Below are 72,089 nucleotides of genomic sequence, written 5' to 3'. Positions count from 1 at the left end.
CAATTACATGACAAGAAATACAAACCCACTGCTGTGCCACTGCATGGCGTTTTGAAAGATCTGAGCTGTCAAAGTACTCCGCCTGCATTGGAATTCACCACATCCTTCAGAGACTCCTTGAGCTGGTTTTAACATACTATCTTTGTTCCTCAGATCCATATATCCTATTCTGTGTCCCAGGAAGCTGACCTATACGGACTGCATCAACTAGTTCTCTTGTCCTCTGGATTCCAGTTGAGTTTGACCAATAGGAGGCACCACTGGGAGACTAGAGTCCCTTGGTTCCATCCTTTTTGGGTCACCACAGTTTTGTTGCACCTTCTTTGAGAAGCCACATTTCTTCTTATGTCAACCTTTTCCACAGCTACAGGTGCTCTCTCTGGGTTCCAATTAATCATTTCCTCCACTTGTCCCTAGGATCTAGGGGTGGCAATGGCTCCCCAGTATTGTTAGTCCTTGAGTAGTCTACCTTCATTGATTTCCTTCACCTTGCCCTCAGTAAAGAGTTCCTTTATTAAATGCTTCTCAATTACCCTGCTTGAGTGTGCTATTTCTTTCTTTTTCAGAAATACTCCCATTTCTGCTACTCAGCAATTGAGGACTAAGACTTTGGTCCAATCCCAGGAGGGCCAGGAGTTCCAATGTAGGTGTTCATTGTCATAATCCATTACACAATGTCCGCTCCCACCAGCTCCCTGGGCTTTGTCTTACAAATTATTTACTTTTCATGTTATCATTTTAGAAATATATATTCCTAGAAGTGCTGAAGCCACAGTTGGCTGTAGATCATGGTTGTGAACAAATCACCACAAGCCTCCTGAGTTTTATTTATGAACTTATATCTCATACTTGCTACTTTCTCACATGTTGTTTGGCTTAAGGAAGTATCCCACTCACCAATCCCCTGCTTTTTCTCTGCTTTTGTGTTTTACCACCTTGTCAGCCCCTCACGGAAGGAAAAAAACATGCTTGTCAAGGTAATACTGAGATCCAAAAACGAAGAGATTTTAGGCAGCAAATTAATATTCACTGCCCATACTCAGCTCAATTTCTTATAATAATTTAGCACCACATATGGTAGTTATGAATAAGTATTGATAAGAGAAGTTTCCTAATCTTTTCCACATGATCCAGAAGAGAAAGATTTTTAAAATTTCAGTGAGCCAATAAATATTAATAGTTTCAAAATGGGTCCAAAACTCTAACCAATAGAAATGTGGAGCTGGGGATTTGCTTTGTTGCAAAGTTACAGAGAAGTAATTGTTAGTATGGCTACGTTAGTGCCATTGTTGGTCTCTGGACATCCAAAGGGTTCTTGGTGCTGAATGAAGTGTCTAGAAAGGCAAAAATAGTTGATTACAAAAAACTTTCATTCTTAAAAGCCACAAATCAAATAAGAAGGAAAAATTAAGGAAAAAATTCACCTTTTCCATGTTTATTTTCCCATTTTCTTTTATCTTTTCTGATTATGAAAAGCAGAGGTGGCCGGCAGAGAGCAAATAACTAGTACGTGCACACACAAATCCAGAGTGTGGACATTCCTCAGCATTGATTGAGATTTGTCTCTATCTAAAATGATATCCCCAGGGGCGTCTGGGTGGCTCAGTCGGTTAAGCGTCCGACTTCGGCTCAGGTCATGATCTCATGGTTTGTGGGCTCAAGCCCCATGCCAGACTCTGTGCTGACAGCTCAAAGCTTGGAGCCTGCTTCAGATTTTGGGTCTCCCCCTCTCTCTCTCTCTCTGTCTCTGTCCCCCCTCCACTCATGCTCTGTCTCTCTCCTAAAAATAAATAAATATTAAAAGCAATTTAAAATTATATCCCCAAACATGAGGAAAACAGATAAGACCCTGCTCAAAAATGCAATTGAATCCGATAACTTGATATCCCAACAGAGGAGTTCATTTGAGAAATATTGCGATAGAAATAATCATCCGCAGTCAGAAAGATTCTTTTAAAACTTTGGCCAACTGGTGTCCAAAAAGTGACAAGAAAAACAACATAGTACTATTGTTTTTCTCCTTCTGACCTTTGAAATTTCTTTTTAAAACTTCACAAGGATCCAGAACTTATCTTTATCTGTAAATTGAATGAAGAGGGAAGCCTTCATTATGTATACAATATATATATCCACATATATATATATATGGCTTACAAACTTGTATGCCACAGAGTTAAATGCCTGAAGATCTAGGTTCACATGAGGATGTTGGTTTTAGCTTTATAAGAAATACGGGCTCAATAAAAAGAGAGAATAAGGCATCATGATATGGAACAATTTCTATTTTTTGGGAACCGCACATTTATGTATAAACTATAACGTCAAATTGCATACCGGTTAGAATAATAAAGGATGACTAATAATGTTTGGTAAACAATAAGAAAGAATTATCACAGGGTGGAGGGAAGCAGCCCCTACTTTCTCTAATTTTTAAAAATGAGCCAGGAAAAAGAAATATTGTATCACAAGGACAATTAACGTAGCAGAGAGGGAATTGGATTTTGGTGCTAGATTTACCGTAAACTAGTTGAAGGACCCTCCCCGAGGCCTCATTTTCTTCAGCCCTAGAATTTGGAAGACGCGCCGTGAGGGGGTGGACCAGATGATCTTTAAGATTGCTTACTGTGCCAGAATCAAATGTATTCTAAATCTATCGTAAGTAAGTTCCATTTCACACATACACACACACAAGAGATAAAAATGCCAGTTGTTATCTTCTTCCTAAGGCTTTGGTTTTGTTTCAGACCTTATTTTGGAAAGGGAAAAAAAATCACAGATGAATCACTGCAAATTATGATACCAGTCATGGATCTTATCAAAATTGGCGACTCATCCATTTTCAGCAGTTTTGCTAGCCATGGGAAAAATGCAATTTCTTTCTCTCCTTTCTCCAAAGGCCAAAGGAACATGATTGCATCCTTTTCTCCAAACTATAAGAAAAGGCCCTGACCATTCCTTATTGTTTTGTGCATTTTCGTACTTAATCCATAGGAATAATATTGTTCAAGTCCATTTTGAAGTCAGTCTTTTCAAAAGACTAATGTTCATGTTTGGATTTTTCTGGGAGGGTAATAATATAATAATTATAATAACAAGTATTTACTCTAATTTGATATTTATTATTATTCATTTAATGCCCTGTTTCATTTTGGTTCATAAAAATGCCAATTTTATGTAATAGGAAGAGCACTGAATTTTGAGTTAAGAACATATCTATTTGTGCTCATCTTTGGTACTGACATCTGTGTGACCTTAGGCTTGTCATTTACACATCGAGCCTTCATTTCCTCCTCAGTAAAATTAGAACCCAAATAAAGCCTATCGGAGATATTCCCCAAGGTTACTGTAAAAATCAAGTAAAATAATTATGTAAAACCATTTAAAATTGTTGAGCATGATGCAATTAATATACTAATTATTATTTCCTTATTTATGTTGTCCTAAATAATTCTGCTCTCCAAGGAGCATTGAAATTCTATAATATTCTATTCACTTCAGAGTTTTTGTGGACTTTTTGGATTTGGGGTTGGTCAGTTTACAACTCAAATACATCTACCTAACCCAGAACTGCTATTGGTAGCCCAGTTAGCAAGCTAACAGCTACGATGTGCAATACACCGAAGTGTCCCTGACTTGCTTAAGGGCGTGATATGGACGTATCTTCTGAAAGATATGAAATCTGGATGTTCTGCTATTCGCCTGTGTCCCAGCAGTTGAGAACTCTTCCTTGCTGGAAGCAGTATAACTGTGATGGCGATAATTTAAAGAGAGAGCAAATTTTCAAAGGTCACCTTTATTAACCCCGTGCCCTCCAAAACTTAAACCTTTTCCATTCAGCAAAGTGACTATTTTTCAAGTTTCCCTCAGCCTCCACAATGAAGGGAGTTTTTGCTTATCGAGTTCACTGCCAGGAAATAAACTTGAGAGTAGTGATTGCCATAGATCTATGGAGAGATTAAGAGTTTGCAGAGACGGTGGAATATGCAATAAGGTGGCGGTTCCATGTGCAGAAGCATGGTGACAAAGTTCCTCTTAGCGTTCTCAAAGAAAATCACGGTAACCTGGAAAGTTAATAAAGTTCCTTGAATATAAACAGGCTGGGAAATTATTGGTTTTGAATTACTGGCAATAGTGAAGAGGGTTAAATACAGTTTCAGAATGAAAATTCGTTTTATTTTGTCAGGAAGTGAGTGAGCAAAGAGGTGCTAGGCAAGAAAAAGAAAGAGAGAAGATCACTGGGGCCGATACCAAAAAGTGCAACCTGAATTCAGAGATGACAGAGCAGGTGAAGATTTGCAGTGTGGCCACCGCAGGGTCACCTACAGCTGAGATAACCAGAGAGGCGAGAAGAGAGAGGGAGGGTGAGAGAGAGAGAGAGAGAGAAAGAGAGGAGAGAGAGACAGAGCCACCATGCAAATGTAGCCGAGTACTTTATTACTTGAATTCTGAATGAGATCTGATCTTTTCTCTCTCCCACCTTCTTTAACACTCTCCTTCGAAATAATGGAAAGACATAAAAGCTCTAAAATTTATGATTCCTTCTTTCCTGCAGCAAACATTGTCATAGTACTGTTTTAATGAAAATGAGTCACTCCAGACTGCCTTGCTGTGCAATGTTGAAGTTTGGTGCTCAAACCTTGTACTCCAACCTAACTTTCCTTGCTTTTGTTTTGGTTAAACATATGTCCACTTTCAAGCCAAGGTTCACATTTTTCCCTCTGGCTCATTAAAGAGAGCTGCAGGAGGAAGGCTTTCCATGTTTTCACTCCTTGCATTCAGATGTCCTGTCTCACAGCTAGGTTTTACAAATTCATAAGGCTGGAATGACCTGAAGGGTCATTTCAAGTTACCCATTACGGAGCTGGAATCGAAACCCAAACTCAAAATCCTGTGTCATTCATGATGGCATTGCCTGAGTCACTTAACTTTTTAAGTTCTTTGAACTTCAGATCACTCCCTTATCTGCAAATAGGAATAAGCCTGTAATTTCAAGGGTCATTTTGGGAATTAAGTGGGATGTTGTAATTAAATTTCAGAAAAGACACACACTAAATGTCAGCATCATGCCTACCTACCCATTACTCCTTAACCCATTTATGAGAAGAACTACATCTAAAACCATTGAGGAAAACAAAACCATTCTGTGTTTTAAAAAATCACCTAAAGATAGAAGTCACACACATTCGTGGTAAATTCGAATAAAGACAAAGATTAGGAGGTAAATAAATCTGTTTTGAATCCCAGCTCCATACTTACGAGTTCTGTGAACTTTGATTCTCAATCTCTCTGAGTCTCAGTCTTCTCTTCAGATCCACTGAGATTTCTTTGCATATTACGTGAGATCATTTACTTAAAATGTATTGTTTCATTCATGCACCAAAATAGTTTTTGACAGCTACTGTCCTAGGCACTTGGGAATACATCAGCGAACAGATAGAAATCAACCAACAGGTAGAAATTTCTGTCCCATGCAGGTTTTAGTTGTGGTGGGATAAGATAGAGATTAAAAAACAAATAGGATAATGTATATGATATGCTAAAAGTTATAAATGCTGTAGGACAGGGGTGCCTGGGTGGCTCAGTCGGTTAAGTGGCCAACTTGGGCTCAGGTCACGATCTCATGACTTGTGGGTTTGAGCCCCGCATCGGGCTTTGTGCTGCCAGCTCAGAGCCTGGAGCCTGCTTCAGATTCTGTGTCTCCCTCTTTCTCTGACCCTCCCCCACTCATGCTCTGTCTCTCTCAAAAGTAAATAAACATTAAAAAAAATAAGTGCTGTAGCAGAAAGTAGAAGTAAAGGAGATTGGGAGTTTGGCAAGAAGTTTTGTGGGGTGAAGGGATGGGAAAGTATGTTATAGGCTTAAATATGATGATCAGGGTAGGGCTCACTGAGAAGGTAAAATTCGACTAACCACTCAAAGAGGTTCAGTAAGTCAGTCAAGTGGTAGTGTGATGAGGAGAGCTTTCTCGGCAGCAAGAACAGCTAAAGCAAAAGCCCCAAACACTGAGAGGTTAATACGATTGGAAAGAAGCAACAGGGAGGACAGTAGAGGAGAGACAAGAGGGGCAACAGGGACCAGAGCACATAGAGGCTTAAAGGTCATTGTGAGGACTTTGAGTTTCAGGCGAAATGGAGACCCTTTAGGTCTTGAGCAAAGCCATGGCATGATCTAATAAATGCTTTAAAATTTTTTTTCTTTTTTTTCAACGTTTTATTTATTTTTGGGACAGAGAGAGACACAGCATGAACGGGGGAGGGGCAGAGAGAGAGGGAGACACAGAATCGGAAACAGGCTCCAGGCTCTGAGCCATCAGCCCAGAGCCTGACGCGGGGCTCGAACTCACGGACCGTGAGATCGTGACCTGGCTGAAGTCGGACGCTTAACCGACTGCGCCACCCAGGCGCCCCATAAATGCTTTAAAAGGATCTCTGAGCTGCTGTGTTGAGATTTCTCAACTGTAGCGACATGGGTTAATAGCAGAACAACCAGTTAGGAGGAGAATCTGGGAGAGGAATAAAGCAAGTGATAGCAATGGAATGGTGAGTGGTAAAAGTTTGGATTTAAGTTGAAAGAAAGCCCACAAGATTTTTCTTAGTGAATTAAATATTAAGAGTGAGAGATAGAGAGGAGCTGAACAAGGTCTCTAGATTTTTGGGCCAGGCAATAGGAAAAATAGAGTTGCCATCAGCTGAGGTGGGGAAGATTATGGGTTGAGCCAGTTTCGAGGCAGAGAGAGAAGGAATTCAATCTAGGCATAGCAAGCTTCCCCTAGATGTCTACAGCATACATAAGTAAAGACGCCCGAAGGACAGTTGGAGCTATGATTCTAGAGCTCCAAGAAGAGGCCTGGGCGGCTTTTTCCATTCAGGAGTCATCAGCACTTAGAGATATGTGAAGCTGTGAGACTAAGTAAGACCAAGAGGCAAGTGAATAAAGCTAGAGAGGGAAAACAGACCAGTGACCAGAGAGGTAAGGGAAAGGCTGGGGAACACATCTGGAAGCCAAGTCAAAAAAATGCATCTAAAAGAAGGGGGAATGATCAACGACTACAAATGTTACCAACGGAAGGTCATGTAAGGCGAGGAGTGATCTGGCCACACGAACATCCCACTGCCACCTTGACAGGAGCAGTTTTGGTGCAGTGGTGGCAGTGGTGGGGGAAGTAATTTGTGAGGAATTTGTGAGAGAGCAGAGATGTGCTTTCAAGGAGTTTTGCTGTAAAAGAGAGAAACGAAATGGAGTGGTAGCTGCTTTGAGAAGGGGAGTTAAATCCGGCAGATTTGATGTGGAAGAAATTAGAGTATGACTGAGGGTTGATATTATGTACGTCAAGCTCTTGGAGCAAGGCTTGGTAGCTAGTATTATCTGCACTCCCCAAGAAACCGTGTTTGCACTTGGTAATCTTCCCATTTTGCACCTTGTCTATTGATACTTCCCGACGTGTAGGTACCTGCAGATATAAACGACAAGGTTGGTCTATGCCTGAAAGGGATGGGGAAGCTCAGCTTCAAAGGAAAGTCTTCCCCTGTGTTGTGGAATCTCCTTTTTACTACGTTGGGGCAGACGCACTATTTCAAGGAACAACACCAAAGAGCGTTACCATGGTGGCCTATAATAACCACTTTGGAGCCGGTCCACCTGCACCGAGAGACACATACTCTCCCTGAAATGCCTCCTTCCCTCCTCGATACTACACTGATGTATTTTTCTAGAGAATGCCGTGGTGAGGCTTATCTCCTTAGCTTAAGACTTCCCACATTCCTCAACTGTATTTCATTCACATGACAGTTGAAATACTATGGAAAGGAGAAGAGGAGAAAAACTAGAGGAAATGCTAAAACCAGCAGAAAAGGAAAGTGACTAAGTAAGTGAGAACAGTCCTATATGAGGGGCAATGGGTGATTGACCTGAATGGGAAGGAATGAGATAACTCCCCGGCAATAGCCAGAGTTGATACAGGATTAGGTGGATGTGACAGGCATCTGTTGGTTTTATCTACCCAGTGTCCAATCTCCATTTTCTGGTAGTAGTCCCTTGGAAACTATCACTACTCTATTGTCTACAAGCTCAGTGGAAGCCTTAGGAGAAGTCACAAGGTGAACCAATCACCTCTTCCTCTTGAAGGAAGTGGCCCCCGGAGGGGAAATGATTGCTATTGTCTTCTTGTCATGGAAATTTCCTCAAGAGCTGGTCTATCGGGACTCACTTCTCACATTCAGGGCTCATGGTCAGTGGGTGTGCTCTGCTATGACTGTACCAGTTGTTCACACAGCCATCTGCTCCATTCGGTCTAAATCCGTGCTCTACCTGTCATTAAGTTTTTGGAGTATCACTTCTAAGATACCCTGGTCTCTGCTAATTCCAAGGCTCAGTTCTTCAGCTCTTTCCTCAAATCTGTGAGTTACATATCTTAAACATCACTTCCCTTTCCCTCTTTTTTTCCTTGTAGATTAAGTTAAGCACAGCTACTTGCCGTGTATTTGCAACCAAAGAATGGTAGAGAGAGACTGGACTAGTCTGGAAACCCAATTGCTACTGTTGACCTTCGAAATGACTTTTATTTTTTTATTTTATTTTATTTTATTTTATTTTATTTTATTTTATTTTATTTCATTTTATTTCATTTTATTTTAGAAAGAGAGAGAGAGTGCGAGCAGGAGGGGCAGAGGAAGAGAGAGAGAGAATCTTAACAGTCCACTCCCAGAGCCCTACACGGGACTCAATCCCATGACCCTGGGAAAATGACCTGAACAGAAATCAAGAGTCAGATGCCCAACCGACTGAGCCACCCAGGTGCCCCCAAATGACTTATTTTTAAACACACCTATGAGTAGGTTGGATCTGCCCTCATATACAACTTTAGGGTTTTTCCATGACTCTTCTCACTGGCTGGATATAATGTCAGTACTGGCTACAAATTGGAATGCCTTGTGAATCAGCGGCTGCTCCTTTTGCTCAATGACAGGTCAACAGATGACGGCTTAAAACTCTTTTCCTTTATTTGCTCTTGGAACCAACAATAACTATAAAGGAAATGGCACTGAAATATATAATATAAATAGAGAAGGATTCTTGAAATCTTCTGTATATTCTAGATTGCCATTTGGGGGAAAAATCTCTTAAATCTATTAAAAAAAAATCTTTGTAATATACAAAATGGAAATTCGTTATCTAGATGCCACTCTAAGAGCCTTTTGCTCTTGGCTATGAAACCTTCATCTGAAAGCCTTTTCTTTTGAATTCTCTGCCACAGTTTTATGGGATGCTCAATGTAAACAGATGCCTCATATAAACTTCATTTTTATAGGTAGCTAATATACTAATATCCTACAGGGATAATTTAAGCTCCCAGGTGTCCAGGTTTTAACTAGGCTACAAAGAAAATTTAGCCAAGGACAATGGGACAAACTACCTAAGCTAGAAATGTCATGGCTCTTTCATGAGGCACCAGGATTTCAGGTAACTTCGAAATAATGTCACACAAAGAACAATCTGGCGAGGGAAGAGACTCCATTAACTGAGGTGATTCAAATTTATAGATTATGTTGGGGCAATTTAGAAGCAGGGAAGCCTTGTATATATTACTTATATATGTAGTTCCACTTTGAAACTTGGAGCAAAATACCAACTCTTCTTACCAGGGTACTATATTCTGAGAATTCAGAACAGGGTCCATGCAATTAGAGAGTACATAATGCAAAAATAGACCAAAAATACCACACACACACACACACACACACACACACGTTATATTTTTGCATGTGGTGGAGCTCCTAGTGAGAAGAAATTTAAACCTTTGCAGGAGAAGCCACCAGCCAAGCTTTATATTCAGAAATTGGCTGAAAGCAGATCTTTGGCTCTTCCCTAAAGACAAAAGTGGTCTTTGTTAGTAATTTAAACATAAGGCTGGGAGTCACTCTTGCCCTGGTGTAGCAAACCCTTTATAGCTGCCTCCCAATTACAATGCAGAATACTGAGCTGAGAACTGGAAAGGAAGTTGGGTACACTGGCATTGGAGCAAAATGCTTGTTGGAAGAAAACAGTCCCTTCTCTTTGAAGGTTGAATATTGTAAGAACCTCTGCAAATGATGAGCTTAGCAACTGAGGTCTCGGCCAAACAGAGGTGATGGAAATGGGGAGTTGGACTGAGGCTTGATATAATGCCTGGAATTAGGTGGGCCATGAGATTTTGTCCAGCATCTTTCCACAGCTGGAGACTCCGTAGGCACGGGCGTGATGCTCTGGGGCAATGATCCGGCATGTTCGTATGAACTAAGAGCCTAACATGCAAGCATGCAGTAGGAAGCAGGCAAGTAAGAAGTTTGCAGCTAGTAAACCACGTGGTTGCAACAGAAGTAATACATATCTATTAAAAGGGGCACCAGAGAGAGATCCAAAAGTCCTCTCCAGTGCTCTCCAAGGTGCAGTTTGGAAATAAGATGAAGTCTCTCAAGAGTGTAAGTCACAAGAAGTCTTGACACTTTGGGCATGCTGATGGACTGAAGAGAAGTTGCTGGATTTTCTCCTAACCTGGTATGAGAGCTAATTTTATGTATTGATTTGTCTAGATTATGGTGCCCAGCTCTTTGATCAAGTACCAGTCTAGATGTTCTGTGAAGGTATTTTGTAGATGTGCTTGATATTTACGGTCAGTTAACTTGAAGTAAAGCTTACCCTCAATAATATGGGTGGGTCTACATCTAATCTAATTAGTTGAAAGCCTGAAGAGCAAAAATTGAGGTTTCCTGGAGAAGGAATTCTGGCTCAAGACTGTACTATAGAAATCCTGCCTATATTTCAGCATGCCAACCAGTCCTGTGGATTTCAGGCTTGCCAGTCCCTGTAATAGCATGAGCCAATTCTTTAAAATCATTCTCTCCCTCTCTCTCTCTCTCTCTCTCTCTCTCTCTATATATATATATATATCCCCCACCTTAAGCGAATAGCCTTCTATTTTTTTTGGTTCTGCGGTTCTCAGTTTCTGAGAATATATACATATATATATAGATATATATATTATATCAGATATTTTATATATATTTAATAAACCCTGACTGATACACCTGGGCAGGTGAGTACTTGAATGATTGTTCAGAAAAAATGCAAAATATAATGACTGCATGTATACCCCAGCTGGTGAGACAGTCCATTTTGATCACATACATACACAGTTGATAAATACAGACATACTGTTCTATCGCTATATCGCTTAAACACTCTCATGCAGTTAAAATGATTTACAAAGACTTGCACATCTTTCTAATATAAGAATCACTCCTTTTTTGTGAGTAACGTCCCTCATCTCTCTCTTTTAAAGTACATTTTCTGTAAATTATCTTTCTAGCACTATTTTCTACCTGAAACGAAACTGCAAGAAAGGGGAATCCCAGGCAAGCTCTTCTTGTACTATATATTTAAATAACCCCAGAGCTTTGGCAAAATTCCTCCATTCTTTTTAAGTTTCAGAGACAGGTAGGCAAGTGCCCAAGAAAGGCTGGGGCAGAGTGAGTCTGGCCCACACACACTGAAAACTCTAGGACCCAAAGAGACAAGACAGAGGGCTATTCACTTGCAGAGAGGGGAAAGAACAAAATTCAAAACTGAAGAGACCAGAGACCTTAGATCAAATTCATTCACTCATTAAAAATTAAGCATTGACTACACACAAGAGTGTATATGTGGTGGCAGCGAGAGGTGTGGGGGGTATGGTACACAGCCTATCCCCTTCAGGGCTGTAAAGTATGTACCGTGGTCCCAATTTGTGCATTAGAAAACTGATCATGAGAAAGATAAGAAATGCGGTGGATCTAGAATGCATCCATAAAGGAAGCACACAAATAACTGTGTCACAAGAAAGAAACTATGAGGTCTCATCCATGCGGGAGGGAGGCAACTGGGGAGAATGCCTTTAGGGAAGAGATCGTGATGTGCTCTGCACTTCCAGAAGCAAGTGACACCTGCAAACAGAAGATGAGTACCCTGAAATCAGGGCCAGATTAAGATTTTTAGAGGCCCTAATCCCCAAAGAGATTACGGTGATACCCACCTCCCTCCATTATTATATAGTATATATACTATAATGGCATATAATTAATATAATATAATATAATATAATATAATATAATATAATTATAATATATACATAATTCAAAACCAAAGTGCTTAAATTTTTAAGAAATTAAAGAAATCCAGCTGGGTTCCGATTGTTTCGCCATGATGACCACTTTGTTGTTTTTCTTCGATTAACACATCCTTTCAAAAACAGTTTGGGGGAGGTTCTCCTCTTTTGCTTATTCATTAAATTTGTTCTTAGTCTGTCTATACCAGGATGCATAAAGTTTTATTGGCACTCAGCCACACTCATTCACCGATGCATCATCTATGACTGCTTTCCCACCACAGTGGCAGAGTTATGTAGTTGCAATAGAGAGCAACGGCCCAGAGATTAATGGAGTGTTACACCCAGGCAGAAGTATAAAAACGGTGTGTAAGTGGTATGCGTTTACCTGGGAAAATAGGCTGATAATCTCAAAAGAAGCCTCACAGAATGGCGGTTAATGAGTTAGGTAGCTATTAGTTACTCAGTTAGTTAATTTACCTTTATGAGCACAACTTCCCAGCTCAGTCTACCTCCTGGGAGCGGATCACCCAGGACTAGATTGAAAATGGCCTGAAGATCCCGAAATTGATGTGTGTATAAAGTGTGTCTCATTTACCAGACCACTGATCCTATGACTCTCCGGTCCCCACTTCACCCCTATAGAGGCAGCCATAGCCAAGTTGATGATCAAAAGTCTGCTTGATGACCAGAGAATCCGAGGAAGGGGCTGAAGTGAATTGCAATGGCAGCAGATGGAGAGCTGTCTTATACAGACTGGGGTAGTCTGGTCAATGGAACCAGAGTTCCAGAGTCCATGAACTCTTATAGTGGGTGGATAGGCACTGCTAGGGTTTGCCCCTATAATCTTCCTTTTACAGTGTTGCCAGCCTCCCTTCTTAGGACACATTCATTCTTTAGAAATCTGAATCTATTCACTAGGGCTGCAGTCAAGTTTTGCAAACACAGTCTCCCGTCTGGGTCTGTTCTGTCTCTTTAGGTCAAGATCTGTTCTCATCTATTGCTTTTCTTTCTTAATTTTCAAGGGCATCCCTCTGTAGTCTTCAAGTTCAACTGAGAGGAGTTGATGGCATTTTGGTTTTTTTCATTCACACAAGTTGAGAGAGGATTCAGCTATTCTCATTGTCATGCACCTCACCATGTGAGTAATTACTTCCTCAGGAGCTCATTTGGTGCCACGAGCATGTATTCACCTATTCAGGGATGTAGACAAAGAGCTCATTTAGAGGCCCTAAAACCTTATCAAATCCTGATTTATACAGGTAACCACATCAATAAACACATCAAAATCCTGCTGGGTAGTGACAGTCGCTAAATAAAACTGAACGCGTCTTTCTCGGATTTGGGACGCACAGCTCTCTTTCTTCCATCTTCCATCTTCCAAAGCTGCTGGCCCTGCTGACCCTGTCTGGTCTACTTTGCAAGGCATAGTACACCGGGACTGTTGGGAGTTGCGCTCCCAACTTAGAGCTGACTGTGCTCAACGACTTAATGTCACCTTGAACTGGCCCTTTAGCAATTGCCTACTTCTTTTTTTTTTTTTTTTTTTTTTAATGTTGACCTGGGGCAGTTTAGGCTAATGGTTGCTCTTTGAAACAATGTTTGCAAGGCAAAAAGATGAATCTTTTAAGCCTTTTGAAAGATGGGAGACAGAGAAATAACATTTTTGAAGCCAGTCATTGTGTTGTGTACCTTCCACACAAAGTATCTAGTTTAAACCTCAAAGCAGCTACTTATTTTGGAGCTGAAAGCTGAAACTCAGCTGAGTTAAGTAACTTGTCTAAGTTCTCACAACCAGTAAGTGGTGAATCCAGCACCTTATTGCGCAGTCTGATCTCACGCTGTCATACTGTGTTGCCTTTTTTTCCAACACCAGTTAGCTAGATTGGTGACTCTTAAAGCCACTGATGCATTATTATGAAAAACATCTGGTTCAGAGCTTGTTTTTGGTTTTAGATTTCATAAGCTCACTGTCATACCCATAGCTGTGTCTGATACTTTCTGGAATAGGGTAAAGACCAACAACATAGATAAATCGACCTTTCCGTTAACTTCTTGCCATCCTCACTCCCTCGTAGTCACCAACGAACATCAGCTACAGTCAATATTCATTCAAATAATGCAGCGGATGTTTAGCTAGTACCTACTAGAAGCCAACCACTTGTGCTGAGCCTTATACAAAATTCTTGCCACAGATTGACCTAATCACTGAACACACTCGTTGCACAATGGCCAAGAAACCCAATAGATGGATGGACAACATAGGACCTGTTTTGGTGAATTTGAAAAAGAAACTTGTTTTTAACCACTGAGATTTTTCAAAATGTATATTAATAGCAGAAAAGCACCAGCGTATGATTAAAACTCTGTCAACCACACGTTTTTGCCCTTTATTTGGAGCACCTGACACCATACCCAACCCACAGAGCAATCCTGTTGGGTACTGAATACTGACGCTTACTGAATTGCAAACGCTGAACCATTTCCAGTCAGAAGAGTCAAGCAGTCCCTGGCAGTGACCTCAGCTCGTGCTGACATCCCCGCTGCCCTTCTTGGAAGCTTCCTTTTTGTCTACTGACTGGCTTCAGGGGTGTGGCAGCTCGTAGAACCTACAACATACCAGAATATGAAACAATTCAGATATGGAACGAGAGTATGGACTAGGAAGAAACTAGAAGAGCATTTGCTCGCTGAACTTTAATATCTTCTGTCAAATGGGAATGGTAGCCCTGCCACAGAGGAGCATGGTAACGCGCATGAAATAAGGTTGGTATAATGTTCATTCATTTAACAGAAACATCATCAGACACTTAGTGTAAACCAAATGCTATGACAGGCACTGGGGGGGACACGAGTAAACCAAACAGATACGCCCTTGCTTTCGCGGGCCTTTATGTGTAGTGGGGCAACCAGACATTAAACAAGCAGGCTAATCTCAGAATGAGATTGTCAAATGTTCTAAAGAACTCTATAAAGTGCAGAGTGCTATGGGGATATATAATAAAAGCTCCCTGTGGCAGGTTGAATAACAGTCCCCCAGAAGACATCCATGTCCTAATCTGAACCTGTGTGAATATGTTACCTTACATGGCCAAAGGGACTTTGCAGATGTGATTAAGTTAAGAATCTCGAGAGCGAGAGATTATCCTAAGTTATCCAAGTGGGCCCGCTATAACCTCAAGGGTTTTGAAAAGCGGAAGTGGAAGACAGAGGCATGTTTGATTGCAGATGAGGAATGATATGGAATGATAAGGTGTGGGGAGGATGCAATCTGCCGTTAACTGCTTTAAAGACAAGAGTGGAGGCACAAGCTAAGAAATACAGGTGCTTCCAAACGCAGAAAAAGGCAAGAAAACACTCCCTCGAGCCTGCAGAAAGTCCACGGATACCTTGATTTTAGCCCAGCGAGACTTTTGACCAACAGAACAACAGGATAATAGATTCATGGCATTTTGTGACACAAAATTTCTGGTAATTTGTTATAGCAGCCATGGGAACCTAATACAGTCTTACACTTCATGGTCAGGGGGTGGGAATAGTCAGTGGAAGGCTCTTTGAGGACTTTAACTGAGACTTGACGGTTGAGTTGGACTTCTAGTGGCTGGCCCGCTAGTTTCTGTCCCACTGTCCTCGTTTCACACCCCTCAGCCTGGCACTGATGCCCATGGCCTTCTCTGGTGGCAGCCGTGTTCTCCTGAGACAACCGGTCCAGGAGGTCACATTGCTGGCAGGCTCCATGAGGCCACATAGCTCTGATCAGGACCTCTTCCCACCACCCATCCATAGTGCATTCTACCATTCTTTCAACAAGTATGTATTGAACGCTACTATATGCCAATTCTGTTCTACATGCTGAGTATACGGCACACAAAAAGAGAGTCAATGTTCTTGTTGGTGGCATATAACTGGGGTTCATCTTTATGCAAAAGATGAACTCTATTTGGTCATAAGTTGTTGAAAAGCAGACCCACACATGAAACAAATTGATGTGATCTTAAAACGTGCTGTATAGTCTCGGGGCACCTGGGTGGCTTACTCGATTGAGCATCTGACTCTTGATTTCTAACCCAGGTCATGATCCCATGGTCATGGGACCTAGCTCCATGTAGGGCTCTGAACTGGGCAAGGAGTCTGCTTAAGATTCTTTCTCTTTCCCTCTCTCTGCCTCTCCCTCAGCCCCTCTCTCCCACTCTCTCTCTCTGTCTCTCTCTCTCAAATGAAAAAAAAAAAAGTTCTACAGTCTAAAAAATGCCAAGAAACAATGAGCAGGGTGCAACAGAGACCTCATGAACAAAATTCTAGGTAGCCAGAAGAATGAATTGACTTTGCTGTGTCCTGTTTCTTGCCACAGTGTTGGAGCGATGGTTACTGCAGCAAGACAGAGAATCGCAACTCCGGTTCTAGGAATTGCAAATGCCAAACACACAACTGGCCTCTGGATTTAAGAATAGAGTAGGTTCTTCTCCAAATGAGCAGATTTTTTTTTTTTAATTTTTTTTTTAACGTTTATTTATTTTTGAGAAGAGAGAGGCAGAGCATGAGCCGGGGAGGAGAGAGAAAGAGGGAGACACAGAATCTGAAAGAGGCCCCAGGCTCTGAGCTGTCAGCACAGAGCCGGACATGGAGCTCGAGCTCACGGACCGTGAGATCATGGCCTGAGCTGAAGTCGGACGCTTAACTGCCTGAGCCACCCAGGCGCCCCAAGAGTAGGTATTATTGTCAATCTCAAAAGCGAGAAACTCATAGACACTAAAGAGATCACCAAAATGAGTGGTGCCACACAAAATAGTTCGGCATAAACGTTAATGTACTGTGCAAACGTCCACAGCACTTTTTAAAAGTTTATGTCAAAAAACTCATTGTGATTTCCAGCACCTAATGATTTGGGGGGCAGAGTTGTTTTGATTTTCGTTTATGTTATTCTCACATCATAAGCGTAATACTGGTCTAGCATAGGTATATGTTCCCCAAAGGCCTGCCCGAAATTTCAGAGAGCATCTCAGCCCCCTCCAGAAAGCTAAGGAAAACCTGAGATCCTGGTGGAGCGTGTCCTCATCAGACCTTTTAAAGCACGCTGCAGTCATGCATAATAAAGGAGAATTCTGAAGTAGCTTCAACTGCCTATTGGTTTGAGAAGGTGACCTGCCCGTCCCTGGATATTTGGGTGGGAGACATTAATCAAGCATTCCTTTGTCAGTGTTAGTTAAATATAGTTAAATGATCCTATCTGCCTGGGCTGTTTAGACCTGTCAGAAGTAATCTGCCCCTTCTTGAGGACTGCCAAACAGGTTTTCATCCCAAGTGACTCAGTCATTTATTCCTGTTTAAATACAAATCTTACTTACCTCTGTAAGTCCTGGCTCACCCTTAAAAACTCCACATGGGCTTAACACGCCCCACTGTACGAAGCGGGGAGAATTGTTATGGATTCTTCTCATTTTTCTGAATACTACAAAGACTGTGGCCAAATTCCCCAGAGAGTTGGGGCAAGCCGAAAGTAAATGTAGGGCAAACCACAGAGAGACTATATACAGGGACTGATTTGGAAGGAAGCACTTGACCGACTTTGTAGCCTTGCTAACCCAGCACCTACACCAGGAAATCGGGAATTATCCAAGCAGCTCTCAAATCATATGTCAGAAAGCACAGATTACAATTTTCTGGTTTGTACCCCACAGTGAAGATTTACAACAGAAATGACAAAAATGAAATCCCCTTTCACATGGATAAGTGATTTCATAATGGGAACAGAGAACTGGGAGCTGTTCCCTTAATTGTCACAGAAACACTGTTTTTGTTTTTGTTTTTTTTAAGATACCGGATTGGTTGGACTCTGTTTCCTCGTCTTCAGTGCCCGGATCTTTGCACAGTGGGACTGCAGCAAGAAGTAACATCATGGTTCCAGCAGCAGGAACGGCCAGCTCTCTACCCAGAATTGGCTTCTGGATGTGAGAGCCTTAGAAAAGTTCACACTCTTCCACTCCACACTTTACTCTTGTAGAAATTTCTCCCACTGGCTTGTTTAGCAGTACAAAGAAAGACTCGTGTGCAAAGATGTTTATCCTAGTTGCGCTTATAACCAGAAGGAAAAGCGAAATATAATATAAATATAAAAAGAACGCACCTACATATTCCACAATAAGCGGTTGGTTAAATTAATTCTGGTGCGCCCACGGAAAAGGAATAGTCTGCTGTCATCAACAGTTGTTGATAAGAACAAAACAAATTTGTTTTTTTGCTCATCCACACTTTTCTGTACTTCTGTCTTCTTAGTTTATTATCATTATTATTATTATTATTATTTTTTTTTTTTTGCGAAATCATGATTGGTTGTTGGTTAGTAGACGGAAGATACTGGAAGCTGACTGTGAAGGTACTAATACATATTCCAATGGACAACACTGAACAAGGCTTTTCTTTGAAAACAGTGATGTACAGGACTCAGTAGTCATTATTGCCCAACCAATTCTTCGTCACTCAAACAGCTTTTATATCTCGCACATTTAAGTACTTCCAACTGATGCAGCCTGTCATTCTACCTGCTCTCTGTTGGTAACAGCTGATTGCCAGTTTGCGCTATCTTCTTGAAAAAGAAAAAAAAAAAAAGATCTTAACCAAGTTCTTTACTTCATGGGTTGACTGCACGGGAAAAGGCCCTCCCCCTGAGTTGGTGCTTATGGGAAGGGAAAATTTGCGTTTATTTACTTGTAAAAAGTGCCCTTGGGCTGAGAATCTTCTTTCAGTTTAAACACACGTTTCTTCTTAGGTCAGTGGTTGTCTTGCTTTTCTTCATAGATTATAAGCTTGTCTTTGAACTGCTCGTATTGCCTAGAACAAGATTTTAAGCTGGCATATTTTATTTATTTATTTTTTATTTTTTTTAATGTTTATTTATTTTTGAGAAAGAGAGACAGACAGAGAGCAAGCAGGGGAGGAGCAGAGAGAGAGGGAGACACAGCATCTGAAGCAGGCTCCAGGCTCCGAGTTGTCAGCACAGAGCCCGAAGCGGGGCTCGAACTCACTAACCGCGAGATCATGACCTGAGCCTGAGTCGGATGCTTAACCGACTGAGCCACCCAGGCGCCCCTAAGTTGGCATATTTTAATAAATCCTGTTGGACAAATAAATGAAGTCCCTGTATCAGTGAATTTCCATATTTTTTAATCTCTAAAAGCATTGTTTAAATTAAATCTTATTTGCGCCCCAATATTTTAAATAAGTCAAAGAGGAACTCGTCTAATTAAAGTAGAGGTGGAGAAGGACCAAAGCTAAGAGTGACCATTAATTCATCATGCAAACTAGGACATTGTTAGTAATGAAAGGAGGCACTATTAATGATCGCACTGGGGCAACATATTTTACAAATTATTCCTTTCAACTTTAGGAAGATCACAAGTTCAAATTTCCCAGAAGCAGTAAAGGAAACTGGCTGCACAAAATGGAAACTACAATTTGGAATAGGGATTGGAGGTGAAAAATACTATAAGTGAGGTCCAGAGCGAAACAATAAACTGGACAAAAAATCTATTTGCAGAACACTGACGGTGGGTAATTTGGTCAATTTAGAAAGTGCTTGGGGTGCCTGGGTGGCTCGGTCAGTTAAGCGTCCGACTTCAACTCAGGTCATGATCTCGCGGTTTGTGAATTTGAGCCCCGTGTCGGGCTCTGTGGTGACAGCTCAGACCCTGGAGCCTGCTTTGGATTCTGTGTCTCCCTCTCTCTCTCTCTCTCTCTCTCTCTGCCCCTCCCATGCTCACGCTCCATCTCTCTCTGCCTCTCAATAATAAAAAAACGTTTAAAAAAAATTTAAAGAAAAGTGCTTGAACAAAACAACGAGGAAAAGATGAGCCTTCCCCAAATGAGCAAAGGATAGCTGCACAGGCAGCGTATAGGGGAAAAAATACAAATGGCAATGACCAATAAAAATGTTTTCAAAATACTTATCTCACTCTTAATTAAAGAAATGTAAATCAAGACAAAAAGCCATTTTTCGCCTAACGGATAAGCAAATGTTAACGTATAGGATAGCTGATATTAGTTAGGCTATAGAGAGTCATTTTTAACACTGATGATAAATATATAAACAGGCTAAAACTTTTTAGATAGCCATTGCACAATAGCTATCGAAATGAAAACACATATTGTTTTTGACCTAATGATTAAACACAGCTAGAAATTGACTTGATATTAGCAAAGGCAAACATATATACAAGTAACATGGCCTGGCGTTGCAAAAAAACCCAAAATAAAACAGAAACAAAAACCTGGAGAAAAACAAAATGTCTATCAATTAGGGAGGGATTAAATATATTACAGAGTGGGATATTCATACAGTAGTGCCGTGTAGCCAGTACAGTAACATTGGTATTTTATATGTTCTGATATGGAAAAACCTTAAAAACATATTATTAAGGTGAAAAAAAAAAAGCAGGGTCAGAACACTGTGCATACTATGTTTTTATTCTGTACATTGTTAAGAGGTTACTTACAGGTATTATGGTTATATGGATTTTTAAGAGCATACCAGATGGGGCACCTGGGTGGCTCAGTCGGTTAAGCCTCCGACTTCGGCTCAGGTCGTGATCTCACAGTTTGTGAATTCGAGTCCCACCTTGGGCTCTGCACTCAGAGCCTGGAGCCTGCTTAGGATTCTGTGTCTCCCTCTCTTTCTGCCCCTCCCCTACTAGCACTCTCTCTGTCTCTCTCTCTCTCTCTCTGTCTTTCAAAAATAAATAAACATTAAAAAATTTTTTAAATTAACAACGACAACAAAATTCACGCCAGAAACCATGACCATTAGTTGCCTTTGTTAGAAGGTTTGGGTAGAAGAGTAGGGACAGGGGTTGTTTTTACTCTCTGTTTTATACCTTTTTGCCTTGTTTGAGTTTTCTAAATATGTTCATGTGCTCCTGTTATAAATTTTTAAAATGTCAACAGAGGTTATCTATGTGGTTGGATTATTGTAATAAATATTATAAAAGGTGGGGAGAGCTATGTGTGAGGAAGACAAAATGGGAAGCCCAAGTTAAGCGATGTTCCAAGCTTACAAAATCATAACGATGAAATACTTTGAAGCATAATCTCTTTCTTTTCCAGATGTTTAGCATTTGAGCCATTCATGCACCCAAATGTTTATTACAGTATTGAAATTAGAAAGGATGCCATTCCTTGCCCTCTAGTAAGAGAATAAGAGAAATACATATAAGGGGTTGTGGGAGCACAGAACACACCCATGATGAATGTCAATATATTAAAACAAACAAACAAACCCCAGAATATCCATCTCACCGCCGTCTTCATTCCTGGCCCTCAATACACGGGAGAGGCCCCCGCTTCTATGGAGCCTTCCCCGGTATCATTCTCTTCCCAGCATAAAAACTACCGTTTTGCACGAGACCGAAATATCAATGCTTTGACCTGCCATAGCCTTCAGGAAAGCATGGCGGGGGTGGGCTGAAGTTAGAACTGGGAAGTAGAAACCGGCTCCCCTTCTATAGTGAGAATCTTCTAGAAACCTATCAGAAGAGCAGGATCCTCACAGAAACCAGTGGAGACCACCGGCAGACCTCACTGTACTCTGTTCCAGGTCAGGTGTTGAGTGAGGGGATGAGGGAAGGAGACACAAAAGCACTGAAGGGTAAAGCGGCAGGAACTGCTCGTCTTTGTTTATATGCCCAGTTCTCTGTCCTTTAGACTAGTTCCTATGTGATTTATGACACAGGGGTTTGGCTATCCTTCTGCTACATTTTCCAACCTATCTTTCATTTCAGAAGCAAAATACCTGTATCTTCCTACAAAGTAGGCATCTACTATTGCCCAGCACTATGATAGTTGCTTTCCAGAAAGCCACCCTCCAGAAGGTGACAGTACACCCACTTCACAGATAAGGACACAGGGCTCAAAAGGGATGAATAATTCGCACACATTCAGCTGAGTACCTAGCTGAATGCATTATCGAAGCTATAAATATTACCAAAGTTCAACTGAACAAAGATAAATTTTCCACAAGAGTTTGGCTTCTCATATCATCCTAGATAAATAAAAGACCGGATTCTACACAGTCAAGTAAATGTGAAAGTCAAAGAAAAGAACTCAGTTGCAGGTCCGTTCAGCTCATAGAACTTTCTGCACTGATGGAAATGTTTTACCTCTGTGTGGTCCAATCAGTAGCCATTAGCCACATGTGGCTACTGATCACTTGATAAGTCGCTAGCATGATTAGCAAGTGAATTTTTTATTTCATCTATTTCAGTTAAATTTAAAGAGACACGGGGCTACCATATGGCACGGCACGGTTCTAGGCAAGGTCATTCAAGAAACAAAATTTATTGGTAATCGGGATCCAAAGGGGAAGAAACGGAGGGAGAAGACATGATACAAAATCACAAAATATTTACAGCTGGGAAAAACTTTAACGAGACCATCACAGGCAACCCACTCATTCTACAGAGATAAGTAAATTGTGACCCAGAGATATTAAGCAATTTGCTAAGGTTGCACAAGCTAGTAAGGGGCCAGATATAAATTCCACCTTTTCGTGAATGTTAAGCCTAGCTGTGATGTTAAAACAATTACACATAATTGAGTTAAACTAAGGAAAACAATAGAAGGATTTTTTTTTTTTTTCGTTTTGAGTCTGTATAAAGCAAGGAACAAGTGACAGTCTCAAGCAGGCTGGCTCTCTTTGCCTCCTTCCAAATCTCTCTATGTGAGTAAGAAATAACTTCAGGTCAAATTTCCACAAGGTACGGACATTGGAAGTATAGAGCTAACCTTCTAGTTTAATGCCATGGCCTCCTGTTAGGGAAACACCAAGCACCATGGAATGGTGTTTTGATGTCCCAATTTTGTTACAAAAAAAAAAAAAATCTGATTCCAAATTATAATATTCCCTAAACTATGCCCTCCTTCCCAACTTCTACCCCCGAATGGGTAAAGTCCTGTCTACCTCCCTCCCAGAGAAGCTCTTCTCTTTAATTAGGTTAATAGGTTACAGATAGGTTAATTGGGTTAAATCCTGGGCAGAGGCAAAGTGCTTCTAACTGCTGCCACCATTGTATTACCCGGAGCTGAGCTGGAGTTTCAGTACATGAGAGTCTGCACTGCGCTCAGTGGAGGCCTATTTAAACACGATACGTGGTACTGACTTAACACACAAGGCTCTATCATTCCCCTAAACTCTTTGGCAAAAGCATTTTGAAAAGAAGTCCTTTCTGTTTTATAAATGATTTCTTCCAGGTTTCCAGTGAAACAAGTCATTTAAAAATTTTTTTTTTTTTTTTTTTTTTTTTTTGACAAATGAAAGGGGAAAAAAAATGCCTTTTGAAATCCAGGGCACTTGAAAGTTTCATTTTCCTGTTTTAATTTGCTTCAGCGTTTCAAGGGAATAATAATAGTTTTTTAATGCCAAAGGTGGCTTTCATCACTCAAAGCCCTCTAATTTCCTCCCATATTGCAAGTAATGTGTTAATAGTTCCAAAATGAAATATTACCTAAAACACAACTTGGTAATTTTCCTCACAGTTCAAAGTTATTTGAAAAAGAAGCATCACCTTTTACAAATATTTACTTTGCGACAACAGAAGACACTGCAAATTATCTTCTTTTTTGTGCCATCTTTGAATCTCCTGAGAGGAAAAAAGGAAATAAGTGGGAAAAAGGGAAAGGAAACGCCCCCTTCCCTTTCATGTTCTAATACCAGGTTCCACCTAAAGACCTGATTTCTATCTTTAAAATTAGATAATGCTCGTATATACGTATAATATATATATAGAGAGAGAGAAAGAAGTGAGAGAAAAGCTTGGTATTCGTGGTCTCATTATAGAATACACACACCAAAGAAAGGATGTGCATAGAGGCCATAGAGAATTTAAAAGATTTATTTATGATGTATTACTGTAATTTTTAATTTAGACATGCAAATTTTTTAATTTGCACCGACTGCTTTGCCTTAATGGTTTTGATTAATACTTGGAGGTAGTGTTTGTGAAAGAGATTTATACTGTGATTCATCTGCAAAATAATCAAATCATTACCAGCTAATGACAAAGCTGTGAAAAATGATATAGATATTGTGTAACTTCCAGCTATGGCTGAACACGTGGAGGTACCCAATCCTTCCAGCAAATGTGGACTTGTGTTAATAACTGCTGGGAAGTTCGCTCTAGGTCCACTCTAATTTGGCAACAAAAAACATTGATCTTAATAAAGCTGTCTGATAAAAGGAGCAGTGATTAACATCCTGAACCCTCTATTCTGCTACTCATGCCAAGGTCCCTTTTTTTTTTTTTCCAGGAATGAAATTCCACTGCACTTCCTGCTTATCGCTCCATCGCACCTCAGCCCTCCGTGGGTTTCCAGATAAGGCTGCAGACAGCCTAAGAAGTGGGGGGGCCGGGGGACCGGAGGGAATAGGGCTGGTGGCTGCAGGTGGCAGTGGCTGAGGGAGTAAAGTACAGCACGGTGACTTCTCAGAGTCTGAATCCATTTCGAAGCCAACACCCATTCCTTCCAGAACTCAGAGGTACCTCCTCGCCTAGTGGGCCCTTCCTGCCTGGATTCAGGCATTCAGGACCCAGTGACTCTTACTCTGCTGCTAATCCTGACAGAGTCCGCAAAAGTGAAGGAGAAAGCTCCAGCGCATGCCCGGAGTCAGCAGAAGGAACTCTCAAATAGTATCGGGAAACAGAAGAGGGCAGGAAGCAGAAACCCACAGATAATCCCCAAATCTCATTTCAGCCGCTTCTTGTGACAAACTTCTCCACCACATGTCACCCAAGCGGCTAACCGAATGGGCAGATTTGGATTTTACCTCCTCTCTGGCAGCCCCCTCCCACCATATAATAAAAATGAACAATTCTTACAGTCTTAACTGTGGGCCAGACACGATGCTACGGCCCTCCGCACCCCTTCTTTCATTTAGCCTCCCCACAAACCTATGAAGTAGGTAGCAGTAACAGTATTCCCATTTCACAGATGAGCACGTCTCCCAAAGTTTAGTAACAGAGAACCGGCCTGTGATGGAGGCAAGACCTACTTCTGGTTCATTCTCCCACCACAACCCCACCCATCAGTACCATGTCCTTATTTGTCTGAAATTTTACTGACCGGTGAAAATGCCCAAAAGGAGGGCAGTCAGAAGAGAGAGAGGAGGAAGTGGAGACAGCAAGTTAGAAAGAAAGAAGAAAGAAAGAAAGAAAGAAAAAAAGAAAGAAAGAAAGAAAGAAAAGCTCAGATCAGCCACAGTTCACACTGAAGCGATCATGTTTTAACTCATGATCAAGACATTCAGTTCCTTTTTTTATTTCAGTCCTCACAAAGGAAAAGCCCAGTGAGTTGATAATCATTAATATTTCATTGAAAACCAATCCATATTTTCTGTGACGGTGACATAGACATTCTACTTTATCAGGAAGCCATTTTACAAAATTAGAAAAAGCAAGGCACCATTCTGGAAAGCACAAGCCGAGACTACTTATCATGATTATTTATTACTTATTGGGTGCCAACTGGGTCCCCACCGCGGAGAGGGAGTTACAAAAGCATCGTGCAGAGGCAGACGGTCCCTGTTCACTGGGCTCACAATCCAATCCCGACTGCATGGCTACGAGGGACCCTGCGTCTTTAATTACTGGTAACTGTGACCGCTGCGGAACCACAAAAGGAAGATCAGAACTTTCTATCACTTTTGTAGACGTGAAGACAAATGAGAAGAGAAGCAATAAGTGTAATTAATTTCAACCAGAGCTGGAAAAGGAAAACTTTCAGCTGTGTTACCATACACGGCATTTATCAGGAGAGCTTCTCTCTCCGCACAGCCAGTCCCAGTGATTCACAGATAGGGAATCGGCTGCCATTTCAAACAGAACCAGGAGAAGAAAATAAATGAAACATGGTGGCATTCTCTGGGTTCACAGTATCTACGAGAGAAATAAGCATGCGATTTAACTGTGCAGGGGGGCCCAGGAAAAGCAGGAAGAGGTAAGACAGTGAGTTCAAAGTAAGGTTAAAATTCGAGCCCTTCCGAGTGAAACAACAGAATAAGCCTTTGGATGGATGGGCATCGCGTGCGATTCAACCCAAGATATCGTACAAGTAATGAGGCTGAAGTGCTGAAGAAGAGGGAAATACACTCTCAGAGGTAAACTTACATGCAAGTCATTGGGACTTAGCTGAATAATTCCCTCTAATGCTTAGACAAATAATGCTGCTAAATTCTTGGGAATCGAACCATGTCTCCACCCCTTAGCTTTCAGGAGCTTCTGAAGACGGGACTGAGCTAGCTGTGGGGAAAATTAAATCCAAAATATATTCATCATGATGGTTTCAGAGAAAGGACATGCTCTCTGTCCGCCGATAATGTAAAAAAGAAAAAAAGGAATTAAACTTGATTCTGTTTTCCAAAACTGAAAAGACAACCTCAGATATTTTTGAGGAAGAGACCAGAACATTCAGGCTTTATTAGCTTGGCTTTGCTGCAACTGATCACAAATATTCTGCAATTCAGTCTTTATCCAGGAGCCCCAGCCTCCCTCTTCCAATGCTATCAACAGTTAAACTGTGGTCATTGCAAAGCATATCAGCTGGTTTTTCTGTGTGTGTGTGTGTGTGTGTGTGTGTGTGTGTGTGTGTTTTCAAACTGCAGTTATTTATTTTTGAAAGAGAAAGAGAATGTGCATGCCTGAAGAAGCAGGGGAGTGGCAGAGAGAGAGGGAGAGTGAGAATCCCAAACAGGCTCCTCGCAGAGGAGCACAGCCCATCGTGGGGCAGGATCCCACAGACCACAGACCGTGAGCCAACGACCGGAGCCAAAATCAAGAGTCAGTCGCTTAACCGACTGGGCCATCCAGGCACCCCTCACATCAGCTGATTTTTATGCCGTCTGTTTTCCATGCCTGCCAACACGTAATAGAACCTTCTTGGACCATGGAGATGACTTCTACATCTAGTGCCACTAGCGCCACTGAGGAAATGAGCTTTAATTTGATTCAATTTTAATTAATTTAAACATAAAGAGCCACGTGTGCCTACTCACTGTCCTCCTGGGCAGTGCAGGTCTACAGAGAGCAGTGCCAGTTTTCCTGAAGCTGTATTAGCGCAGATAGAACAGGTTACATTGCACGTGGCACGAGATTCTCTTCCCCAGACTCCCTTGCAGCTAGGGGTGGCTGTGTGACATAAGTCTGGCCAATCTGAGAAGAGCTGAGGGTTACTGGACAAGCAATTTCCTTTCCCACACGGGACAATTTCCTATTTGCCTCTTTTGCTTTTCTTCTGCCTGGCGTGTGTCCATGATGCCCGCACACATAGCAGCCATCTTAAATGTGATCGCCATACACTGAGGTTGGCCCCTCCGGAAGCTGGGGAGGGGCTGGGACTTTGAAAACTTCCTCAGTGATCGCCTGAGTCCTGGCCCCCCAACCTGTGGATGTCTGTGGCACGGGACAGAAAGCCCTTTCTCATTTAAACTTCTCTGGCTGTTTTTCTGTGCTTGGAGCCAAACCCACTAATCCTAATAGATAAAACTAGGTCCCATTATAAAGGGTTGCCCCATAATGAGTATCTCGGTGTCTACAGATGGGTATAAAGTCCGGTTATAATGGCAGTGCTTCTCCATTGCCCTAACCATCCTGACCCTTCTGCTTTGGGCAAGCCCGGGGCAGTATTGTGAGTTGTGAGTAGTGAGTAGTGAGTAGTTCTTATCAAATTGCCCTCCCCCCATCCTTTGCTTCCATTCTCTGTGCCCTATTTCCTTGCGTTCCTGGCCTTGTCTCATTCTTGGTTTCTTCGTCTCTTCCCTCAGCGGTCTTCTGCTATCATCCATGATTTTTGTGATACTTCCTTCAAATCGGGGAGTGGAGGGAGGTTAAGCTTTTTCACAGGCCACAAGGATTTTAGTCACAAGGACTAAAGGGAGAGAAGGTCATTGAATATTACAAAGGTATTTCCTTCCATTGAAATATCTTTGGTAATAATTTTCCATTATGTGCCTGGAAAGAGGTTTGCTTGGTCTCATTTCGGATGTCTTGTTCACTCTTCTATTTTCTTCCCAAAGACTTTTTTTTTTTAAATATAATGTTTATTTATTTATTTATTTTTGAGATGGGCGGGGGGGCAGAGAGAGAGGGAAAATCCTAAGCAGGCTCTGAAGTGCCAATGCAAAGCCTGATGCGGGGCTTGAACCCGCGGACCATGAGATCATGAGTTGAATTGAAATCAAGAGTAAGACGCTTAACCCACTGAGCCACCCAGGGGCCCCTCCAGGGACTCTTCACTGGGTGTATAGCATGCCCTAAGCCTCTGCTTGGCCCTTACGTGTTTGCTGTTTCTTTTAAGCCTCAGAACACCCCCAGGAAAGGAACCTTGAGGAGACACTTGGGGACTAGGGTGGCCTTTTGAGAGTTTTTCAAACCCACACACTGTAGCTATTCATAGCCATTCACTAAGGTTGCTGAAAATGCCTCTGGTGTGTATGGCAATGGCGTCTCTTATTCCCATTTTACAGATGAGGAAAATGAAGCCCAGAGAACAGAAGGACTTTGTCATACATAATAAATAGCAGTGCCAGGACCGCTGGTTGTAAGTCAGAGTTTTTTCCGCCAGAAAAAAATAGGAGGCTTGGGGTTTATTCTCCCATGTGAAGCTCTCCAGTGCCAGCCACTGGAGGCAAACAATCCGTTTCCTTCCTCAAAGGAGCTTTGATGGAGGGGAAAGGGAGAAGGGGAGAAACTAGGGAGAGGCCCCTAATGATGAGAGAAGTTCTCTGCCCTGCCAGGATGCCGGGCAGAAAGACACTTAACCTCTGCATCTCCCAGGAAGCCAAGGTGTTAATAAGCTTCCTAACCTCAGAGGGAAGTTCTGAGGATTCATTCTTGTTTAAAATCACTTTGTGATCCAACGATGAAAGATTCTCTTGGTTCTTGGGTGTCCCTAGTTCCTCCTCCCACAGACGTGACTCATGAAAAGTAGACGGGTGGAGGGAAAAGTAGAGACAGGCAGCCGAGAGCAAGTTGAAAACAGAATAAGACGGGACAAAGAGGGCAGGGCGAGTGGTTCCAGAATTCAACAACGGCCAGGAACCACTGGAAGATGTTCAACTAACTGCCCCTTCTCCCTGGACACTCAATATGCAGCAGGGGTTTCCCTCACCCTCCTACCATCGCATCCAAGAGAAAAACCGAGGGCTAACTTTTGAGAAGTGCTCTTCGGGGATCAAGTTAATGTAAAATCCTGCCTCTGTGTTGTCCAGTCCTCTGCTCCTTCATGCATCTTCCTCCAGGAAGAGGAAGAAAAATAGGTCATTCACTCCTTGGATATTTGGGCTTAGATGTGTCCCCAAGACTGAAATACTTTTTTACAAAAGTCTTCAGAAATTTGCAAGCTTTTCTACATTTTCCCCTCCTTCTTAAGAAATTTACCATGGAGTCCTATTTCCCTCTTTCCGCTTTTTCTAAGTTAAAAGGATGAGTGTGAAAACACAAGGGCAAACCCTTTCCAGAGTCAACTCAGCATTAAAGCAGCCTCAAATCGCTTCTAATGAAGGATTTCAATGACGGATCTGGAAAGAGAGGAACTGAAGGATAAAGGTAACTGCTCACTAAATTTGTAGAAAATTCAGCTTGTTGTAAGTACACCAGTTACACCTCTGTCCTCAACAGAGAATTGTTGCCCAGCAGTTGTAGACTATGAAACAAATACCTACCCTCCTAGGTACTGATGAAGTGTATGGACGGAGGAGAGAAATCACCTCTTCCCTCTACCCACAATATAACAAATGTCATCTCCAGACACTGAAGAACACAGGGTTCATTTTTACTATAATATTTCAATCCATTTGAGCAAGATGAACTCACAATGAATCATCCAACAAACACTGACCAAAGATCTTCTATATGTTGGCATACATGAGATGATCAGTAGACACTCATGACCTAAGAAGCTGAGAAGCTGAAAGATACATCTTGTTCTTAGGATCAAGATGTACGTGGCCAATTCGTGGGGAGAACGCAATTAATGCAGAGGCTAAAGCTTTAAGGAGGAAAGAACAGCAAGTTCAAAGCAGAGGCACTTTTCTCATTTGGGTAAGGACAGTGCACCCCAGGCGTCCCTAAGGAACACCGTGTACTGTTGTTCAGTCGGTGCACTGAATCAAAGGACTAGTCAAGCATGGGTGGGTGACAGAATTTGGCCCTTTCTACGTGCCAAGCGGAGAGCCAGCGAGGCACATCTGCCCAGATGTGATACCTTTTGCTAATTTCCACAGACAGAATGGATTTTGGTGTGGTCCTATTTGCCTAGCTAAAAAAAAAAAAAAAAAAAGTCCCTTCTTCAGGTTCGCTCTTCATTTATAGTCGCGATGATCGCGTGCGGCCCAGAGGACAAAGAATCACCCCAATACAGCTCTCAATTGGTGGATTAACTAAAACGTCGTATCCTTGATTTCTGAGCACTGAACTATGCGGAGATGTTACCGGCGTCTATTTAACAGAACTGCCAAAAAACCTTTAATTTTTTCATATAAAACACACCCAGAACACTGAACGAATTTCATCAAAACGCTTAAGTGCCAGAAATGATTCCAATCTAAGAAAACATCAAGGCCTCGCGCTGTCTGTATCGCACATGCGACAGGCCTCCGTTAACGACACGGCTGGAACCCGGGTCTTAATTCTTTGGCGCGAAATCACCGGTTGACGTTCTGCCGGGAAACCTTCGGGAAGGGTCTCTGTAAATAAAGCAACCAGCTTCTTAGCAGAAAGTTGGCCGGGAGCGCGTGTTTCCTTCAGGGTCTGGGAGGAATATTCGCTGATCGAATGCTGAGGCAGGCCTGCACAATCAGCTGTTGTAACAGAATCTGTTGGTGTCGGCGGCGTGCTGAGTGACAGCAGTGTGTAATCAGAGAGGCGCACAGATACACATCAGACGGCAAGAGCGCAGAAATAAGCAGCGGAACGGGAGTATTTTGGAACCTAAATGGACCTTGGCACAAAACACTCTGAGACTGCCATTTTGCAGAGCCTGATGATTTTTGCTGGTTGCGTCTGGAATCTAGAAAGGCAAGAGTGAGGAAGACGGGAGGAGAGAGGTTTCTTTTCATGGAGCACATCCTAGGCCCCAGGCGCAGAGGGCTTTGCATGTGTCCTGGGATCTGATCCTTAAGGGTCACAATATGATGTTAAGGTGTATGATCTCTACTCACAGACGAGAAAAGCAAATCTTCAGAGACCCAATAGCCCGCCCAAGGCCACGCAGCGCATCAGTGACAAGGCCAGACCTGAAATCCAGGTCCTCAGTCCCTAAAGCCCACACCGTCCCACCTGCCTTGTTGCCACGCCGTGGTGTAAATCAGGGGGTGACACTTCCTTCCATCCCAATCCTAGGAGCCCTCTTTAGCTGGTGGCTTCTGAGTATTCAAGAGGAGCTGGCTTTTAGCAAGTGCCTTTCACTTTGTCTGCTTGGATGCTCAAGAAGGAGAATCTAGCTTATTCAAAAAGTAACCCCCCATGGAAAGCTAGGTTGGGCTCGATTGGACTATGGTCGGAGAGCTCATTTTTCTAATCAGGTTTTGTGGACAGTAGGGCCAGGATAATGGGACATGACGTTCAAGAGCATGCATGACCAGCCTCCCAGGTTATCTTCCCTGGGGAGGCATCTCCGAAAACACGTTCATCAGTCATGAAAGTCAGGTTCCCCTCTGAGCAAGGGAGCAGATTTACAAGAAAGCAAGTGATGTTCTCTGAGGGGAGTAAACCCACTTTATGTAAACCTGAAAGATCAGTTACAGTTCCCAGAATTCACCCCCAGAGTGTGCCCCTGAAGTCACTGAGTGAGGGACTGTGAGAAACAGTGTGAATGGACTCAGAACAAAACAAGACTCACCTGATTACAAGTTTCATTATGAACCTTGGGTTTTTTAGAGCCTGTGACATCACACTGCTTTGAAACGTTGGGAAGGGAAGGGGGGCTGCTTTCTACACTCGACACACACGTGAACTTTGTGTGTCTTACAGGACTTCCCACTGACATCACACAGAACTTTGTCTCCACTCGGGCTTCATGAGCTTTATAGGCCACCCTGGCCCGTCTCCTCTTTCAGAGGTGGTTAGCAACCAAGGGTGGATTTTTGTTATTTTCAAAGGCAGCGTCAGATGCCACGTGCTAGTATAATTGTCAATGAATGTCGGCAGCTGGAAGCTCCGAGACCCGTCCCGGGCTCTACCTAAATATACCATTTGGATGTGGGGTCCATAAGAGCATGTACCCCAAGGTATCGTCCACCATGAGCAGAATGGGCCTCAAATAGGACCTTGCCAAAAATACAGGATCCCCAGGGGCGCCTGGGTGGCTCAGTCGGTTAAGCGTCCGACTCTTGATCTCAGCTCTGGTCATAATCTCACAGTTCATGAGTTCAAGCCCCACATGGGGCTCTGCACCGATGGTGTGGAGCCTGCTTGGGATTCCCTCTCTCCCTCTGTCTCTGACCCTCCCCAGCTTGTGCTTCCTCTCTCTCTCTCTCTCTCTCTCTCAAAATAAATAAATAAACTTAAAAAAATTTTTTTAAAAGAGAGAACCCGCAGTTCTGTTGGATTACAATCTGCATTTTTTTTTATATGAGCCCCAGATGATTTGTACTGATCTGTGCGTTACAGTTGGAAAAGTGCCAAAATAGACCTGTGGTCCTCCAAACGTCTCTCTAGGGACCAGCATCACCGGCATCACCAGCCACTTGTGATTGACGCAGAGTCTCAGGTCTACTGCATCCGAATTTCCATCTTAATGAACTCCCCAAGTGATCTGCACCCACACGGAAGCTGGGAAAGCATTGTTTCAGAGCCAGGCAGACCTGGCCTTTCGTCTGGGCTCCACCACTTGCTACATGTATGATTTTCGACCAAGTACATAACTCTTGGATTTTCAGTTTCTTTGACAGGAGAATAACACAAACAGATCCTTTTCTCAGGAAATTCAAAGGGATTAAATTAGGTCATGTAGGTAAAGCTCTTAGCACGAGGCTAATGCACATGAAGCACTGGGTAAATAGTTGTTTTTAGCTTTCACTTTTTGCTCCTTTCCCTCTTGTCTGTCATTCCCTGCCCTAGAGAGATTTCCACGAGGCCTTCCTGGGTCCCTTCCAGCGTTAACATGCCCTGATTTGACAATTAGTTCATTTTTCTTAAACCAGCCGAGTTGCCACTAACCCAAACCCTGTAACTATAATAGAAGCAAAACTGGATTGAGAATTAGTTCCTCGTCTGTGTCCAACTTTCTCCGCTGGCCGAGTCTGGTTTTGTCTACAGTGCGAAATGGAAAGCCGAAGGGGGACAGAGCCCACAGCATGTCTGCTAAGCACTTTCCGTGTAAAAAGTTCAGACGCTAACACCAGAGGAAACAAGCAGTCAAGGTCTACTCTTGTGGAGTTTGCTTATTCAACCAGGGAGATTGACAAATAAATATACGGCTGCCATTGAAATTGTAATACATGTTGTGAATGAGGGCCAGACAAGCAAGAATAGAAGTCGATGGTGCAGGTGGAGTTAGGAGGGTGAAGCTGAAGTGTTGGCCTTTGAGAGAGGTGACAGACAAGTTGAGACTTGCAAAGGAAGCATGAGAATCAATCAGGACAAAGAGAACCCCAGGCATAAGCAAGTGCAAGTGCAATGGGCCTGAGGCAGAAAGTGGTTTGAGAAGTTAAAAAGCCAGAGAGAAGGTGGACAGGACCTGACCCCAGTCAGCAAAGCCGCTGGTTCCTAGATAGCAGGGACAGGTGGGCGGAGCCAGATCTGGGCTTCCCAGCCATTGGTGGTTCTATCAGGGAAGGCGAGGGAAGATACCACTGTAGGGACCTCATGAACATAAGTGGGTCAAGCAAATCTCACTACTGACTGCATCCATGGATGAGCTCCTAGAAGGAACTCAGTAACACTTGTGATTAAACACAAATGAATAAATGGATGAGACATGCGATTCAAAGGCACGGATGACCCAACAGGGGCAAAAGTTATAACCCAAGAAAAGTATTTTGCAAAAGAAAGCTGGGTATCGCTCCTCCGAATGCCCCCTTCCCTTCCGAATTTAAATTTTTTCTTGTTCTGCTGGATTCTCTTATCTACATACCAATTTGTTGTAATGTCCCATGTCTTCAAAAATAACCTTGCAGGACATCCCCATTCTATTCCTGTCACTGGCCCATTTTTCTGGTACCCTTTACAACAAAGCAGTGAGTCGTTGGTCCTTGCACTATCCACTTCCTTTCTTCTCATTTTATGCCTTAAAACACTTAGTATTGATACGCTAAAGAATACATAGGGGCTCCTGGGTGGCTTGGTCGGTTGAGTATCCCTCTCTTGATTTTGGCTCAGGTCATGATCCCAGGATCAGTGGATTGAGCCCGGGTTGGGCTCTGTGCCGAGAATGGAGCTTGCTTGAGATTCTCTCTCTTTCTTGCTCTGCCCCTCTCCCATGCTCGCACTCTCTCTCTCTCTCTGTCTGAAAGAAAAGAAGAATATATATAATGTATATGCAGATCATAAAGCTTACAGATGAAAGTGGACACCACATGAGTATCCCACCCAACTCATCTATTAGAACTTAACCAATTCCACTGAAGCAATTTGGATACTCTTTTCCATTCCACCCCTGCCCCCACGAAGCCAGTCAGTAATAAACCTGAATTTTGTATTTGTCATTCCTTTTTTTTTGAAACAGTTTTGTCACAAATGCTTGTATCTCCAAACAGCATATATTTACCTTTACCTGACTTTTTGTGCTTTATGAAAATGGAAAATCACTCATAAAAAATCAACTCCAAATGGGACTTTCCAATGGCAAACTATCCAAACTTCTGGAAGGAAAGGCAGAACAATATCTTTATGACTTTCAATTGGGAAACAACATTTTAAATAAGACATAAAATGCACTAAGAATTTTATTTATTTCTTTTAATGTTATTTATTTATTTATTTATTTATTTATTTATTTATTTATATTTTGAGAGAGAGAGAGAGAGAGAGAGAGAGCAAGCCGGGGAGGGACAGAGAGAGGAGAGAGAAACTCCAAGCAGGCTCTATGCTTTCAGTGCAGAGCCTGATGTGGGGCTCAATCTCACGAACCGTGAGATCATGACTTGAGCCAAAACCAAGAGTAGACACTAACCTGACTGACCCACCTAGGCACCCCTAAAATGCACTAGTAATTTTTTTAAAAGACTCCCTCTATACACATAAACCAACCCCCTCCCACTCTTTTCCAGATGTCACACTGCCAAGCAATTGAACCATCAGCGACTCTTCCTTTTAAGTTAAACATAACCCTGATGGAGTTCCTTTAAAACACAAGTATCCTCCAGAGATTACTAAGGTATCAAGCCTCTTCTGTACATTGGGTTTCCCGGGACATTAGCTCTAAGACAAAAATTCATGTGCAGGAATCTTATTAAGCAGGGCTCTTGGGGTTGACAGCTGTCGGGGAAGGGAAGGAGGCAGGTTTGGGACAGGGAGAAGCTGAGCTGTGATGCAGTCCAACAAAGGCCCCAGCCAATGCCACAGGGTTCTGAGGCTGGGATGGCCTTTCAAATTAGAAATTCTGGCATCTTGGCCTTTAATGCCTCGTCCACCAGTCACTGCAAGCAGCTGACCGTGGGCAAGATGGCTTCCGTCGGTCAAAGTAATTCGTTTAGGGGGCTGACATTTAGGAGACGTTTGCTGGCAATACTTCCAGCAGCTGGGGGTATATGTTCTCATTCCTGAAGGGAGATCTGGATGGCATATCAGAGCATCCACCAAAGTCCATCACACTCTAGACTGAGTACAATGTCTTCTTGGGGCTGGGGCAACCTGGTGGCAAAAAAACATTAGATATGGGTGTGCTGAAAAGGAAATGAGAGGAAGGAAATCAGCACCTAAAGCAACTTGGTTGAAGAGAGCTGGGGAGGGAACATTTGCTGGGTCATGGGCATTAAGTAAGGGCTACACAACACCAGCTTCCTTTACAGCTTCACAGTGTTTTCCAGAATCCACCTTGGTCCTTGCTTCTAATTAGTAATGAGTAACCCAACTAGCAGACCAAAGACATTCTTAGAGAACCAGTCCCACAGGAGAAGCTATGCACCCCTCATGCGTCTACCCACACACAAAGAAAGTCCACTTTGATATACTTACTTAGAATTTTGCAATCAGACAATCTAGAAAGGAACTATTTTCATTTCAGGATGAATAGAAGTGTTGAATCATTTTGAAAAATAAAATTTGATACTTTGAATTGCCATGTGGGAGAATGACACTGAGCCGGGGGAGTAACCTAAACTTTCTAGGACTTTGGCTCCTTAATCTCTTTGTTAGAGCCCTACCTCAACTGGAAACCCTGAGCTTCGTGTAGTAGGTAGCAAGAGCAGGCTTCCGGTAGGCCATGATAGAAGCCAGAGCCATCGGGACAAAGAACGCTGCACCTTCCCAGAGCTCTGCTTTGCAACTTTTCAGAAGGTGAGAAGATTTTCAGCAATATTTTAAAAATTGACCAAAGAGAGATAAAGCCATTAAGAAATAACCAGTCCTCGGGGAACCTGGGTGGCTCAGTCAGTTAAGCGTCCGGTCATTGTCTCATAGTTCATGGGTTCAAGCCTTGTGTTGGGCTCTGTGCTGACAGCTCAGAGTCTGGAGCCTGATTCAGATTCTGTGTCTCCCTCTCTCTCTCTGCCCCTCCCCCACTCATGTTCTGTCTCTGTCTCTGTCTCTCTCATAAATAAATAAACTTTTAAAAAAATTTAAGACTTTCTTGCTGACTTGGTATTGCTTCGTTCAGGCTGAGCAGGTAGAAACAATTGCAACTGAACGTGAACTTGAAGCGAATAAATTTCCTCATCTTAATTATTCTCTAGAATGACAACATTCAATAAGCAGCATTTTGACAAGATATTAATAAGTTTCTTACTTAAAAAGGCAGCTGGAGGGAGCTCTCTCAAATGTATTTGGGAAATTCTGTGTATTGTATCTCTCTCCTGCAGAGTCGCGGTGCCATTAAGTTAGTAAGAGATCTGAGAAGTCCTGCAGCAAAGAAAACTTCAATCTCGTTGAAGTATGCAGTCTTCAAGAGTCAACCCCAGAACACATTTTCCCTGGAACACTCATTAACATCTTGCCAAACTAGTACATGAAGAGCATGTTTTGGAAAATGCTGGTCTAACCCTACCTATTCTACTGACAGATGGGCAGCCCTAGGGTCAGAAAGGAAAGGAAGCTTTCCCGAGATCACAATAGTTATTAGAGACAGAGTCAGGACAAAAAGGCTGGGTCCATAACCTTCAAACCAGTGTTATCTTTCTAATCTGCAGACTAATGGAAGAAAATCAAATTTGGCTATTGATTGAGGGTTGGTCTAAGAGATGGCTGCAGGATTCATTTTAAACAGAAAACTTTTTCTTATTTTTCTCACTCATAAGATGTCTATGGGTTTTCTTATTCATAGAGTGTTTTAGGGTTTTCTTATTCTCTCTAGGACAGGGAGACGAAAGAAGAGAGGGACTAAACAGAATCTGCTTAATAAGGCAAAAGATCATCAACCTAGGCCATTAAAGTTGTGTATGCCTTTTAAGGGATTTTCTTTTTCCTCTAGAAGTCTACATGTTTGAATTGGAGGTGGGACCCTGGACAGAGGAAGGAGAATGTAGGAGAAACACAGTGGGACCCAGCAATGTGGCTGCAGAACAGACTCCAGGCAGAGAAATTACCACGAGAAGACTTCCGATGGTGGACTATTAGAAAGGAGCTTCTGCTTCCTAATTAGAGATGCTTTGTGCTTCGGTGCCCCTCTGTGGTACCCCCACATTCTCCCCCTCCCCGATTCCCAAGGTCACTTGGTGAAGGGCAAAAAGCGGCAAGAAGAAGTAGAGCCTTGCAGCATGCTGTCTTGGAAATGATGTGGAAGCTGGGTCCATGTTGGTAGGGAAACGCACAACGTCAAAGACTGGAGCTCTTTGGTGGGGCGCTGCTGGGAAGCCAGAGGGGACCCAGGGAAGGAATGGAGTCACAGTCGGGAGCAAGAGGGGGCAGAAAGCAACCACCTCTCAACACATCTGCCCCCACCCAAGACTCCTCAGATATATTGGAGAAAGGTACTGAACTTGAAGGAGGACGGAGTACTACTTGAAGTACTTGAAGTAGGAGGGAGCCTCGAATTAATTTATTTGGACCTTTAGGTAAAAGGCGAACCAGAAGGTCAACTGGGACTTTTAAGTTACACCATGAGATGGGGACAAGGAATTTCATGTGAGAATATCACTGAACACGGCTCCTAATTTTTTCCAACTGGATCGGTCACCCTGGATTCCTGTCGCCATGTATCCCTGTGGCTCCAACCATCTTTGTCTTGCTTTGTGGTGCCCACTGTGAAGCCAGCCACCTCTTGATTCACCAAAGTGGTGCCCCACAAGATGAGTACTCACCAAACACTGGGCCAGTCCTTCCTACCCCCTGGTAAAATACCATGAGTATTAGGTAGCCAGACCAGTGGGGAATAGCCCAGAGAGGACAAAGAAAAATACATATTCAATTTTCTTTTTTTTTTTAATTAAAAAAAGTTCTTTTGAATGTTTACTTATTTTTTGAGAGAGAACCAGACATACAAAGCACGAGAGGGGGAGAAGCAGAGAGAGAGGGAGACACAGAATCCGAAGCAGGCTCCAGGCTCTGAGCTGTCAGCATAGAGGCTGATGTGGGGCTCATACTCGCAAGCCGCAAGATCATGCCCTGAGCCCATGTTAGATGCTTCACCAATTTAGCCACCCGGGCACCCCTACACGTTCACTTTTCAAACTTGAAATGCTAAGGACGTTTTGAAATGAAAAGTTTTTAAAACGCCAAGGAGTCTGGGTAGCAATCTTGTAATTGGCCTAACGCCCACGATGTGGCCTATCAGTTCTGATTTAAGTTTTAATTCCAAAATGCCCTAGAATTCCTTAAATCACTATATCATTATCTACTTTTCATCATTTTTACCTGTAAACATAGTCAACTCATGGTAGCACATGAAATTGGATGCTTCCTGGTAGTAACCCCTGCACCTAGGAGCATTTAACCCCCTTTCCCCCTGACAAAGTGAGCTTGGCTCACCTGTGATGGGCGGAGCCATGTCTCTCCTCCCCATCAATATTCAGTATCCCTGAATGCAACTTTTGTGGCAGCAGGATGTTCAGATTCCCCCTTTCCTACAATGCAAGGAGAAACCTAAGCATTTATCTTCCAAATTATCACTCTTATTTTTCAAACGGTGCGTGTGTCCCCCCCTAAGCAGCTTACAGGAGACAGTCAGTTGCAACCTAACATGGATGAGGTTTCGAAGGTATGTGCTGTGCACTCCGCAAGGCTTCCGAAGTTCCCGCCTGTGGTCATTTCCGTGCTTACCCCAGCCTCTTCCTTGCTGAGCAGCAAGGCTTAAAACCCTGCCCTACAGCCTTTACGCAAGCCACTGCTCATGGAGAACATAAGTCCAAATGGTATCTTCAAAGGTCAGATGTCAATGCCCCTTACCTCTCAACAAGACAGCACGTCTTCAATGAGATCTACTTTACATTCCTTCCATACACAAAGTTATTCTAGAGTGCATGTCATAGAGTTTAGCCAGGAAGCCAGGTGCTTGCTTAATCAGTATTTTGTGGTTCAAGGGACACTCATTGCCACTCTCCGCCCCCCAACTCCATCAGCAAGGGTAGGAAGATTTTATCAGAGAATGACAGTGCTGTACTCAACCATTCTTTGTGGAAGAATCTCTATTTCTTTTCTGTCTCATCATTCATCGTGTACAGTTTAAATGAGGAAGGTTAAAACAGTTAACCAGATCATGTTAAAATACGTGTCCAAACATGCTCCCAGCTCTGAAACTGGAAAGCTGAAATGATTTAATTATTTAATATTTTAAGTGAAGGGGGTGTGAGATTTATTTTACGATCACTAAGGAATAGAATCAAGGAGGAATCACCAGGATGCACAGATAACAGATGTATCTGTCAAGAAGTTTTGTAACTTAGTCAAGTTAAATGACGTAACACACCGTTTCTTCCCTGTGGTTGAAAAAGCAAGGACAATGTACGATTCTATAGGTACGAAGGATAATCCAGGATTAGATGTTGAGAATAATGCAGGGGAAATGTGGATCTATCGGAAACCATTTTCCATCATCCCGCAGCTGCCAAGAGAGAATCTTTCTCTTAGAAAGTAGGGAGAAGGGGGAGAGATGGAAACTGGGTTATAACAGAAGCTGTAAAGACTAAAACTTGTTCTCATTCTGAGGAATTCTTTTTCTTGTTTTAATTAGCCTTCAACAATTAAATACATTTTTAGACCAACAAATCACAAACCCACTACACTAGGGTTTGGCAAACTTTTTCTGCAAAGAGTCAGATAGTAAATACTTCAGGCTCTTAGAGCCATACAGTCTCTGTAACAGTTGCTCTCATCTCCTATTGTAGCAGGAAAGAACCATACACGGTAGGCTCAACAAAGGGGCATGGCTGCGTTCCAAAAAAAAACTTTATTACAGAAGCAGACAAGGAGCTGGGTTTGTCCCCCAGGTGTGTAGTTAGCTGACCCCCGCCCCAGACGAGGTTTTATGAAGGCTAGGACCTATATCGCCAAGGTCTGGTACATTTTAGGCACTTAATAAATATTGGGGAGACACATTCTTTAAAGTTGGAGTCGTGGGAGCTCTACATTGTGTGACCTTGGCCAAGTCACTTCATCTTTTAGAGCCTCAGTTTTTGAAAGTATACAATGGAAAAAGGAATGTCGGTCCTGCCTATGATGAATACCTCATTGTAATATAAGTCAACCACAACGACAGAATCACCAACATGTATCGATCTCTTAAAAAGTATCATATAAAGTTGGTTTTTCTACATAACATATTAATCATCACGATAAATGTATATTATCTCTATTTTGTCAGGTAAGGAAACCAAGTACACAGGGAGTTTAAGTAGCTTACGTTCACGTGGTAAATGATGGAACTGATATTCAAACTCCAGAGGCTGCCCCGTTAACCACTATGCACAGCTTTATTTTCCCCAACCTTGGAAACTGAAATGAGCTTTGACAAAGAGTTGTTTGATGCCTTTTGTATTTTATAAATCATGGGCCTGGCTTGCTCCATAGAACCAACATTTTATACTTTGTGCTCCAATCCTCTACGACTCTTCAGCCAACTTCACTGGAGAAGAGAAGGGCATACATGAGAAATCACATAAGGTCCCACTGGAGGTGAGCAAATGCTGGCAAACTAATGCAAAAGTGGGGCAGGGGAGATATTGACTAGAAAATACTAGACAGCTCACAGAACTAAGGAGGAGCAGAACAAGGCTCTGGGATGAGAAAGGGCCATGTACAACGGTAACTCGAAGACACTGATAACGAAACCGTAGCTCGAAACCACCTCCGGCTTCTAAGTATCTCAGCTCATGTTTCAAATTCCCTGGAAAGAGAATCTCTTTCGTCTAGCTACATCAAGCATTTCCACCCTTATATTAATCATCTCTAGCCAAGGAACAAAACTGGTGGCAATGTGATAGAGGAAATGATATAGATGTCATGGATGAAATGGAGCCATGAAGCGGCAACCACGTCAGCGGGGCTATACCTTAAGTGCAATGCCAGTAGCATGTCCTGACTGACGCTGCTTGCTACCTACTGCCCTCTTGTCACATTTTCACTTGAAAACAGGAGCCTTAGACATTTTGCGTTTCTTCGAATCCTCTATCATAGGCTGCCAAACATGCAAATTTGCTGTGAAAAGTTCCAGATGCTTCTACCCTCCCTTATTCAACCTTTCCCTCCTTCTACCTATATCCTCTGTACACTGTCTCCTTCCATCCGTCTTTAATTTTCGATCACATGATCTGTCGATACCCATAATTCTTTTTTTTTTTTTTCAACGTTTATTTATTTTTGGGACAGAGAGAGACAGAGCATGAACGGGGGAGGGGCAGAGAGAGAGGGAGACACAGAATTGGAAACAGGCTCCAGGCTCTGAGCCATCAGCCCAGAGCCTGATGCGGGGCTCGAACTCACGGACCGCGAGATCGTGACCTGGCTGAAGTCGGACGCTTAACCGACTGCGCCACCCAGGCACCCCCCGATACCCATAATTCTTGATCGGCCCTGCCTACCTCACCTGTTATCACACACACGTATGCCGATCGCCCAGTTGTCACACTTGTTTGTTTCTGGCCGTAGCAGTAAAGTTCACTCTCCAGACTCCACTTTTATATAAACATCTGTGTTTTACGATTTCTATGGCTTAAAATATAGCTTTAGTGTCACGACTCTATAGTTTAATACAAAATGGAATCATCGTCCTTACTCGTTTTTGTTTGACAAATGTGTTCTTAACCTTATTTCTGCAATAATTTTTAGGACAAGAGCACTGCTTTCTGATCAGCACAATAATAGAATGCCCGTTAAAAAGATGAACGTCCTTTGTGGCTAAAATGTGGTTTTGTTTCCATCACACTGGGAGTCAGACTCTTTGGGAGGGCATTTAGATAAATGTGAACCATAGAATGTTGGACAAACTGTTTTAACTGCCGCTTTCCCTTCTCCCTAATTTGCAGTTGCATTTCCGCCCCTGTGTATTTCCCCTCCTCAGCCCAGGACAACCTGCTCCTTTCTACAAGCCAATGGTTTCCACATTATACCGGGAGACCAGGCCTGGAATCCAGAGAGAGTATAGAACTTTCTGCCATGGAGTATCTAGAAAGAATCGGAAAGAGTCAGGGACCTTTAAATCCGTGGTGTTGTGTACAATTCAGCGGTTGGTGTTTTTTTCTTCAGACCTTTCAGTTATTATGCCAAATTGAAAATATTTCTTTTTTTTTTTTTTTTCAACGTTTATTTATTTTTGGGACAGAGAGAGACAGAGCATGAATGGGGGAGGGGCAGAGAGAGAGGGAGACACAGAATCGGAACAGGCTCCAGGCTCTGAGCCATCAGCCCAGAGCCTGACGCGGGGCTCGAACTCACGGACCGCGAGATAGCGACCTGGCTGAAGTCGGACGCTTAACGACTGCGCCACCCAGGTGCCCCAAAATGAAAATATTTCTAATTAATAATAATCACTTCAATTTCTGATCTTAGGTTAATTTCCAGGCACTTTGCTGATGACTTTACAAGCATTATCTCACTGAATTCTCACTAAAGCCCCCAGTCCATGTTGTAGATGAGAAAACCACAGCTAACAGAGGTTAAGCAAGCAGCTTGCTATACCACACAGCTAATAAGAGGGAGACACGAGATTGATGTTTTAAAAAAAATTTTTAATGTTTATTTATTTCTGAAACAGAGAGAGAGAGACAGAGCATGAGTGGGGGATGGGCAGAGAGAGAGGGAGACACAGAATCCAAAGCAGGCTCCCGGCTCCGAGCCGTCAGCACAGAGCCTGACGCGGGGCTCGAACTCACAAACCATGAGATCGTGACCTGAGCCGAAGTCGGTCACTCAACCGACCGAGCCACCCAGGCGCCCCAAGATTGATTTATTTTTTAATGTTTATTCATTTATTTTTGAGAGAGAGAGAGAGAGAGTGCACTTGTGCAAGGTGGGGAGGGGCAGAGAGAGAGAGAGAGAGAGAGAGAGAATCCCAAGCAGGTTCTGCAATGTCAACAAAGAGCTCTATGCAGGGCTCAAACCCATGAATTGTGAGATCATACCCTGAGCCAAAACCAAGAGTCAGGTGCTTAACTGCTTAACTGACTAAACCACCCAGGTGCCCTGGAGGGAGACATGAGATTTAAACGCAGACAGTTTGACCCCAATGCTTGAGTTTCAAATTAATTACAGTTTCTCTTTCATACCTTGCTGTTTGCTTTAATTATTACCATTATCAAATGTAATTGTAAAAAACAACTTACAATTATTTGCTACCTTTTCCAGCATGAGATCATTATGCTTGATTCCATAGTCACTATCCTACATCTGGTCAAAAGTCATATCCATCACTTCGTTATGGAAATCAGTGAATAAATAGAATTCATTCTTTTATTCAATTCATATTTGTTGCTTTCTTTTTTTTTTTTTTTAACTTTTTAATATTTATTTTTGAGAGAGAGAGAGAGAGAGAGCACACACAGGGGAGGGGCGGAGGGAGAGGGAGACACAGAACCCAAGGCAGCTCCAGGCTCTGAGCTGTCGGCACAGAGCCTGACACGGGACTTGAACCCATGAGCTGCGAGGTCATGACCTGAGCCGAAGTCAGATGCTTAACCTACTGAGCCACCCAGGAGCCCCATATTTATTGCTTTCTTATTATGTGGCAGGTTCTAGGCTAGGGTCTCTGTCAAAGAAAGGAATGAATAGTCTCTTCCTTCATGGTGTTTGGAGGGCACAACACTAGAACTAGAGATCGATGGAGAAAGAAAAGGAGAGAGGATAACAATTACAAATTGTTTGGCATAGTATTCGATAAAATTTAATGAACAGTTGCCCTGCAGACTACTTTTCAAGGCTGATTCTAGTAAACTTTATCCTGTCACATAGAAATATCGCATGTTCCTATTATATAGGTCTTTCTGAGCCCCTGGGTTCTGCGGAGAAATGTAGGATTCTTTTCAACAAAATGCCATAGCACACTCTCTGCCATTCATTCATTACTATTACCCTATTAAAAAGTGCCCCACTGTTATAAATTCTTAAAAATCATGGTGGACAAAGGAATGAAACTGATCTGTAAACAAAACAAATGTACAGGCTATTAAGTGCTAAAGACGATGAATTTTATCTTCAAGACTGGGTTGAGATGAGGGAAATTACAATGGTATTCGCCTAGGAATCACTATCACCCCCTTACGTGCAGAGACCTAGACTACTTTAATACTAACAGAGGGTCACATTTTATTATAGCGAATGCCATGGTAAATTTGTCTGAACGATAGCTGAACGATATCAAGAATTTGAATATTTTTCTTTTTTCAGCAATAGGAATACAAGGAACAGAATCTAGAGTAGAAGTCAATTCTCTGTATCTTCACTCGAGTAACAAGGTAACAAAGCACTTAAGCAAAAGAGTAAGAGAGTTTGACTTTTTTTCCCTCAGATTTATTATTGACCAAAATAACGCTACAAAATGACTGAGACTCAGTCAGCTTGAGTTTTGAAGCTCTCTCCCCGAGTTAATTTTAGTTAAAATTATGTTTGAGCTTCTGGATGGGAATTTTCTTTTCCCCCTTGTCTGATTGATTTTTGTTTTGTTTTCTTTACATTTATGTTCCCTTTGCACATTGCACTTATGCCAGGTTTGGGAGGGGAAAGCGCCGATCATTCCGCAAGATGGTGGGTTGCCGTGTTTTGGTTGATTAGGATGAGGTTGCAGTAAAGCATCCAACATGTTGGTGTGCCTTTCAGTTAAACCTTCAAATCCTTAGAGGTGTTTCTCATCACTAAAACAACAGACCATAAAGTTTGCTTTATGCAAGTAGATTTCTTTCTTTATTTGTACTCAAACACAACCATAAAGGTTTATCTTCTGATCAGAGAAAGAAAATAAACAAAGCAACAAAGGTCTCCACAATAGAGAGTGTATAAGCCAACTTAGCAAGGTCTTTGTTCTTTCCAGGTTAATAAGAAATAGGAAGAAAGGAAAAAGTAGGATTATGAGGAAAGGAGGCTCCGTGCTTTTTTTATGTCACTTTGATTCCTGATAAGCAACTTCAGTGTGTGTTTAAAATCTTGAGGATTTATATTATTAACCAAACAAGAATTTTTACAATCAGGGAACATTTGTCTGGTTTCCCCCTCGCCTCCTCCCTCCCCACCCATCCCCCCAACCAGCACACACAATTTTTGTAGAATATTTTGTTGGCTATAATTAAACTATGTGTGTTAATTAGGATTAGATTTTAAATGCACTGCTTGGGAAGTTGAAAAATACAGGATCTGAATGAGCCCAAATTGAGATGACACTTGAATTTTCGCAGATGTTTCCATAATCCTAATTTCAAATTGATTGTACTTCCTGAACAGTGAGAAGCCATTTTCAGTTATTTATTCAGACGTGTGCACTACTTTTCCCTCTGCCAGTGGTAGAAAATATCTAACACTTTCGTTAACTCCTTCAAATAAACTGATTTCTGAGGCAGGTTTTAATGGGAGGGGTGCCAAATAAGTCCCACCTGCTCCCGGGGTCACCCCAGAGCCTACATACGGCCCAAGCAGAAATCTGCACTCCGGCAATTTCTCCCTCGCCTGCCCCCTCACGATGGGTTCAGCTGGCTTTTGACTGTCACTGCTCAACAGGCCAGGGAAAAAGGCAAAGAGAGACAAAAAAGGAGAACTTCCCATATTATTGGCTACGAGCAGCCCATAATCTGTGACACTTGATTCAGCCACAAAGATGTGCAGCATCCTACGCTACATAAGCCCAGGGTTTGGACCCAACCGCAGGGCCACCTGTAAAACCCATTCCCAAATAAATGGCCTGTAAAAAAGATACACCCCCGCCAAATCCAAGTGTTTCTGTACCAAGCAGCATTTCGGCTAAAGCTGAAAGCCCAACACCGGACTTGGAATATGCTTGAAAGAAAGGGTGGTCATTTCTTGCGTGTGTGCGGATTTGTGACGGTTTCTCTCTACATTTTATGCTCGCCTCAAAATTCAGGAAGTCTTCAGAAATCCTGCCTTGGAAGCGACCCCATTCTCCTGACAAGTCTCCTATTTGATTGTAATTCCTTGCAGCTTTCCTGCTAGGGGGGGCCTCTGCTGAATTAGAGGCATGGTGCCTCTTCCACCTGTAATGATTTCCCACTCAACTGTAAGACAATGGCCATGATTGATCTAATGAGGGACTGGAAAAGCCAGCTGATTGCTATAAATAGTAGAAAGCAAAAACTTGTGCTTGGCTTCCCAAAGAATTTCTCATCAACTCTGGTACCCCAACCTAAATAGGTAAGCAGCCTTGTGGCAAATTAGGTAAGGCACTGAAGCTTTTTCCTGGTGCGAGTTCGTATAGAGGGCAAGGCAGGGTGTAAGCAGTGAGAGAAGACTGACAGAATATTCGCGTTTGAGAGCGACAATCACGTCATTCTATATGCCTCGGGGAGGCAGAATTCATTTTTTTTCAACAAAAAGCACTTTGAATAAATGCAACTGTACATGAGGCCAGAGAGTTAAGGCTTTTTGTTTTTGTTTTTTTTAAGACTGTTGCTTTTAAAATATTTGAAATCCAGTGGAAATAGCTGTTGTGTATTCATTTGTCAAAGAAACTAGCATGCTGCCACGGTACATAAAAGTAATTCACATAATGTCCCCGAAAATCACATAATTTTTTTTTCCTCATTGCATCTCTTAGGGCTGTGTTTCTTAACCCTGGCTGCACATGTATCACCTGAGGCCCAGACCATACCCCAGATCAACTGTACCCAAGTATCAGGACTCAGACCCAGGAATCGCTCTTTTTAAGCTGTCTGGGTGATTCTAATGGGTGGCCAAGTTTGAGATCCAGTTGTTGTACTAAAGGGTCTCAAAACTTGTGTGGAGACATTTTTTCCTCCTTTCTTATATGCAGGTGAAAGGGTCACATAAAATGGTCCTCTCCCTATCACTTGTCCCTTAGTCACCTGAGGATTAACCCGTTCATCACGTGCCTGCCTGGGCTTGTTCCTGATCCCTGCTAGAGCCCCTCCCTCTGGCACAGGGGTGGGGGGAGACTTGCAATCCCCTGGATAATGGGAAGGAGAGCTGTAGCAACTTGGCTAAGGCCAATAGGCGGTAAGAGGCAGAACCAGATTTCAAATCAGGCCAGTGTAGACACCAGAGTCCCTGTCTTTTACCATTACAAAAGCAAAGGTTTAATGCTACGGCCCTAGGAACCACACCCAACCGAAGACTCTTTCATTTTGGCTCTCACAGAAATCTAGTTCACGTTCATCCCCACCACTCCTTGCAGTCTTCATATTGAGCACATTTCAACTTTTTACTGTTACAGCTTGGCCTATGTAGGCGTGTGAATTCACATGCCTGCGCTGAAGCTGGAGGGGCCTTTAAAATTATAGTGAAGTCACAAAGTCATACATGCTGTCACATGTTTCCATCCATTACCCATTGATAAAGACTAAAATCCTCCCTCCCTCCCTGAAACCGATGTTCCTTACTAATGTCATTCAATTATTCACTTGTTCATTCATTCATTTATCTGATGCGTTTCTGCTAGATAGAAGACACTTTGTAAGTCAAATAATCCAGAAGGACAGGAGTGAACATGTATGTCCCATTGAATGCCAGACATCTTGTTGGGCATTTTGCAGATTTTTTTTTTAATGTTTATTTATTCTTGAGAGAGAGAGAGAGAGAGAGAGAGAGAGCATGAGTGGGGGAGGAGCAGAGAGAGGGAGACAAAGAATCGGAAGCAGGCTCCAGCTCTGAGCTGTCAGCACAGAGCCAGACTCGGGGCTCGAACTCACAAACTGGGAGATCATGACCTGAGCTGAAGTCGGACGCTTAACTGACTGAGCCCACCCAGATGCCCCAGACACTTTTTTTCTAAGCTAATATTTAATCCATTCAGCAGCCCATCCAATACTACGAGCATGAATATTTTACTGATACCGTAAATTGAGAATACACGAAGCAGGGACATTTTCATTCCTTCATTTAATAAATATGGATGAGTAACCTCCAGGTGCCAAGCACTACTCTAGATTATGGTGACCCAGGAGTCTGAACAAGACTGACACGTTGTCCATCCTTCATCCGTGATGTGCTGGAGGCCTCTCATCTCAGTCAGTTTGCAAGAGCTGATAATTAAAATTTCAGGAATTTTGCAGGGCAGTTGTTAAACTACAGTAACTAGAAGTCATTCATGTTAGGAGTATTTACACAGCAGAAATTGGCAGAAACTACAAATCAGGACCTTTCCTCCTTTCTTCCCTTTTTTGAGCCAGTTTACAGCCATTTATGAAGTTTTAGAATTCAAATCCAGACCTGTCTGCCTATGAAATGAGTGCCATTTCTACTCTGTAGCTGAATGAAGACGTCTCTATCCTCAAAAAGCTATACACATAGGGAGAGGGACGTGCATCAACACTAAGAGCACAGATTCTGACGTAGACCCTGGATTTGATTCCCACCTGCTACTTACCAGCCGTGGGACCTCGCAGATTTACGTTAATATCTCTTGGTCTTAGCCTCAGTTTCCTCTTCTGTAAAGTGGAAGGAAAATAACACTTACCTCCCCGGATTGTTGCAAAGATGAAGTTGGTCAATATATATAAAGGGGATAAAAGCCTTACATTTAGTAAGTACTATGTAAATGTTAATTATTATTCTTAAAAAAAGATAAGCAAAGCAAATGAACAGGCACGTGTAGACCAGTGTTTATACCTGAGAGAGAAAAAGAAAAGATTTTGAATCCAGGAGAAAACTATTTCTCTCATTTCCTTCCATATGGTTGAATTAAATTAAAAGCTCCTGCAATTGTTCAAAGTTTGCCCAAACCCACTGATCTGACTATGGCTGTTCTCATTATATGGCGAGGGGAACACTGCTTTGTCAAGCTGGAGCTTTGTTGGAATCCAAAAGAAGTGTATGCACTCTGTATCGCCTTATCCAAGCATAGGCTCACCGAGACCCCTTGAGGGTCACAGTCACACAGAAGCCTGTGCCCTCAGCTTGTCTCCTGGCCTAAGGAAATCAGTGCACAGCTTTGTGGAAGTCCATTTTTCCATGATTCTTTGAACGCAGGTATTTTAAGTATTTTAAAATGCTGAACACTTGTAATCACCATTGTTTTGTCATTTTTGTTATTTCTTTTCTTATTTTTCGTGATTTGTGTTGATTGAATATACCAGCACCTTAAAAAAAAAAAAAAAAAACTGTTGGGGCACCTTGGTGGCTCAGTCGATGAAGTATCTGTCTCATGATTTTGGCTCAGGTCGTGATCTCACGGTTCCTGAGTTCAAGCCCCGCATCAGGCTCTGTTCTGACAGTGCAGGGGATTCTCTCTGTCCCCTCTCTCGCTGCCCCTACCCTGCTTGCTCTCTCTTTCAAAATAAATAAATAAACTTAAAAAAAATTTTTTTAAGAAGAAAAAGAACTGTGTTGTTACATGCCCACCGGAATATATAAACATTGCTAATCAAAGCTACTTGTGTGATGGAAACAATTCTTATTTATGTAAGAATTATATATATTTTGTAAGAATTATATTAACTCTTTATAGAATTAAGAAGGGAGAAAGGATCCAAAGATAGGAGAGACATTTAATCTATCAAGATGTGAGGACTTGAACACAGTTTGCAGTAAGCATGCTTATGTTTCAGTGAAAATTTGACAAGAAATAAGCTTTCAGTTTAACAACCAGATCTAGTCATTACAGGTTAATAAGAATAAGAAGGACATGAGTAATCTATCTCTAAGTGGCCACACAATTTGTAAACTGAAGATTGAAAATCTTATGGTTGCAAAAAAAGTTACTCAATCCTTTATCCACAGAGATCAGCAAAAATGGCTTCTTAGATTGTCCCAGAATTTAAGTCCATAAAGTGTGAATGTGTCATATTTACTGTTGTTTATTTCACTAGATGTTAGATTAAACAGCAATTAGTTCAATCAAATTACTTAATATTATTACTTCATATGAAATGCTCCATAACCTCAGTACACATCAAAGTGTATAATTTACACCAAAATCATTACTTGCCAATATTTGGGGACCCTGGTAGGAAATCAAGATACCATCTCATCTAGCCAGCTAGAATGAAATTTCTTTTCCTCCTTCCCTGAGAACTGCCTTCCCTCAGCCTTTGTCAAAGACTTTGTCAAAATTTTAAATGAAATAGTTGTGCAGTATATAGTAATGGTCTAGAATTACTATTACTAAATGTCTCTGAAAGCAGTAATATCCCAATGTCCAGCTGTTCTGAAACTTCCTGCCCAGACTCTTAATGATATGATTCAACTCAAAGTCCAATAGAAGGAGGAAAAGTTAGTGAGACCATATACAAAAAGGATTTAAGTTAAAAGTTGGAGACAGTTACACGGAATGAACTAAAGTCTTGACTTACGGCAGGCTTAACGGGAACTTCCAAAGGAAGCTGGAAGGTGGGGGAGTCCTTTCTCTTTCTTCTTTCTCATACTTTCTTATTTTCTGTATTTTGAAATCTTGAGCCATTTGGGGGATTTCTGAGGATTGAAACTTTAAGGACTTATTTTAGCTATTTTTTTTTAACTTCATAAGGGGCCTAATGATAAAATTTTGTGTGGTTCCTACTTTCATCAGAAACAAACTGAATTTCAGGGCGTCTGGGTGGCTGACTCAGTTAAGCATCTGACCCTTGATTTCAGCTCAGTTTTCATCTCATGGTTTGTGAGATAGAGCCCCTCATTAAGCTCTCACTGACACCATGGAACCTGCTTAGGATCTTCTGCCTTCCCCACTTGTCCTCTCTCTCAAAAATAAATAAACAAACTTAAAAAAAAAGAAATAAACTAAATCTAACTGAGCAGACATATATGGGATGCCTAGGCTCTTTGGGATGTTTAAGATCCAGAGTTATGCCCCCCAGAAGATTATATCCTGACAGAGATGGACACATGCATCAAACGTTGAGGAACAGTTCACGTGTGTAAATTACATAGATGAAGGGCATTGCAAATAACCAAATTAACAACTCTGAAGAACAGATTTTATGACATTTTTACGTTCATTTTTCTGATGATAAACGATTCTAGAAAACCTAGGAAATTTAGAGAAGTCCTCTAGACACCAGAAAAATCCCCTGGAGATAATCACCATTACCAGCGTTTTGATGTTCAGTCTGCTAGCCTGAAAGACAAATGAAAAAAGGTAAGCATGAGAACCGTGATAGAGGTAGAACTGATAAGATTTGACAACTGATTGGATGTGGTGAGAAGAAAGTCATCAAGAATAACCATATTTCAGAACTAAGCAACTTGGTGCACGGTGATGCAATAAACCAGATAAGGAACATGAGAAGAGCAGCAGACTTACAGGGAAAAGACAGGTGTAATTTTTTTTTTTTTTAACTTGAGAATGAGAGAGAGAGAGAGAGCATGAAAGGGGAGAGGGACAGAGGGAAAAAGAGAATCTTAAGCAGGAGCCATGCTCAGGGCGGAACCTGACACAGGGCTCCATCCCACAACCCCGGGATCATGACCGGGATCATGATCATTTACGGGTGTAAATTCAAATTCTGCACTGGAGATAACAGCAGTGGAGTCGCATGGAAATCCTAGTATGTGGATGGTTAGGTAGAGTTGATATTCTTAAGGTATAAGAATACCTACTAGTAATATTCTTAAGGTAACCATATTTAAGTTGGTCATTTTAAATTTAGTTTTTAAAGATCATTCTCAACTATATACCACAAACTCTGAACCATAGTGAGGAGAAACAGAGGTTATATTTTGATCTTCATCATTAGCTCAGATGAATACATTTCAAATCTCTCTGTATTTTATAAAGTGCTCCTCCCATTATCTGTGGTATAAAGTCCCAAAGAGATATGCAATGAATATTCCCTATTCATAAGTAATTTTGACCAATGTTTACCAAAAATTTCTTATCGCAGATACCTACCAAAACATTAATTGGTTAAAAATCCAGGTTTATGGGCCTTATTCTGTTCTACAAATGAGACCACAACGTCGCTGAGAACTAAATGGTTACTGACAATGAAAATAAGTCACAGAACTAAAACCGAGGGAAGCCTAGAGAGTGAGACTTAGAGAAGTCAGATTTGCTCAGTGGGCCAGTGTGGCTAAACAAGAAGGATAGATATAGATCCATTTTCATTTTCCCTATTCTTTCAGACCCTTAAGCATCTTCTTTCTGCAGAGTTAGCCCACTTGCATCTGAAGCCAATAAGTAAGTGGTTGTCTACCCCATTTTCATTATCCATTCTTCCTTGCTACCAATTTCGTACTTTGTTCATGTAGGCCATGACCCCTGACCTGGGGGATTCATTTTGATCGGTGTAAACCAAACACAATTTGTTTTGAGTTCATTTCATTTTACTAGTCATTGGTTGATGTGCAGGCATGTGATCAAGTTCTGACCAATGAGATGTAAAAGGGATTCTGTTTCTGAACTCTATAAAAGTTCTTTCCTCCTTAATTAAAAAGAGAGCAGCGGGCATAGGAAGGCCATTGCCCAACCTCTGCTTCACCCCCAAAAGATGGGATTAGTTTGAACATTGGCAGCCGTTTCACCACATTACCTAACAACATTAAAATAAGCTGGGGATAGCCGTGCACCAAAAATCAGAAAATCGTGGGTCTTCTACAACACCTCAGGAATGCTGAGCCAACCCTGAAATCCCTATCTTCAAACTTTCTATTGTGTTTACCATTAATTGGCTTTATAGTTGAAGCTATTATTAGACTGATCTACTGTAACTTGCAGTGAAAAGCAACCCTAATACTGTTTGTAAAGCATCTCGCATACAGTATGCACTCGACAGATTTTAATTTAAATAAAATGAATGTGCGGGCTGAGATGGACCTTGTAAAGCCTAGATTTAGTCCAGGTAAAGAGTGGGTCTGGGATAGGCACTCAGGTCCCAAAGTCCTGCATACTTCACTTAAGACCAGCTTTACTATTAACCATAGCTAGGTGTTGGCTTTGGTTTCTTGATTTGTTTTTGAAAGTAGTTAGATGCATGCCTTGCAACAGCCCAGGTTGCTGAGTTCCAGCAAGATCACCCGCCCCAAGAGATGGACGATAGACATTCTTCATCAGACCAGTTTTCACTCCTCTGAGCGTTGCTATGAACCACGCATCACCATTATATCTTCTCTCCCTGCTCCTTTCTGCTCCTTGAGAACAACCATGTTGGAGTGGAATGAACAGGAGCTTGGCAGAGTAAGAGACATGGAAAAGGAACAGAGGGCTGAATAATCCATCAGCTGGCTAATCCATCTCTGAATAATTCATAAACTGACTAATCTGACCCTGCCATCCTGCCTATACATCTAGGAAAACAAAAAGGAGCCTTCAGGCAGCTAGCCTTTTCACTTCTTCCAATGAGCTCCAATATCTCAAGGCAAAGCCAAGAATCGTTCCTGCCACCACCACATCCATGGGGCTTGGAAAGGGCAGCCGTTCAGTTGTGTGTTCTTCTCTGTAGTTTCACAAGCAATAACAGCAAAATACTTTAGTCAGAGGAAACAAAACATCAAAGCATTCAAAGGAAATGAGGTCCTCAGAATCAAGTCCCCAATGTTCCCAGGAAGAGACTCCTCATGGTTAAGAAAAAAAGACAAAAAGAGCACATTTTAAACTCGATTCTAGATCTCCCTTCCTTCTCAAGAACAGAAATATGTATTTCACAGTCCCCAAGGTGGGGACATAATAGAGAGCCTAGGTCATTGAAAAGGAATATAGCACTACACCTGTTAACCTGACACGGAAGGATGGTAAACACCAGTGTTTTCTGTTATGGATGCGCTCTCTGTCTTTGATATAGGAAATCTATATTTTAGGGAGAAAATCATCTGCTCCATAGAGTGTCCCCAGTTATTAATGGGACAACTATATGACAGGAATTTTTAAAACCTGGTGAGATTGGGAATCGGGTAGCTAGTACCCACATCTAAACTTTAAAGAGGAAGATGGCTGTGACTACATGTCATTATTGGTTGAGTTACAACAATCCTGAGACATTTGCCCTCTCGGGCGAGAAAGAAAGCTGCAACGGGAGTGAAAAGCAAATATGTCATAAGCGCCTTTATTCTTTCATTCCCCACACTTTCACTCTTTTGCTGAGTGCCACCCCGACTGCTGGGCATTGTGCCGGGCGGAGGGACTTGTCAAAGAATCACGTAAGGCCTCTGCCCATGAGAGTTCACAGATTTAGGTACAAAATTATTCATGTAGGAGCCCTGAATTCATTCTATTTGGGCAGTACCACTTGCCTTGCTATAAACCACATTGAATTCCACAGAATGTTGCAGGCAGGGGAAGCTATCGGGGAAGGGGAAATGGGGATACTGGAAGGTTTGAATGGTTCATCAGCTGGCTTATCCATCTCTGAATAATTAAGGAACTGGCTACTCTAAACTCGCCTCTCTAAACCAGCCTCGCGTGGAAAAGTTGCTCAATAACATTTGTTAGAGGGATAAATGAGCCCTCTCTCCACGCGAAATAACAAAAAGGCAAATCCATCTCTGAAAGGTGAGAGATCAGATGGCAAAATCTCCCAATCTCTAATTCATCGCTTTGCCACACACAACACCTTGTAAGTGAAAATAAAACCTTTTATCGTTGATCTAGACCTTTCTTTGTCATTCACACTTTGAGTCTCTTGTCATCATGCTTTGACCTGCTTCATAAATTTTAATAAAGCTTTTTTAAAGTAAATATTTTATTGGCATAAAACATGGAGATAGAAACGTGCACAAACTATAAGCTCAAGGTATTTTTACCATGTACTCATACTGGTTAACCACCATCTGGATTAACAAATAGAGATTACTAGCACCCAGATACCTCCTATGCAAGTCTCTGCCTTTACCCACCTCCCAACTCCCCCCCCCCCCCATACACACACAGGTAACTGCTATTCTGACTTTTATCACTGTGGCTTATTTTTGCCTGTTTTCAAATTTCACATAAATAATTAACCGTGTACATTTTTAAAGAGGTGGGTTTTTTTTTTTTTGTAACATTTATTTATTTTGAGAGAGAGCATGAGTTGGGGAGGGGCAGAGACAGAAAGAGGGAGAGAGAGAATCCCAAGCAGGCTCCGCCCTGTCAGCGCAGAGCCCAACACGCAGGGCTCAAATTCACGAATGGTGAGATCATGACCTGAGCTGAAACCAAGAATGGGTACTTAACCGACTGAGCCACTCAGACACCCCGAGATATTCTTTATTGAGTATCTGCTATGTGCAAACTATTCTCCACCAAGGTCGGACTCTTCCTCGCTGGATTTAATAAGAATACTATCCCACACTTCCTTAATCTGATTGGCTTCACAAAATATGATCTGATCATTGTAGAGATGTTCATGCTTCTCACAGAATTTACAGGTTGGAGAATAATTCTAAGACCTGCCTTGCATAAATACCTCCTTAAGAGTAAGCTGCCATGAGCCAAAGAGTTACTATGTAGTATTTACAATGTAGGACTATATAAAAAGAGAAGTTCCATTTCCCTTGAGGGGGGCTGGATCACACACACCACAGGGGAGAGGCAAGTCACTTGGGCCAACGGCTAAAGCAGAGTCCTGGGGCTTTGGGGGATTAGATAATTAAATGAAGTTGACATTAGCTGATGAATTATAAAGGTGAGGCAGTGTTCGAGACGTGTTGTTGGGCAAATACGAGAAGCTAAATTTGTCTTTGGGTATCTTAGGTCAAACTCCCCAGAAGGAGACCCTGAATGAGGATCTGTGTGCAAGGAATTTATTAGGGAAATACCCCCAAGGAAGTGGAGAAAGCATGGAAGAATTGGAGACTAAGTGAATAATTTAAAGCAATGTCCCAGCCTTAGGCTGATCCCACAGGGAGTTAGAGAGTGTAGATTACCAACCACTACACTACACTGACATGTGAGTCAGGCTTTGTGGTACTGTATTTATCAGTCAGTCATTGACAAAAGCTACTACTGGTGGGAAAGAGGGCAAGAAGGAAGCAGGAGGCCAGTGTAGGACAAAACTCCCAGGCATAGCCAGCAGGCTGTTTGTGTGGGCAAGTGGCTTCAGCAATCTGCAGTCAAGCCTTCAAAGCGAGTCACTCACGGGTACAGGTCATTAGAAGTAAAAACACACAGATGCTGAGGAAGGGGCACCCAGAAACCAGAGCAAGATCCATGGGACGAAAAAGGAGGAACTTGAGTGCTCACATGTCAGCCTTACGGGGCAAGGACAGGCCTAGTAGTAGGGGACAAAACCGAAAATCAGGGTGCAAGTAAAATCAGTAATAGCCCATGATGGGGCCAGACAGTCCAGCCTTCCTTTTTATTGACTCATCCACTGAGCATGATTGACTTTGTCTGGGCTGTAGGTTCAGGACCAGAACAGACTAATTGGATGATTTAACCTGACGGACTTCGTTACATATGTTCCCAGTAGTCCTTCTGCATGAGAGTTCTACAGTTCAGTAGCTGTATCATTCATTTTTTCATTCATTCTCAAATGTTTTTGAACATCACCACATATCAGACACTTCCTGAAGAATAGAACGAACAAGACCAATATGGTGTCTGCTTTCATGGAACATACATTACAGTCTAGTAGTTCAGAGAGGAAAAGGAACTTGCCCTAAACTACAAAGCTAGAGAGGCAGAGATAGCATCTCAGCCCAGATACCCAGATCTCACCCCTGGAACTTTGAATCCAGCTGGCTCCCTGGAAGATGCAAACAATGAAGTCACTCACGGCAATATAGAAGCTATGGCTATGTTTTTCTTCCTCCCTAAAAAAAAAAAAAAAAAAAAAAAAAAAAAAAGAGGCTTCTTGGGATGGTGGGAGAGAAAGGTCAAATGAATTTAATTATCTTATTAGCAATTTTGGGAGAGGTGTTGCTTTTTCATTAAAACACAATTATAAAAACTGAGCAAAAATTAAAAATCAAGTTCAATTTTTGTACAGAGAGCACAAGGCCAAAAGACTATCCCTTCCCTTTTATAAACACCTTTCCCAAGGTGTGAAAAGACTTGGTGATAGGTGTGTAATTTTACTGATCCTTTAGAAGCAGCTGAAATGTGGAAAAACCAGGGAGCTGGCTTAGAATAGAGCCCCTGCCTTAGCTTCAGCTGCCTAAATGTGGTCATTTCAAGACAGATTCCCAAAGTTAATTATGTTTTCCTGTAAAATGTAGCATTAATTGTAAGTGTAGAGTATTAAAATGGAATGTATAATACACTACTCAGATGGTTTGTTGAATTTTTTTTTTTCCCAAATAAGTGTATCGCACATGAGGTCCCTGTAATGGTATTAATTATTTATCGCTCTATGTGGAGAAAATATCAATTATAATAAAGTGTAAAAGGGTTATTAGCTTTTCTGAGCAATAAATAAAGTGGAAGTTGTGAGATCAATAGGATGAATATATTAAGTTAAAATTCTCTTTTGCCATAACAGCTGATAGGATTTTATATACCAATCTCATGAAAGTGTTATAGACATTTAGAAAAGAGATATATTAAATAAAAATAAAATCTATTAAAGAAGGTAATTTTAAATATTTAATGGTATAATTAAGTCTTATTAATGTAACATTCTTTATTTTTCAGATTAAAAATTCACGGGATTGTCATCCCTTTCATCTTAATCAGGCACCGTGTTTATTGTAATTATTTGTTATGTATTTTCATTAACATTTGATGAATATTAACCGTTCGAAATAAAACGGTATTTTTTTTCTTTAGCTATGGTGACTAACAGGGGCTACTCCGCAGCTAGCAGATGGAGAGCCAGAAAAGAAATGGGAGCCGTTCCAGAAAACTCTCCGAGGTGAAGGGCAAGCACAGTCAAAAGTTCTTATGGTTTCACCTCCCGCTTCCAACCGTGGAGGACCCAAGTCTTTGCCAGGCCCGAGAAAGCCCGTCTTAGCGTCATCCGGAAGCACAAGGTCTAGAGGGGCAGATAACTGAACACCAATAAAGCTTCTGGTGCTGCCTCCTTTGGTTTCAGGCAAGTTGCTAAACCTCTTGAGCCTCCATTTCCTTATCCAAAAAAAAAAGAAAAAGGGAATAATAGCCCCTTCCTTGCAGGGCAGCTGTGAGGATTAGAAAGAGTAAATATACAGAGCCTGGTCCAGAGTAGATGCTGGATAAGGAAAAAGAAGTCATAATTTGATGCACCCACTTGAGGCCATAGAGAAGTTCCTGATTCAGTTTAGCTGGAGAAATAAGAAAGTAATAGGCATAGCCAGTGCTCCACGTCCTTTCAAAGAGCAGGCGTTAAAAATTGGTGCGAACTTGTATGCTACGAGAGACACCGTTAGGAAGGTTAACAGACAAGCCATGGGCCCAAGAAAATATTTGCGAATCGTATCTCTGATAAAGGACTTCGATTCAGAATATATAAAGAACTCTTACAACTCAATAAGAAGACAAAACGCTGACTAAAAAATGGGCAAAATATCTGAATAGACGTTTTAAGTAAGAAGATATACAAATGGCCAAATATGTACGTGAAAACGCGCACGACGTCCTCGGTCATTGGGAAGAGGCTGACGAAAATCACAGTGAGTTTTTGCACTCCCACCACTCGTCAAAGCAGCCATAATTGAAAGGAAAGGCAATACCAGGTGTTAGTGAGCGTGTGGAGACATTTTAAAACCTCATATATTGCAGGCAGAAATATAAAATGGTACAGCCACTTCCGAAAACAGTTTGGCAATTTGTTGAAAGGTTACACATGAACTTACCATACGACCCAGCAGGTCCACTCCTAGGAATATACCCAAGAGAATTCTGTCTCCCTGTCCTCCTCCAAAGGCAGCCCCTGTCATCCTACCTTTAATGTTTTTTCATGTCTATTCATTCATTTCCTAGAGCCCCAGAGAAAGAGGTTGAAGGAAAATGGGTGGAGGCATGGGCTAATCACAAATAAGGAGGCCTCGATGAAAAGCTAAGACCCATAGGTTCATTCATCAGCTAAATGATTTCCAGTTTCTTCTCCCTTCACATATCAAATCTACTGAAGGATAAAATGATAGAATTTCCCTCTTTTATATACAGTAGGCACCATGACTGTTTCATGCCCAAGAAAGTACACGCGAAACTTAACTCTACAACATTTAGGGATCATGATACCATACCGAGAAAAAGGAGCCACGGGCCAGAACATTAACACCAGTCTAAAAGTACGAGCCGTCTTTCGCTAACTGCATGTTTAACTTTTGGCAAGCTCCACATTGAAATCCTAGGGACCTTTGTGCCTTAAATTTCTTCGGACACATTTCATAATTTCTGACCAACAAAAATTGTACAAATGAAGTTATTTAGTTGCCTTTAGCTTCAGATTACTCATTAAGGAAAAACACGTGCCCAAAAGGTCAGTGTTCGGTGTTGGTCAGCTTGGTTATTCGTCACCGGAAACTGTAGGCTTTATAAAATGAGTTCACGTATGTAAGGAAAATGTGTATGTATTGACACAAATGCCATCTTCCCTGAGGGGTAGCAAGAGGAGATAAGTGCTGTTGTAACACTGACACTCTTGTGCAACATGTGTCACAGCTTTCCAAGAGCCTTCACGCTGAAGGAAATTCACAAGGGAACCCCCAAGGGAAAAATCTGGTTTGAGGAACTTCTGGAGGAAGAGGGGATGGACGAGTAACTAACACTTTCTGATACCAATAAAGATGTTCTATTGAGGGAGGAGAGGAGGTGATAAATGCTATCTAGATTTAAAAGGAAAAAGATGTGAAGACTGCGGACCTCATCGGTGATATGTTGCGTTGGCCTAATTCTCTGTGTGTGAGCATGATTCTAGCAAGCGCATCTGTATCACGAGCTATTTCTACCCCCAGTAAAGCTGTAAAAGACCCCATGGGAGGAAAGCATGATGACGGAGTGAGGGAAGACTAGCCTACCATAGGTAAACCGGACTGCATCCACCCAATATTGTTTACACGACACACTGTGGCATTGGATCATTTTTTAAAGACTTGGCTTTGTCTCCTTTTTAATTATGAAGGATAAAATAAAATTGAGTGACTGAGAGGAATAAATAGATAAGGAAGTATCAAGGGTTTTTATATAGAAGCTCCTTATTAAAATGACTGTCTCCTTCAACTGTTTAATCTAATTTCTGCAAGGCAGGTTTTCACTTGTTCTGCTCATATAAATGCACAGGTATTAGAGGTATTATTAAGACACTGTGTAGTTCACACTCAGAGCTTGAAGAACTGCTTTAACCCCTTAAATGCTCAGTGAATCAACTGAAGAGGGACAACGTGAGGCGAGGAAAAGAAAACACTCATGGGAGACAGTTGAAAGCAATTTGTTTGAGCTCCAGATTAGACCTCTGTCCCTGTCCTCACATGCTGGTCCTCTACAAAATATATAGCCCTGCTTGCAATCCATGTTTATGGAACTGGGGCCTCAAGCTGGATACTTTATGATTCAGCGGTCATACGTAATAAAGATATCAACATTGGAAATGGGGTTTCCAACCAGACAATGGGCAAGTCTCTGTCCTCTGAACTTCTATAACTTTTATTGTCATCTTGCCTATCAGGAAAAAAAAGAAATAAATCAGACCTCTTGAGTGTCCTAGTAACAATCTTGAAATATTCTTTCTTAATTCTCTGGGTGTTGCCAATGAACCAAGTTCTAGACAAGCTGTTCTCAAAGTGTGGAGTCCTGACCAACAGCATCAGCATCATCTGGTTGGTAGAAATGCAAGTTCTAAAGACCACCCCAGACCCACAGAGTCAGAAACTCGGGGAGTGGGACTCAACAATATGTGCTATAATTAAGCTTTCTGGGGGATTATGACACTGGCTCAATTTTGAGAATGACTACTCTAGATTGCTTGCATTTCAAGGGCTGCTTGACCAGTCACAGAAAAGGAGGAGACACGCAGCTTCAGCCTGGCATTTTTTATTCTGACGTTGCCCTTCTCTAACCAGATACTAGCACTCTGAACCAGTCATTTAATCCCTTGTAAACTGAGTAACTGGGCAGCTTATCATATGGGCAACTCGGGAAAATTGGAAGGATGCCACTGAGAAAGTTATGCAAATAGGGTGTTTGTGCAGGCTTTGATGACACTTTCAATATTCCTTGTTGAATTAGCAAAGCCTTTAAGTGGGTAGGGGACTGTCCCCAGCCCCGGGAATTCCCAGTAAGAGATAGGACCCTTTCTACCTTGGAAAACCCGAGTCTTAGTAAGGTTGATGGTGTTCCTTAAGAGATTATTCACAAAGATTGGGTCCAAAGAAAGTTCATCCTACAAACCAAACATGTATGCGAACACATACACGCACCCCTAAAAATCAATCCATTTAGAGTAGAAATTGTAATAAGCCTTTGACTTCACAGTGAAACTGTTCTTTCTATGTAAACAACAATAATAATTATTATAATAAAGTAAAATATAATGAATAATATATATACCCCACTTAATGGATTGTCACCTGAAGCTGTTGGTTTGAATTGTGTGTGTTACACGGAAAAATGATTACTTTTGAATACCTAATAAAATCCTGTTTAAATTTAGATAAGCTTTTTTTTTGTATCTCTTTCCATACTTTCACATACCTGCGGTTTTGTGTTTTTCTTCTCCAGTTATAATGAATAACACTCTTTAGCCTCATTCTTTTTCTTTAAATGAAAAAGAAAAACAATAAAAAGAAAGCTAAAATGAAAAACACTCCCATACTCAACTGAAAGGTTGGAAACGTAACAACACAAATTCTGAGAAATACAAGTTTCGCCTACACCGCACACACCTTATTCTTTTGTTACTATTTAAATACTTAAAAGTACAGTGTAAGCCTAAAATAGCTCAAACGTTATGACAATGTTTCAGTAACAAATACCCCTTCAGGTCTCCACTGAGAAATTTCAGCAGAAGGTAGAGTGCTTTGCTTTTATGTATACCGAGCAAAATCTGAGAGGCCCAAACTCAAGTCACCTGGGGAAATTTGGTGAGAATTCCTTGAAAAATATCATCTCACCTTAAGGAGAGTAGGGCTGCTTCTGAGACTGCCTCTTAAGGGTCATGGCTATAGTAGGTGTGAAAGAGCACTCAGGAATATACTCCAACCTGATGCTTCTAAACTTTTAAAGGATGTGGAGATTGCCTGGAGGGGGGGTTTGTGAGTATGCAGATCCTGATTCACTAGATCTGAGGCAGGGCCTGAACTTTGTATTACTAGTCAGCCTCTAGGTGATGCTGATGCTTACGATCCCTGGGCCACACTTGGAGTCGCAAATTCTACTCCAGCTTTTATCCCCAGGACAAAACTGATAATGAGAAGGACCTCTCCTGAAATTACTTCTTTGTTCTTAAAAGCCAAGGTAAGGTTATACCATTGCATTAACCATTATTATTAAAAAGTTCACAAAATGTCTTCCTTTGCTGTAGGAAGACACCCAGGAAATACTGTAGTTTATTTTCTATGTAATCATGGATACGATTCTTAACCCTTTGAGCCTCATCCATTTAGCTAATAGTGGACTCTTCCCTGGGTGCCAGGCCCTGTGCTGTGCCCTAGAGATAGTGAAGACACACAGGGAAGCTGGTGATTTCAGAGACTGTGATAAGGGCTAGAATAGGGATGATGGCCAGGTAAGGTCACAGGAGCCCCAAGAGGAAGCACCTACAAAACTGAGACCCTTGTGACAAATATGAATTAACCAAGCAAGGGGGAGATTGTTCCTGTTGGGCCTGCTATTAAATAAATAGTGGCCTCAATGAACCATGACCCTCTGTGTCCATACCCTTTTGTAATGTGATGCTGCTGCCATTCCTATCAAGCAAGAGGAACTAGCTCTCCCTTGAATGTGGGCTGCCCTTGTGGCTTTTCTCTGACCAAGAGAATGTGGGGAAAATGACATGCAATAATGCCAGAGTGTACATGTTAAGAGATCTGTAGTCTCCATTCCTACCTTCTTAGAACATATGTGAAGAAGCTGGGCTAGATGATTGAATGATTAGAGACCACATGGAGAGAGATATCCCAACTCTGTAGCCTTCTTTACCAAGGCCCAGACATGTGACAGAGTCCACTGTAGGCACCCCAGCTCCAGCTGGCCCATCTGATGACTACGGCCACACGAGAATACTCTGGCAAGGCCAGCAGACACAACGAATCATGAGAGATAATAAAGCGTTGTTATTTTGAGACAGTAAAGGTTGGGATGGTTTGTTACACAGCAGCAGACAACTAAAATACCTGAGAAGGAATGAGAAAGAAAGAGAGTGCGTGTGAGCCGGGGGAAGGAGGTGGCAGATATATGAAAAAAATTAAGCAAGTCAATATGTCAGGACACAATGGTGTGAAAGGGCAGTGGTAAGATTTGGACCTAATGAGCAAGGCAAGAAACAAGTCTGTGGAGGGCATTGTAGAGAGTTTAAACTTTATTCTGACACAATTTGGAGCCATAGCAGTGATTTCAGTTGAGGGGGATGACACCAGATTCTTAACTTGTAAAGGGAACATTAATACTAGTTACTTACTCCTCCTAGGAGTTTTAAAACTACCTAGTGAGAATTAAATGACATATACTGGTGAAAAGTGCCATGGGGGCAGGGAACTCCATCGACACTCTGGACCAAGATGGCAAAGTAAGGGGCTCTTGAATATCCCCCCTCTCACAGGCACACTGGGTGCACAGCTACACACAGAGATATCCAGAAACTAGTTGAATGACTCCTACATATTAGGCAACTGAGAAAATGCCCATATCAAAATGGGTAGGAAAGACTGAGACACATTCTTGCCATAAGCATCACCCCCCACACAGTGGCCAACTCTCAGCTCCTTCCTGAGAAGTGAAGCTCTCATTTCTAGGGTCCCAGCTTTTAAGGCTTGTCCCCAAAGGATAAACCCCCAAATTATTTAGCTCAGAAAGTCAACAAGTCTTTTTAAAAAAAATTTTTTTAACATTTATTTATTATTGCGAGACAGAGAGAGAGACAGAGCATGAGCATGGGAGAGGCAGAGAGAGGGAGACGCAGGATCTGAAGCAGGTTCCAGGCTCTGAGCTGTCACCACAGAGCCCGATGCAGGGCTTGAACTCACAAACCGCAGGATCATGACTTGAGTCAAAAGTCGGACACTTAACTGACTGAGCCACCCAGGTGCCCCAGAAAGTCAATAAGTCTTGAATTCATGAGTCTTTTAGGGCCATAACAAAGAAACAGTTCTTAACAGGCATGTGAGCACTTGCCATGGCTATCCCCTCCCCCGCCACGTCAGGCTCAGGGTAGAAGGAGTAGACAAAAATGCCCATCTCCCATTTTTTCCTGGTAGGAGTTTGACCTCAAACTTCCTCAGCTGCTGGCTAAGGATCCAGCTTCTAATCAGTCTGCATCTAAGTGCTGACTTCAATTTTTCCCTTTGAGACACTCATAGATCTTGGCACACCCTCACCTATGAGGTACCACTAAGAATAAAGGCAGCAGCATAGACAATCACAAAGGTTCAAGAGATATCCAAGATCTAGGGCAGGGTTGAACAGTGAGAACATCTCCTACATGAGACCATTCCTACAAGGCTGGGAGTGAAAATAGCTTAGGAGACTTATGTGACATCATCAAACTGACCAATATATGCATTATAGAAATACCAGAATGAGAAGAAAGCATATAAGAAGTGTAAATATATACACTCCCAATATCAATATACCTACATTTATAAAGCAAATATTAAAGGACCTGAAGGGAGAAACAGACAGCAATACAATAATAGTAGGGAACTTCGACACCCCACTTTCAACAATAGGTAGATCAACTAGACAGAAAATCAATAAGGAAACATTAGAATTAAACTCTATTTTAGACCAAATGGACATAACAAATACATACAGAACATTCCATCCAACAGCAGCAGAATACATGTTTTTCTTGAGTGCACATAAAACATTCCCAGAATATATTACATGTTGGGCCACAAATAAGTCTTAATAAACTTAAGAAGATTCAAATCATATCAAGCATCTTTTCCAATCACAATGGTATGAAACTAGAAATCAATTACGAGGAGAAAAATGGAAAATTCACAAATATGGATTAAACCACATGCGTCCAAACAACTAATGAGTCAAAGACAAATGAAAGAGAAAGGAAAAAATATCTTGAGACTAATAAAAATGGAGATGCCACATACCAAAAGTTATGGGATGTGGCAAAAGCAGTTCTAAGAGGGAACATTAGAGTGATAAATGCCTACATTCAGAGACAAGTAACCCAAATACATAGCTTAGCCTTACGTCTCAAAAAACTAGAAAAAGAAGAACAAACTAAGTCCAAAGTTAGTAGAACGAAGAAAATAACAAAGATTAAAGTAGAAATAGATAAAATAGAGACGAGAAAGACAATAGTAAGATCAATAAAAGTGAGACTTTTTTGGAAAAATCAGCAAAACTGACAAAGCTTTAGCTAGACTAACTATGAAAAAAAAGAAGACTCACAATCAAAATTAAGACAAGACATTAGAATTGATACCACAAATTCTAAGGATCATAACAAACTACTATACAACCAATTAGATAATCTAGAAAAAGTTGAGTAAATTCCTAGAAACGTATAATCTACCAGACTGAATCATGAAGAAACAGAAATTTTTAACAGACCAGTTACTAGTAAGGAGATTGAATCAGTAATCAAAGACTTCCAACAAACCAAAGTCCAGAACCAGATAGCTTTACTGATAAATCCTACCAAACATTTAAAGAATGAATGCCAATTTTTCTCAAACTCTCCCAAAAAATAGAAATGGAGGGATCACTTCCACACTCATTTTATGAGACTCCCATTACCCTGATACCAAAGCCTGACAAGGACACTACAAGAAAATAAAATTACAGGCCAATATCCTTGATGAATATAGGGGCCAAAATCCTCAACAAAATATTAGCAAACCAAATTCAACGGTACATTAAAAGGATCATATACTGGGGGTCCTGGATGGCTCAGTCGGATAAGCATCTGACTCAGGTCATGATTTCACGGTTTGTGAGTTCAAGCCCCACACTGGGCTCTAGGCTGGCAGCGTGGAGCCTGCCTAGGGTCTTCTCCCTCCCTCTCTCTCTGCCCCTCCCCTGCTCATGCTCTCTCTCTCTCAAAAAAAAAAAAAAATAAATAAACATAAATAAATAAATAAATAAATAAATAGATTATATACTATGATCAGGTGGAATTTATTTCTGAAATGCAGTGAGGTTCAGTATAATGCAAATCAATAAATGTAATACACCACATTAACGGAATAAAGGACAAAAATCTTACGATCATCTCAATAGACACAGAGAAAGCATTTGACAAAATTCAGCATCATTTCATCGTACAAACTCTCAATGAATTGGGTACAGAAGGTATGTACTTCAACATAATACAGGCCATATTTGACAATCTCACAGCTAGCATCATACTCAATGGTTTTCCATTAAATCAGGACCAAGACAAGGATGCCCATTCTCACCATTCCTATTCAATCCAGTACTGGAATTCCTAGCCAGAGCAATTAGACAAGAAAAAAGTAAATAAATAAAGGGCATACAAACTGGAAAGGAAGAAGTGAAATTTTCTGTTTTTGCAGATGACATGGCATTATATGTAGAAAACACTAAAAACTCCACAAAAACTACTAAAACTAATAAACAAATTCAGTAAAGTTGCAGACCTCAAATCAGTATAGAAAAATCAATGGTGTTTTCATACGCTAACAACAAACTACTGGAAAAAGAAATTGAGAACACAATCCCATCCCATTTTTAATAACATCAAAAATAATAAAATACTTAGGAATAAATTTTACCAGGGAGATGAATGATCTGTATACTAAAAATTATAACATGTTGATGAAAGTAATTGCAGAAGACATAAATAAAGGGAAAGATATAACATATTCATGGATTGGAAGAATTAATACTGTTAAAAAGTCCATATTACTCAAAGCAAACTACAAATTCAATGCAGTTCCTATAAAAATTACAATGACATTTTTCACAGAATAGAAAAAAAAGAACCCTAAAATTCATATGGAATCACAAAAGAACCCAAATAGCCGAAGCGATTTTGAGAAAGAAGAACAAAGCTGAAGGCACCACACCTCCCAACCTCAAACTATATGACAAAGCTATTATAATCAAAATAGTATGTTATTGGCCTAAAACCAGTCACACAGATTAATGGAACAGAACAGAGAACCCAGAAATAAGCCTACGCATATGTGGTCAATTAATTTTTGAAAAAGGAGCCAGGAATGGGGTAAAGAATAATGTCTTCAATAAGTGGTGTTGGAAAATTGGATATCCACATGCAAAAGAGTGCAAAAGAATGAAAGAAGAATGGCATTTTACACCATACACAAAAACCAACTCAACATGGACTAAAATCTTGAACCTAAGACCTGAAACCTTAAAACCCCTAGAAGAAAACACAGGGGGTAAGCTTTTGGACACTGGTATTGCAATGATTTTTTTTTGGATTTGACACCAAAAGCAAAGGCAACAAAAGCAAAGATAAACAAGTGGGACTACACTGAACTAAAGATTTCTGCACAGCAAAGGAAGCCATTAACAAAATGAAAAGGCAACATACTAAAATGGGAGAAAATATGTACAAATCACTCATCTAACAAGGTGTTAATATCAAATATGTAAGGATATTAACTGAATAGACATTTTTCCAAAAAAGAGATACAAAATGGCTAATAGGTACATGAAAAGGTGTTCAATATCACTAATCATCAGGGAAACGCAAATCAAAACCACAATGAGATACCACCTTACAACTGTTAGGATGTCTATTATCAAAAAGACAAGTGATAACAAATGTCGGCAAGGATGTGGAGAAAAGGGAATTCTTGTGCACTGTTCATCGGAATGTAAACTGGTAAAATCACTCAGAAAGCAGGAGTTCCTCAAACAATTAAAAACAGAATTACCCTACGATACAGCAATCTCACTTCTGGGAATATATCCCAAGGAAATGAAATTACTGTCTCAGAGAGATATCTGAACTCCCATGTTTATTGCAGAATTATTCACAAAGCCAGGGAATGGAACAACCTAAGTGTCCGTTGATGGATTGATGGATGAATGGATAAAGAAAATGTATTTTATATATATCTATATCTATAGATCTATCTATCTATATATATGTGTGTGTGTGTATGTGTGTGTATATATATATATGTGTATATATATATACATATACATATATATATATATATATATATAAAATGGAATATTAGTTAGCCTTTTAAAAGAAAGAAATCCTTCCTTTTGTGACAAGACAGATAAATCTGGCATTTTGCTAAATCAAATAAGCCAGACAGGGAAAGACAAATATTGCATGGTATCACTTACATGTGGAATCTTAAAAAAAAAAAAAAAAAAAGTTGGATTCACAGAATCAGAGAGAAGCATCGTGGTTGCCAGGGGGCTGGGGACTGGGAGAAATAGGGAGAGGCTGGTAAAAAGGTATAGACTTTCAGTTATAAAATAAATAAGGTCTGAGTATCTAACGTATAACATGGTGACCATAGTTATTGAGAGTAGAAATTAAGTGTCCTTAAAAAAGAGAAAACAAAAAAGGTAAATATGTGAGATGATGGATTTGTTCATCAACTCAATGGGGGAAATGCTTTCACAATGTAAGTGTATATCAAATCATCACGTTCTACACTTTACATATGTTACAAATGTATTTGTCAATCAGACCTCAATAAAGCTGAAAAAAAAATACTATTGAGGGAAGAGCCATGATTTCCAGAGCTGGTAAAAACTCAGCCCTGCTCTTTTTTTCTTCTCTCCCTGGTCTTCCATGTCCCTTGCTAACTCTGCATCCCCCACCCTAGTCTATTCAGATTGGGGGCGGGGGGGGGGGGAGGGTAGATAACATCTAGATTCACCTAGATGTTTGTAACAGCAAGAAAAACGTGAAGGTGCCACGACTGCAGACCTTGAAGATCTCACCTGGACCCACGCCACTGGCATGATTTTTCTTCTCATTTCTCATGAGTTGAATTTTCCAGAAGAGGAGCCTATAACCTGAAGGATTCCTTAATCTTGATCCTTGATGATAAATCTTAGGTTTGTTAATTAACAAATTTACCTTTGAAAGCAGTGACTCAGTCCCAGAGGATTTAAATTACCTGTTGGTGGGGAAAAAATGTTTCCAGCTTGTTCGTTACTGATGTCTGCAATGTTGTAAAATCTAAGATAGCTTAGGTAACAGAGCTCTGAAAGTTTGGGAGTTGCTCTTCCAAGAAGGTTAGGACAAGTTATAAACAAAGTGTGTTGTTGTCCTTATTTTTTAATGTTTTCAGGAATTGGGGGAGGTATAGAGATGAATGGAACCAAAAGCCAAGTTCTCTGATCTGTCTCCCACATGATCCCATCCTTGGCTTAGTAGGATATAAATCAGTCCCCGTCTGTAAGATACAAAGTAAGACACATACCACTGGCTTCTAATGATGAGTAAAATCCCATCATTGCCTATCGGAAGAGTCTGACTTACCCTGGAGACTATTTTACCACGCCACTCACACCTCCCAGCCTCATGGCCAGCCTCAGAGTCGCCTCACCTTTTTCAATGTAGCTACTCAATTGGAAGATGACACCACGGGAAAGTGCCCCCAGAGTGTGTTCTCTGTATTTCCTAAGGGTGTGTAAAATGCAGCTTGTGGATTTAATTAGAATTACCTCAGAGAAAAATCTCATTTCCCCTGCCAACAAGAAACATTAAGTGGAGCCAGTGATATTAGAATTTGAAATTCAGAAGAAGAATCCTCTGCAGGCTGGAACATTCTGTGTAGATAGGATTGTTCTTTGGGGAAAATGCTTGGCCTGGAGCCATGGGGGGTCTTGACAAGGCTCTTCCGTGTCACATTTATCAGCAGGAGATACATGGCCAAAATATAAACAGGGAGAGATTTATGAAGGGTTTGTGTTGTCACAAAACGTTCCTTCCTTTTGGAGGAAGGTGGAGGAAGTCTTCGTTTGGGGTAATAGAGAAGAGTAAGTGTGTGTTGAAGGGTAGAGCTTTTTATAGGCTGAATTTATGCCCAGGAGTCTGAAACTTCTTTTCCTAGAACTAAAAGAACCCTATCCTTTATCGCCACTAGCTGTCAATTCAAACCCATGCTTCAGAGAAAAGTGCTAACCTCAGGGTCCTGACTTACTGATATGTTACATGATTGTAAAGTGTGTCATGAGTCATTTGCTATTAATGCTAGTTAAAGTATGGAAATGTCAGGTTGTTTGATTTTTTGAATACCTATATATTACAAAAGATTCGAACTTCTTTTAAGAGCTAAGACTAGGTACAAATACACCTGAGGCTTGGGACTAAAGACAGCATAGGACACGACCAAAGGAGTGTTCCATTATGCCTGGACCACTCACCCTGTGAATCATAGCAGGAAAAGGTTAGAAACTTTTGGCCTCCTTCTAATACGTACCTTCTTCCAGGTTCCCATCGTGAAGGGCAGATAAATTGATTCTCTTCCTACTCTGCGAGGTATCACGATGTCACGAGTCAGTCCAACAGTTAATACCAATAAGGACTGCGTATGAAGCATAGAAAAAAATTAATGACTGTAACTGTAATAGATAAACTCCACAAATCTCAAAATTTTACTTTTTGTTCACACGGAAGTCCAAGGCTGCAATTCAGCAGTCTTTCATTGAGTTCAGTGTCCTAGCCTTCTTCCACCTTGAGGCCCCGCCGTCTTCAATGCAAGGTTCTACAGAAGGAGAAAGAGAAAGCAAAAAAAGCACACCTATACTAAACCACATCAGCTCAAGAAGTGACACTATCATTTTCAAGTCCATTCTATTTATAAGCACTAGTTACACGGACACATCAAAATGCAAGGTGACCTCAGAAATGAAGACTCTGGCCAGAAAGCCTCAGAAACAACCTTCCACTATGGATGGAGAACACAAATACTTGTGAGCCTTTCTCTACCTCTGCCATATGGAAGAGAAGTCACTGAACACTCAAGAAGGTAACAAAGCCAGACATCCTTTTTCCCAGTTCCTCTGGAAATCAGGATCATGGCGCAATTAAGTCAGTCAGATGGACCCAACCAGGATTTTGAATTTGCAACTGGCAGATCAAGGAACAAGAATAGGGGAGAATTGTTTCTGGCCACAGTGGTGGACGGAACAACATACATAATGTCAATGGCAACAGCCAGGGTCCATCAGTGATGGTGTCAGAGGTGGAAACGGTGGCACCCCACGCTCAGTTGTGTTTTCACAGTGCTGGGTCACAGAAATGATTTGGGCTATACTTCTAGCTGCATGGATGCCTTCAGTGTCTGTCTGTTTAAAAAAGCTTAGTTATCTA

The sequence above is a fragment of the Leopardus geoffroyi genome, chromosome C2 (assembly GCF_018350155.1).
Source record: "Leopardus geoffroyi isolate Oge1 chromosome C2, O.geoffroyi_Oge1_pat1.0, whole genome shotgun sequence".
Lineage (NCBI taxonomy): Eukaryota > Metazoa > Chordata > Mammalia > Carnivora > Felidae > Leopardus > Leopardus geoffroyi.
This window is presented reverse-complemented; position numbering follows the sequence as displayed.